General features: G+C 35.8%; 2 protein-coding genes and 1 pseudogene across 2 annotated transcripts; 2 read left to right on the top strand and 1 right to left on the bottom strand.

The window, feature by feature from the left end:
• The first annotated feature begins 8,393 nt into the window (after positions 1-8,393).
• LOC150099221 (chromobox protein homolog 5 pseudogene) lies at positions 8,394-17,771 on the top strand (annotated as a pseudogene).
• Positions 17,772-28,006: 10,235 nt separating this feature from the next.
• Positions 28,007-29,677, top strand: LOC150099222 (glutathione S-transferase 1-like). Its single transcript, XM_090404284.1, has 3 exons — positions 28,007-28,201; positions 28,357-28,518; positions 29,519-29,677. The coding sequence occupies exons 1-3, from the start codon at positions 28,007-28,009 to the stop codon at positions 29,675-29,677; spliced, it is 516 nt and encodes a 171-aa protein (XP_090260410.1).
• Positions 29,678-65,067: 35,390 nt separating this feature from the next.
• On the bottom strand, positions 65,068-68,154 carry LOC150099223 (glutathione S-transferase 1-like). Its single transcript, XM_090403314.1, has 5 exons — positions 67,964-68,154; positions 66,838-66,896; positions 66,081-66,222; positions 65,420-65,584; positions 65,068-65,312 (listed from the first exon to the last, which is right to left on the bottom strand). Exons 1-5 carry the CDS (start codon positions 68,102-68,104, stop codon positions 65,169-65,171), a joined length of 651 nt encoding a protein of 216 aa, XP_090259440.1. The 5' UTR covers positions 68,105-68,154; the 3' UTR covers positions 65,068-65,168.
• Between the last annotated feature and the right edge of the window lie 3,935 nt (positions 68,155-72,089).

The following is a 72,089-nucleotide window of genomic DNA, read 5'->3' on the forward strand; positions in this document are numbered from 1 at the left end:
AAGTTTAATGCCAAAGGAAATTCATTCGAAGTTCATAAATATTTATCGGCACTGTTCTCCTCCCTTTTCGACTATTAAGAAATGGATTGCCGAGTTTAAACGTGACCGTACCAACCTTGAAGATAATCCACGTGAAGGACGTCCAAAAAGTCTAACAATACCAGAAATCATTGATCAAGTGTAGGATATGGTATTGGATAACCGGCGATTCAAAGTGCCTGAAATTGCTGAGACTATGGGCATTTCAATAGAACATGTAGAATATATTTTGCATGAAAAATTGCAAATGAAAAAGCTTTGCGCAAGACGGATGCCGCGCTTGCTCACAGCAGATCAAAAACGCACTCATGAAAATCTCTGAACAATGCCTGAAGTGTGTTAACAAGAATAAAACAAATTTTGTTTGTCTATTTATTACTATGTATGACACTTGGATTCACCAGTACACACAAGAATTTGTACAAATACAATATTATACAATACAATAAAAATACACCACAAATGCAATTTATTTCAAATACAACACAACAGTACAAATATAATAAATTTGTTTACAAATACTTGTAAACAAATCAGATCGATTTCATTATAATCCAGATATTCTTTTGGTTAAACACTATGAATTAAAGCAGATTTTTAGTAACCGAACTTCGTTACTATAATTGAGTTTGAAAAAAATTTCAATAGTCATATAATTAATAGATTGGACATTGTTTAAATATAAAGTCCGAAAAACATGTGCTTTAAATTTGTGTAAATTTGTGTATATTCGAGAGCTTATTTTTCGTATAAGTAATTTTGTGTCTATTACAACTGATTATTATAATTTTTTGTAGGAAAAAATAAATTGAAAATTAGCTGATACTACCGGAAAAGAAGAATAACCTGAAGGTGCTCCTTCTGACAACACCAGTGTACAAATTATTGCGAAATAGTTCACGTATTGTGAAAAACTGTATACAAAAATATGCAAACACCTAGTTATTTTCAGAATTCATTAAAGAGCTACCCAAAATAACTTACACAAAACTAATTATGTAAAAAAAATCCACTGCAGATTATATGATAATAATAGTTAATTTGAAGAATTAGAGGAAACAATTTATTTATGTATGCTTAAGAAAACATCATCTAATGTGAAACCTTTGAAATATTTTAGAAGGATCTCCTAAAATCCATTGTCGACCACAAAAGTAACACCTCTCTGTTTTTTTTTTTTTTCAATTTCACAATAAGATACCTTGAAATCGCGAATGTTGAAAACTTACGGTACTTCATGCTCAGATGTAAAAATTATGTCTTGTAATAGTTTCGGAAAGACGTATCTCACATCACCTAGCTTGAAAAGGCATTTATTCGTTCACACTGCCTCACAATCATTCACATGTGAAACTTGTGGTAAGACATTTACAGAATCCAGTAATCTTAAAAACCACTTATTGGTTCACAGGAAGACGTCGTTCTCTTGTGAAACGTGTGGTAAAGCATTTTCCATATCAAATAAATTGAAAAGACATTTGTCAGTTCGTACGCAACAAAAACCATTCTGTTGTAGGACCTGTGCAAATGCATTTTCAGACTCAAGTAACTTGAAAACCCGTTTGCTAGGACGAACTCAAGAAAAAGCATTTTCTTGTGAGAGTTGTGGAAAGGTGTTTTCAGAGGTAGGTATCCTAAAGAGACATTTGTTAGTTCATACTCAAGAGAAACCATTTATTTGTGAGAGTTGTGGAAACGTATTTTCACAGGCAAGTACCCTCAAGAGACATTTGCTAGTACATACTCAAGAAACACCATTCACTTGTGAAAGTTGTGGAAAGGCATTTTCACGCTCGAGTTACTTGAGAAGCCATTTACTAGTTCATACTCAAAAAAGGCCATTCTCTTGTGAGATTTGTGGAAAGGCATTTTCAGACTCAAGTAACCTGAAGAGACATTTGTTATTTCATACTCAAGAAAAACCATTTTCTTGTGAGATTTGTGGAAAGGCATTTTCACACTCAAGTAACCTGAAGAGACATTTGTTATTTCATACTCAAGAAAAACCATTTTCTTGTGAGATTTGTGGAAAGGCATTTTCACACTCAAGTAACCTGAAGAGACATTTGTTATTTCATACTCAAGAAAAACCATTCATTTGTGAAAGCTGTGGAAAGAAATTTTCAACCTCAACTAACTTGAAAACCCATTTGCTAGTTCATACTCAAGAAAAACCATTCACTTGCGCAAGTTGTGGAAAGGCATTTTCACAGTCAAATAACCTGAAGAGACATTTGTTAGTTCATAAGCAACAAAAACCACTCACTTGCGAAAGTTGTGGAAAGGCATTTTCACTGTCAAATAGCCTAAAGAGACATTTGTTAGTTCATAAGCAACAAAAATCATTCTCTTGTAAGGATTGTTGAAAGAGATTTCTAGAATAAAGTAACCTGAAGAAACATTTATTAGTTCACACTAAAGAAAAATCATTCCCTTGTGATTATTGTTAAAAGGCCTTTTCCTGTCCAAGTTACTTAAAAACTCATTTGCTTATTCATACTGAACAAAAACCATTCTCTTTTGAGAGCTTTGGAAAGACATTTTCACAGTCAAGTAACTTTGCATTCACAACCAAAACCATCCTCTTTTGAGAGTTGTGGAAAGATATTTTCACCGGAATATAAGCTGAAGGGACATTTGTTAGTTCATACTCAAGAAACCATTTACTTTTGAGGGATATGGCATTTTCACAGTCAGTGAAGAGGAAGAGACATTTGGTATATCACAGTTAAGGAAACCCACTCGTTAGTTCAAACACGCAGTGAGAAAAAGATCATTTTTTATTTTTGTTTTCGAAATGGATTCTGACGAATAACAGAATCCATTTCAGAAAACGAAATTCATTTCAGGAAAATGTTCAAACCATTTCGAAAATGCATGTGTAAACGTTTTCGAAAATTATTGGATCATTTATTAGATCTTTATCAGTAAAAATACTTATTGTCTGAAATTTGTGGCAAATTCTGTTAGAAACTGGACATTGAAAAGACATTTATTAGTATCCACTGTGAAGAAATTAGTTTGTTGTGAAATGTAGGGCAAATTATATATTATCTCATTAGCGACTCGGATGCCGATATCAAGTTACTTAGAATGGCATTTAAGAATTCAATATCAATAGAAATTTGGCTTGAAAATCTGTTTTTCCACTTGATAAACCGAAAACATTAATTTTCACTTCAGACAAACTCTTCACTCCTCTGCATGGTATTGCAATTCTTGCACAGATGTCTAACTAGAAAACATATTTCTTTGTTCACGCTCAGGGGAAATCGTCTCACATAAGAAGACCCGCAAAATAAAGCCATGTTATTAATGCAAGCTCCCAAGATATTAAAGAACTCATTTTGATGATACTATCAATTTTGGTTGAACTTGAAGTTGATAAAAGTGACGACTAAGCGTCATGTTACACTTCGTAAAAGACATTTGCTCGCACAATATGAGAGGAAACCTAAATCAGGAGATCCACATAAGTCCGTCCACGTTTCCGTAGAAGTCTCTCCTTCTATGTTTATTATAAATGTGTAATTCATCTCTCAAGATGCCTGCCTTTCGTCTGAGATAAATCATTTTGCTTTTAGACACGACACTATTACTGTGCCGTCAACCAATTCAAATAAATTTATTATTTTACATTCTCCGCAAATTTTACGTCAATTGCGCTTTCTATAATCACTAAATTGAAGCTTTTTTTTCAGTGAATCTTCTTGTTTAATATATTTTAACTGCGGGTATAATCTTTACAGATCTTAATGTGAAGCATTCAAAAATGAATTTCATTCTGTTCTCAATTGGTTATTTTTTTCTGGAACAGTTTCCTAAATAAAAGCTTCATGTATTGAAAATAATAGTAGAAACGTTAAATATTATGTAATCAACTTGCTTTTGAGCAGTGAACATATTTACTGCCCAGTTTGTTGCTGGGATTGCTAAATCTCGGTTAGCATTTTATGAGTTTAATTGAATGTATAATTCATGTTTTGATTTATAATTTATCCTTCTTTTTGCAATAACTACAAATGTATGGTAGTTAACAATATACTGTCTTTCTATGTTTCCTGTTTAGTCATGTTTATTATATTTTAATGTTTAGTATAACTTAATATCCTTCTAAGAAAACTAAACTTCTGATGCACCTTTTCGTTATTATTTATGTCTGTATGTATCTTTAGAGTTTTCCAAGGGAGTTGTTCTTGTTACCATATGGTTAGAAAGCTGTTCTGATGTATCTAGTTACATGTGATTAGTAAACAATCTTCTTTTGAAAGATGACTCGTCTTTTTGTTATTCTTTGAAATAATTTACAAAATATAATAGAATAATTATCAATAGACTCCAAAAATATATCTGCATAACACATACCACTTCAAAAATATATTTTAATAAAATCAATTATGCAATCCGGTTTCTTTTTTTCTGTTTACTTCCCAATGAGATAAGTGATTATCAGAAATATTTATATTAGAAGTATCTGCGATGTCAAAATATAATTGTAACATTCAGTGATGATCTGATATACGAAGTTCATTTTCTGTTGTTTGCTTAAATGATAACTTCCTTAATGTAGATAATTTTTAGATAAAGGGTTTTTTTACACCGTACTGCATATTTATATGAAACGATACATTCTGTTGAAAGAGTATATTCTTGAAGCAGACATATCCAAATAATGTAATTGCCGAGGCTGATAATTAGTTCATGTATTATGTAGTAATATTATCCTGGATTAGTTATTGTTTGATGTGTACAGTATTGTATGGTTAAATTCCTCAAGGGCTCACTTAGTGAGTACGGGAGTGTCAAACACGAGATACCTAATGGTGGCCCATGCCTTACATCACGTAATACACATCTCTTATATCATCTGTAATATGGTCTCTACGCATTTCTTTTGTTTTCCTTGCTCCTCCCCAATGCTGTTAATGCAATGCATTAGAGGTCTGGTAGTGTGGCATAATTTTATTGTTTCTATTCTTCTTATTGAGTGGGAGTCTTCCTTCTCTCCGAAATATTTTCTTCTCCTAGTACACTATCATTGTCTTTTAGGTGGCGTATTGTGTATCGAGTGGTTTTAGCACTCCTGAAGAATAGGTACCTTTTTCGTTTTATTTAACCTAAAATATTAGGTTAACTTATTATAGTTTTTTATTTAAACGAGTGTATGATTGATGCGCTATTTAGTTTATAAGTAAACCTTGTATTTTTTTTGTTTAAATACGATATTGTCTGTATGCAGCAAATGCGTAGTAGAACAATGGCGGCAAAGTTCGGTGATTTCAATTTGTAGGATTGTGTGCAATGCGGTGGTGCGTGTGTGCGTGCGCACACGGAAGTCACATACTACTGCTACTAATATTAATAATAATGGAGTCTCGGTAGTTCAGTCGGCATAAACGAAGTACTTTAGTGCTTTAGTCTTGGATTCGAATCCCGTCTGTGTATCGAATATTTATTACCAGTCCATTTCAACTGAAGGTGAGTCAGCAGGCGTCATACAAAGATGGTTGGGTTTCCTGTCTGTAAATATGAACACACATATTTACAGACAGGAAACAATTCTCGGACAAGTAAAAAAACCCTGTAGTTCTGTAATTATTCCCTAGTAAATTATTTCAACATTGCTGTCCCACCAACCATCAGACTGATGAGAGAGGATTATGAATTGAATAATAATAACCATTATTATTATTGCTACCAATTAGGGGCGAATTCTCCATGCTTGCTAGCTCATTACTTGAGAAAGAAATAATATTTATTTGTTAATAAATGCATGCATTTATAAGCATTCCATTTAGGCTTTTATTTTTGTAGACTTCACCTTAAGCTTGCGCGGCAATAATTGATCTTTGCGTTGTGTATCGAAGGCCGATGCTTGCTCGTCTAGTCAAAGCTACCTTGGCTTGCTCGGTTGTGAGAGCTTCCAGGTCATTGCTGCAGCACTGTGATTTCATGCGCGTGCATAGCCATTTCCGCTCCCTTCACATCGTCTCACTCTGTTTCTTAAACACAGGCCATACGCAGTGAAAGTAGCTCTAGCCAGTGAGCTTCAGCCAACCTTTACAAGTGTGCGTGTTGCTTGGGAAAATTAAGTTACAACCAACTTTTTATGACGATGTTATTGACCAGTTCATAAACAAGAACCGTAGGGTAGAATTTGTATTCAAGTAGTCAGATAAATTTAAAAAGACAGAATATCATTTGTAAAATAAATGTTGTATTTGTATGATTAAATGTACATCAATTTCTAAATATATATTTTTTAATGGTCAGTAATTCATTATTCTGCTAATCAGACTTCAATCACACCTTTCACTCCCTGAATGATAACAAGAACAAGCGTGAATTTCAAGAGCAGCATTCAACGCTGCTACCAATAACAATAATAATAATTCACCAATTATTAATATTAGTAATTAGTGTTAATAAGTTCCATTAATTAGGAACATAAAAATTGCATGAGATAAAGTCTGTTCATATAAAGATTTTTGACATAATCTTATCCAAATTGTATTCATCATCCGTAAAATACACGAAACGCATATAATGACTGAAAGGAATATCTCTGAGAAAAAAAGAAGGAAACAAAGTGACCACACACACATGTAATATTTATAAAGTTATTATCACGCTAAGCCTCAACTGCATTACACGTTAATCCGATAAAAACTGCTCTTCTTTTTAAGAAATACTCTTCACGTGTTATAATTCATTTTTCGATGAACTGTTCATTCGATGATTTGTAGTTTCGACGACTTGGGATTTTTCAAGGAATTGTTGGTTTTCGACGAATTACCTTTCAGTTAATTGCTTTTTCGATTACTGTTATTCGGTAAACTCTCTCTGGATTTATGGTTTATTTGTTTAATTGTGTTTTCGAAAAATTAGCTTTCGATATATTGTTTTCGTTGAATTTTCTGGATACCAAGAGAAAAGGCACAGCATTTGTGTAAAAGAGCAAATGTTACTACTGGAGATGGCTCTTTGAAGTTGCATGCACATGTGCTCACTTGAGAGAAACGAAAGTGAGTCTGTTACATTTGCGACGTCACTACCACTTTATTCTTTCATTTAATGGATTTTTATGGCATCAACACTTTTGTCTGAGATGCTTGCTCATCTTCGATAAACCTTTACCATTCCACGCATCCGTAGATATATATGTCGGTGATCAGACCAAAGGATGTGATAGTAGAGTGCACTTGATGAAATGCCTGATTGTCATTCATATTTTTCTACAGGATCATGTTTGAGGATGACAAAGCTTTAACATGTGATTTAATAAAATGATGCGAAGAATGTTCGATGATTTTCTATAGAAACTCCATTCATACATGAAAGGTGTGATGTACAGAGTACAGACTTTTATGTACAGAAAAATGTTATGTTTTCGCATCCGCAGAAGAATTACGATCAAAAGAACGAACACATTACAGACAACTGTATTATTGTTTTGAAAGAATAATATCTAATGAACACAGACCCATTATCTGTGTAGAAATATGTGATGGTGATCTTTTAGAAAAAGTCTTTCTTTTGGAGATATGGGTGAATGATTTTATTTCTTGCTTATTATTATCGGACACTTTGATACCTTTGTTTATTCGAAAACACTTGCTGTATAATTCGCAATGCAAGATCCTTTGAATCATACCTCATTCTTCAATAACTGTACACTCAACAATTACTACTCAAAGTTTTCATGTGTGGATGCAAAATTCTTATTACGACAATTCCAAAATTACAAAGCAGATTAATAGGCAGTATGAATTTCCTGGGAACCAGCCTGCGAACCCTTCTCGAATCCTTTGTTCTGTTAAGCAACTTAAGGAAAGAATCTTTTCCTTACTGGTACGATCGCACTGATGGCCTCGATTACATATGAGCAATATCAGCATTATCAGCAATTTCAGCAATGGTACACAAATGCAAATAAGAACATCTTTGATTCTCGAATTTACGAACTCATATCATGTTGTCAATCTGAATTGTGCATACTAAGTAAAATATGTTAATTTTTTCGACGATTGCTGCTGCAAATATTTCAGTTGCATCCCTTCGAACACAGCTTCATGTTACTCAGTTAGCTTTTACAGTTTTCAACATGTATTTCTTAAAACCACGTATGCTAGGTGTGATGCCCTATGGAGGGTATCGCTTAAAGAAACCCAGAGCAGACTTGCTAGAATTTATTTCTTGCATGTCTCCAGACACATGATTCATCACACAAAAAAAGTACAAAGAAGGTCCTTTTCATATCGATGTCATTTCTCCCACTCAAAATTTCTCAAAAGTGATCGAAGTTAATGCATTCCTTTTTTCATGCTCATCCTATGTGTTATAATCCTCAAGTCATGCATCCTCTTCACAAAGATAACACAGACATCACCATTTATGAAACGACGCTTGATTGCTCATTTTTTCTCGACTACTTCCTCATCCCTGGGGATGAGGAAGTAGTCGAGAAGATTCAGAGGTGAGTGACGAAATTATTGAGAGGAGTAAGGATGCTCCCGACATTTCTGCATCGAGAGTTTTTGAATTACAAAAGTTGGTTGATAGGCGAAGAAGAAGAAGAAGGGATATGATAGAAACATTTAAATTGCTAAAAGGTTTCTCTAAGATTGATGCAGGGGAAATATCTCGTATAGAGAAATTATTGTGCATTTTTATATGTCGTAGATACGTCGACATCTGAATTACTGTGCTCAGGTCTGGTTGTCTGGATTCTTTGGAGATGAGGAAGTGGTAGTCAAGATACAAAGGCAAGTGACCGAGTTGGTTAGAGTAGTAACGATCCTCTTTAAATTAATACTTCGAGAGTTTGTGGCTTACAGAAGTTGGTTTATAGATGAAGAAGCAAGGATATGACAGAAATATTTAAGTTACTAAAAGGTTTTTATAGGATTGATTCAGTGAATAAATTTGAGTTCTGGCTAGTGGTGGGAGAGCAATATGTCATCCATGAAATTAAGTAAGAGCTTGGTTAACAAGTGTGTGAAAACGGAATGTTTTGCTTCGTGAGTGGTGAATGAATGGTATGCGTTGCGTGACTCATTTTTGAGTGTTTCGTCTGTGAAATAAGTCAATAACAGGTAGAGTGTTGTGTAACCACGAAGATTTCTTATAATAAAAATGGATACCTCCAAGGTGCCCAAGGACTCATTGCGGTTGGCTACTCTGCTCTACTCCCCTGTACAGTGACTCCCCTAATACTGACTAAGTTTAACACACGTGAACGACAGTGGTAGGTTTTTTATTACGTAAACATTTCGTCCTCGGTATCTTAGGACATCATCAGTAGAGTAAGGCAATACTAGGAATGACAAAAGAAAGGGAGTGTACTTACAAAGGAATCCAAATTGCGTGCAGTAGCGCGTTACGGCGTTACGGCCTGAACTTAAATTAAATTAAAATTGATGACAGTTAAGTTATTATTTTAAATAATTTTGTATGACAATTTCCCATACTTTAGGGATGGCAAGAACACTATTGCGGTTTGGATTTGGTCTGTGGGGTAGGGCTTCAGCACTTTCTTTATATAAACGTTGATATTTATATGAAGATCTGTGTAGAAGTTTTGTCTTTTTCCAATGGATCTTGTGGTTTGGGTTTTCCACTCCGTGTTGAGCGAGGCCTGATTTATGCAGTTTGATGAGGCGGATATGGAATTGATGTTCCGAAATGCGTTTAAAAACTGATCTGCCTGTCTGTCCAAAATAAGAGAGTTTACAGGAGCATGGAATCTCGTATACACTAGGTAGTAGCATAGGAGAAAGTTCGTCTTTAGGCGAGGGGAACAAGTTTTGGATCTAATTGATGGGTTTGAAGGTGGAAGCAAGATTGTATTTCTTCATAATTTTCGAGAGCCGTTCAGAGATGCCTTTGATATAAGGAATGGGAATCCTATGGGGTTGTTTTTGTCTAGGTTGAAGTGCGGAGAAATTGTTGATGATTTTTTGCGTTGTTTTGAGTTGTATGGGAAATTGTCATACAAAATTGTGTAAAATAATAACTTAACTGTAATCAGTTTTAATTGAATTTAAATAATTTAGTTCAATTTAATTTAATTTAAGTTCAGGCCGCAACGCGCCACTGCACGCAATTTGGATTCCGTTGTACGTACGAGCCCTTTCCTTTGTCATTCCTAGTATTGCCTTACTGTACTGATGATGTCCTAAGATACCTAGGACGAAATATTTACGTAATAAAAATCCTACTACTGTGGTTCACGTGTGTTAAACTTAGTCATGAATCCTCCACAGGTTTCTCTATATAATCATCCCCTAATACTGAATTTCTGAATTCTCAATGCATCTAACTATAGCTTTCCAAATGTGTTCTATGCGGTTGAGAACTGGGCAGCCATTTGGCCGCTAGATTCGATTAATATCCTGTCTGTAGAAAGGGGACAGCATGCTATCGGCGTACAGTTCATCTTCTTGCAGCTTGCCAGAGTTTGTCGAGATATTTGTGTACCAGGTGCTTGAATGAAGTTGATTTGCAAGCTGTCCTGCCGTGGTACATCGTTTAAGTTTTGATGTTATAACAAACAGTTTGTCTTCATGCTCAGTATTTGACCGAGAATGACTTTTTAGCAGACGTCTGGAACCCATTTCATTGGTTTTAAACGCTGACCAGAGCATGGATACAATGCTGTGTGAGATTGCCAACTGCCTGACTCCATCGGTAATTCTGAGCCCTTCCAATAATTCTTGACTGTGTCAAATCATTGATACATCACAACTCATCCCAGTATCCAGCATTTTTCCTTCAAGAAATGCACTTCCTTCATACACAGTTCACTTACCCGAATTTTTTGGCTCTTATCATGTTGGATGTCATCACGTGACTCCTTTGGCGCGATTCGGATATTTGAATGTGTACCCACTTTCTACCCAAAATCGTCAGTTACACAAATTGCCGCAATCTCATTCCTCTGAATTTGCGCTTGAGTCTTCAGAAGTAGGTTCGTTCTTAGGTTTTGGACACCTGGTAAAAATTTAATAAATTACAAACTAGAAACCGACTTTAAAGAAAACCATGTTGCCTCCCCCCCCCCCCCCCCACTTCCGAAACGAGCATCATATTCTTATCCAGAATATGATGCTCGATGCCGGACAAATTCTTTAGTTCTGCAATTTGAAATATTAGATGCGATGGGTACAGTTGAATGAAGGCGTGTAATCTACAGAGTTTGGTAGACAATTAAGACTTGAAATATTGTTAGTTATTTAATAAATAAATAAATAATATGATAACGCCTTTTATTCCCTTACAGGGGGGTCTTTAAATCCTATCTAGCTTTTGCAGACTGAGTGGGAAGTTTAATCCTCACAGGTAGCCAATCAGAGATAGCTGGCCCACATTTATCACTAATTATAGCCGCCCGATGAAGCGTCCGAAAACAAGTGCTGCCATCTCTTTGTACCTACCGCTCACATGCTATGTCACTTTCTGAAATAAAGTGAGTTCTTCGGTCGATTTTCTTGAGATTACCGGACGAAAAACCCGAGTTTCTGGTAGAAAAAACCTGTTTTGCGTCAGAGTTCGATTAACTCGGCGATGCGTCGAAGAAAGGCATAGAAAAAGTTCTTCTAGTTGGTGACTATAGACTTGAACTATAAGTCTACGTTCGGGCTGCTTAGCCCAGGATGCAAGCATCACTTCCACTCAGCTACACTGGCGTTACTAAACAAATATAGGAAAGATTATTGAAAAGATTTTCCAAATAGTAGAACAAAGTGGGAGGAAAGGATTCGTGAATAAGGAAGTGAGATTTTTTTTTCTTCAAGTCAAGAACAGAGAGTGGGCATAAATATTATTATTATTACTATTACATAACATCTCCAAGGACTCATCGCGGAAAGACACTGTACTCCACCCCTATCAACTACAAACATCTCACCGTCTTCCCTATTACTTAATTCTCCAAATACACAGAACGACATTACTACTATTACTACTACTCCTACTACCATCATCGCCATGTAGTATCCATCACTACCAACTGCAGTATTTTTAGTCTGTAACTTGCGTTAGTTTTCATTTCATTTGCGAAGGTCAAATGCTACTCAGTATGAACGAATTAAGATTCTGTATGACAGATACTCAGTTCCGGTTTACAAAAAAGGCAGAGGAATATGGGCCCCACGGGGTTTAAGAGCTCCTCGACAACGGATAAAAATAATATTGATTTGATCTTGAAAGAAATGACAATCGAGCCTTCTGAAATTGTTTCCAAAAGATAGAAAAATTGAATACGATGTCTTGCGAAAGGGAGACCTCCAAGATATCCTGAAAGATTTCGCCACAAAAAAATTGAGAAAAGTGAATGTTTCCGTTTTGTTTATTTATTAAAATTAAAAATTCATTATATTTTGTTTAATAATATTGTGTAATATTGTTTATTAATATTGAAAAATTATTGTTTATTAATATTGAAAAATTATTGTTTAATAATATTAATAATTGTTAATGATTGCTTTGTGTAAGAAAATTAATTTATTAAAATTGTTGGTTGGTAAAATTAAAGACGAGATTAGGAGATAATTTGCGATTAAGAGATAATTTACGAGAGGGGGCTCCGAGATTTCGACTGCCTAGGGGTTTAATCCGGTGCTGTAGATACTAATAGGATACGTTAGGATACGAACAGAGCTTACCTTCCGTGGTGAAACACCACGGAATATTTGATGTAGTGCTATTTGCATAATTTTATAGTACGACTACTACTTTAGTAAATAATTACTTCATTATTATTATATACAACTGTATTTTAGTAATAAAAATTACAATATTGTAATCAATGTAACAAAATACAATAGTGTTGGGTCATTTTATGAATTCAGTTACGTGATATACTGTATTCGTATTTCTACCGGTTTCTGCCCTTTCTCATTTTGTTATTTTTAATAAATGCATTCTTAAAATTTACTTTTGCAGGTGGCGCCGTGCAATATCCTGTCATCTAGTAACGGTGTACTGGTGGTTTGAAGTGCAGCGATGCGTCAACCGTTGGAAAGTGTGTCTTAAAGACGTAATTTTGTTTCTGCAATTTGTATTGGCTATGAATTACAGTGGTATCTAAGACGTAAGTAGATTAGATATTAATTACAGAATAGATGTAATTTTAAAGTGCGCGTAACTCGATAAAGCTTCCTCTAGTTAAGAACAATTCATGGCGATTTTAAATGCGTAGTTTTCTATAATCTACAGGGTGTTCGGGATAAATTTGACAGTTTCGTAAAGAAAAAGAAAATCTTCTTTGTATCTATTAAATTTAATGAATTGACAAAAAAACATTACAGGCAGAGTTAATTACAATACTATCAACAAGATTTACTCAAAATAACCACCATTAGCATCGATCACAGCTTCAATTCTGCTTCGGAACCTCGAACAAGCTGATGCTACAGTCTCCCTGGGAAGGGCCGCAAAAACTGTTTTAATTTTATCCATTAACTGGGCTTTTGTATTACTGGAAGTGCGATTGGTGTCTTTTTCAACTGCGCCCCATACAAAATAATCCATGGGGTTAAGGTCTGGGGAGTTTGGAGGCCAAACATTTGGACTGGTGAAGTCGTAGAAATTTTCAGACAACCATTTTTGACTTTTCCCAGAGGTGTGGCAAGGGGCCGAATCCTGCTGCCATACATACGGCCTACCATTGGCTACCCTTGTTATCCAGGGCTTGACTACAGTTAGCAACTCCACGAACAAAGCCCGAATTCCAATGCCAGGGTTCTTCAACACCTGTTCCTGCAGATTTGCGAGGAATTCTGCTGTACGAACGCAATCAGATCGTCTGCTAGGGATCTTTCTTCTTGCTACATCCTCGTAGTCACCATTGCAAGTCTCTAGTTCGTGCCTGATTGTTTTTACTGTATTCAGGGAGCATTGGGCAGCAGTCGTAATATCCTTATTTTGATGGCGGGCACGAATCATCATGATACAAGTTATTCTCTTCCATGATTCAGGTGGGTTCCAGCTATCCATCCTTTCTGACATCTTGTATATGAATGAAGAAGGGTCCAAACTTTTAAATGAAGAGAAGTGTGTGTTAATACATGTAACTTACGGAAAAATATAATTAATTATAAATATGTCAAATTTATCCCGAACACCCTGTATAAGAATATTATTACTATTCTATTGCTAGTAAACCCATTATTCAAGATGCTGAAGATGTCCATTTAAGATAATATACAGTAACAGCGAGAATTATGGAAAAATTACAGGAATTTGTTTTGCTATCATCATTAACATTAACTTTCTCTGCTTATTGCAAGTGCATTGATTGAAGAAGTTTGAAATAAATGTCGCATGAAATGTTTTGCATGAAATATCTTATTTGCAGGCAAACAGTTCGAGCTGTGGGTTTCGAAATTCTCAATTGGATGGACAAGCATATTAATGTGATTTACTAGAACTACACGACGAAAGAAATATAAGATTTCTAATTCGTTACCGCATTATTAGAACTCGGACTTTCAAAAGAATCAACTAAATGTTTCAGAGATTGGTAAACAGATTTGCCGAATTAAAATAAAACAAACAAAATATATATATGTATATATATATATTATTATTATTTTTTTCAAATTTTGTTGTTTTTGTTGAAATATTTTTCAGAAAAATAAAATTGGAAGAAACTAAGCAGAAACTGAACAGTCACATAATTAATGTGTGTGTATTGTGAAGTAGACATAATGAAGAGAAGAATAGTAAAACGTTGATTTTTACCTTCATTGGTAGTCATCACTCACTCGGATTCTGCTGTTATCATTTAGGGCAAAATATCATATATAGATCCGTGTTCGAGTTTAATTAGCATTGCAAAGCGCCACGTTATAGGAATATGGAATAAGGCTCGCAAAAAAAAACAGCATATGTTATATTGGTTTTTATTTTGGTTTTGATGCTGTCTACAGTGCTTCTACTGTCACTGTAAGTTGTTGTGATGAGAGGTGCTGAGTTCTAATTCCCGGATTATTTAAGTGAATGAACTATATCAAGTTGATCTGGTTGGTTGTTTGAACCTAGGGGATTCCGCCTGATACAGCGTTCTTTTATAATGGATGCTCGTCACATACTATGAAAGGAAAGCCGTTGTTTCCTTCTATATCACATCTGTAAAAGTATATGCGGTTTTCTTCAGCATTCGGATATTTCCTTGTCTTCAATATAAGTGTTCTTGCTGAGTGAGGCTATTTATCGTAGCGAAGCTGAAATTCGTAGCGGCTTGGATCTGTGTTGGCTTTTCTGTTGTTTCTTCCGGAAGTGACCTCATGTATAAGACAAAATTTTTTCATTTTCAGGAAGATAGTGTTTACTCCGGCAACATTGCAAGCTGCCGCGAATGATGTTGTCCTGTATCCATTAACTATCCGTATCTATATAAGGCGGTGAAATTTGTTTTAACTTCTGTTGGTGTTTATTAGATTTTAATGCATCTTTCAAAGCGGGTGCAGCGTGCGATGTTAATCGAAGTTATATGAAAATCTCTGGGTTATATATTGTTTGCAGCGCCCGTTGGCCTAATCCCCAGTTTATCCAAATACGGAATGATATGAGATGGAAAATATTTTTTCATGAGAAAGATCAATATTGAAACGTATTACTGAATTAAACAGCAGACGACCACGACGAACAAAATCAGAGTAATGATTAATCTAAAATGAATGCTATGTAACTGTGCACAACTGGATCAAGGCTGATCCAAATCCATACGACGCAGCATTTCAATATCTTGGTTGTAGGTGTCAACTGTAAAAGACCTCTTTAATCTAACCAATAAAAAAATATATATATAAAATTTTTTTTCTGATACTATTTCAAACTCATAGCATAAAAATCTAATCATGGAAATATTAAATCGTTCATTCGATAATTTTATTTTGCTATTCTCAGAAATTAAACGATGTATAGATATGTATTAAGGTATGTATAGGTATTAAGTGAGATATCAATCCAATAACATAAAACTGGTCAATATTATCATATTAGTTACAATCAACATTACTAATCATGATCGTCAGGATTTTAACCGTCCAGTGGGAATAATTCTGTACTCTTCATCTACATAAATTATAATCAAATACGAAGTGCTGAATCTGTGATCATTTATGACAGCAATATATATACTCCTATTTGCTATATACAAGGGTGGTCTGAAAAGTTCTCGGCCTCGACCATACACGGCAACACTACCTGAAAGATTTTTTTTTCAAAGTTGGTACATATGTCATAAGTATACAAGTGAAATTGCAATTCATTCTATCAAGTAGTTTGTTTTATGCAGCTGTCTGAAGCAAAAGTGTTGTCTGTATCCCTTAAATGGATAAAACTGAGTATCGTGCGGTTATAAAATTCTTTGTAAAAGAAGGTTTTACTCCAAAAGAAATTCATTCGAAGTTCATAAAAGTTTATGCACACTTCTCCTTCGTTTACGACAATTAGGAAATGGGGTATCGAATTTAAATGTAGCCATATATACCAGACTTGAAGTTACAGCGGTTAAAAACATTAAAAAGCAAAAATGGTAAAATATATAGAACTTACTGTTATACTAATAATGCCGTTAAAAATGTATCCTTATCCAATTGCAAACTATAAATTACCATCCATAGTAACTATCATCTACGCATTTTACAATTCAATTAGAATTCGCTGTATTATAGTATCCTTATTATAACCATTTACTGTAATCAAATAAAAATAAATAAATAAAAAATATTATTTCTCTGAATAATGGCTAGAGTAGATCTCCTGTGATGAGTCTTTTGACTTCATGGAGATACCCATATAATAATAATTATTATTATTATTATTTTATTTTTTATTTATTTAATTAATGATAAAGTTTGCCATCAGTTGGCAACACTGATTTCCTTGCTGAGGAGTAAATATGTCCGCGTCCATTGTAATCTAATTGTTTGTTGTTATGAGTGCCCGGGAATGCTAAGTGATGGGTGAATATTGTGCAGCCATTGGTTGTAATAATTCTCGTAGTAAGCAGAGGTGGAAAGATGCTGGAATCTCATTCTGGAAGAGGATTGTTTTACTTTCAAATCTCTTACAAGTCTTAGAGTTTTGAAACCAAGAAATGTGCCAACTATTTTATCGAATGATACAGTTTCTAAACGCCTCGGGGAACTTAGAGAATCTTGGGGAATAGAGTAATTTCTGAGAGCAATAGTAGTTCTTCAGAATCAGAAGAAGAATACATTGTGGAAAAAGTCTTAGATAAAAGAATAAATGATGGCTGTGTTGAATATTATTTAAAATGGAAAGGCTATCCAGACTCAGAAAACACTTGGGAGCCTGTAGAAAATCTGGACTGTCCTGAATTAATTGCTGAATTTGAAGAGAAATTCAAAGAGTCTGTCGACAAAAAGAGAAGACAAACTGGAATTGAAAATTCTACACAGAAGAATAAGAACTTAGGGGAATATGATAGTCTTCAAGCATTTGATCGTGGTCTTGAAACAGAGAAGATTATTGGTGCTGCTAATTTTAATGGCGAACTGTTGCTTCTGGTTAAATGGAAAGGTGTTGATGAAGCTGATCTTGTACCAGCAAAATTCTCAAATATTAAATGCCCACAAACTGTTATTCAGTTCTATGAAGAAAGACTTGTATGGCTTAACAAATCAAGCAGTGATGAAGAAGTAAAACTAGAGGAAGAGTCCAATAAGAAGAGTCTTTCGGCAGATTCTTCTGATGATTAGAGATCTTTATAAATAAAATAAAATAATTTGTTGCCTGAAATTCTATAATAATTAGATTCCTTTATGAAGCAGCAGTCTGAAAATTAAAGAAAAACAAGAAAGATTCAATGAATAGTTGTGACTTGTCACAAGCGGAATCTTCTTTTATATAGCTATTTGTTTGACCCCTGCTATCAAGCCATATGTGCTAATACAGCCTGCGGACACAGAAAGGTAATGAATACTACATGCTGTAAAGTGTAAATCTCCGAAAGGATATTTCTGGAAATATAAAGAAACAGTGCCTTTTTTTTTTTTTTTTTTTTTCATTTCAGTTGTGAATGTTATGTTGTTTCAGTGTGTGTTAGGAAGGTATGTAAGAAAACTGGCTTAACTGAACATTACCATCAAGGATATGGTTGTAGAGAGTGAGTGAAAAAATTATTATTATTATTATTACAAGACACATAAATGTGTGTTCTCATTTCATTGGCGATGGTTCAAATCCTACTCAGTATGAATGAATTAACATTCTGTATGATTATGAATAACTGTAAGTACTGTTAGAATAGAGTTTAGGATACAAACAGAGCTTACCTTCCGTGGGGGAACTACCCAGAATATTTGATGTGCTATTTGTGAAACTTTTATAGTGCGACTACTACTTTAGTAAATAATTACTTTCTTATAATTATAGTACTACTGTATTTTAATAATAAAAATAATAACATTGTAATGAATGTAACAAAAGACAATTGTATACAGACATTTTATAAATTCAGTTACGTGGTATATATCCAACGGTTTCTGCCCTTTTTCATTTTGTTATTTTTAAGAAATGTTTGCTTAAATTTTATCTTAGCAGGTGTCGCAGTGCAATTTCCTGTTGTCTAGTAATGGCGCCATGTTTGTTTCAAGTGCAGCGATACGCCAACCGTTGTAAAGTGTTCCTTAAATACATAATTTTGATTTCTGCAATTTGTCTTGAATTACTGTGGAATCTAAAATGTAAGTAGTAAGTTGAAATTTGGAATTAACGGAATATTTTAAAATGCTGAAACTATTCTTGGGTAAATTTTTTACTTCAATATGGTACGCCTATTAATGAAGATGAAGATGATTATAGTTCGCCCACCGATTTGAGGTCCCTCGACACTTCTGCGCATGTCAGAAAAAGGAGAATCCATTCCGATAATAGGGTAATCAGTATGTCTTCTGGGATGTAATAATAAACAAACAAACTGAGTTTGTTTATTATTACAGGTCGGAAAATTTAGCTTTGCTTTTATGAACATTGCTGTTTTTAAAGTGTAACTATTTTGCTTGTATAACAGTTGGAAAAATGTACGTCGAGTGTTAATACGTGCAAATACTGCGTTCTACATAAAACAATGTCACTTCGCTCCATGATAAGTTTCCTTTTATTCTGGGACTTTTTAAAACAAAATCCGATTTCATGAAGTATTTTCCTTAAAGTTTCTCTTTTCCAAGGAAAATTTTTTCTTTAAGCACAGGAATCAATTTCGGAACAGTTGGCACTCTTTTCTCGACCACGTAAAATTCGTGAATAGCTCTCTTATAACGTCTACATCAAAATCATTCAAAGCTACGGTTTCGATGGTTTTCTTTCTCTGGCGCTTTTTTTAGGAGATTTAAATTTTGGCTTACCTTCACCTTTTGATTCCCTACGAATTCTTTTAACAGTTGACCCCGATACACCCGCAATTGCACTTGCACGTTTTATGACTTGAGAAAGGGGAACAAGAAGACGGCCTTCTGACAGTTCTTTTTCGCACATTATTCAATATTCTTTGCAAGAGCTACTGAAACGTGTAACAATAGAACTTGTTGACTGTACTGGATCCATCATACGAATTAATAATAAAAAATAATGCAAAAAGAGAACAACAAAAATCAAGCTAGTACTAGTACAGCGACAGACAAGAAAGCACGTGATTTCGCATGTTGGCGACCAATTCGTACATCCTTCATCATTCTTTCTCCCCTTCAGCATGAATTGACTATTCTTGGCACCAAGCCAATAAGGGATCTAGAAATGGTGGGCGAACTATACAACAATCTATTTTCTTTGACGCCATCACAAAATAGAATAATCACAGTTACATTACTGTTTTCTTCGGATATTCAACTAGTGATCGGATTTCCATTCTTCACATTTTGCCATCATAGAAAGTATTTATATAATAGTACAGTATAGTATACAATAATGGCATAGTATAGGAAAGAATAACATGATAAATGTCGTATATGACGTAATTTTCAAGGTTAACAAAGAAATTTTTCACAAAGCTTTTAAATAGTTAGGACCAAGTACGTATAACAAACACGAAATATTGTGTAATCTAAGAACATACCTCAAGGAAAAGATTCAGAGACCATCTAACGGCACTAAATCAGGTTGACTTTCATTTTAAACGTATATTATAAGATACTACTCAAAATGTTATATATTTTCTCAAATATATGCTCTCTATTACTTGTCCGTACCATCATAAATAAAAAAAAGTTAAATTTTGCAGTGACTGCCTACATTTGTATTTTAGTAGCAACCAGTATTGCTACGACTCTTACACAATAGCACACTTACTTTCTAGTCTATTTCCATTTTCTGTTCTTCATTCGTAAGTATTTTCTTTAACCTGTCAATCTCTATATTACCACTGAAGTGTAATTGTACCAGTATACTACATATATTTATAATATATCTAGTATTAATTTTACTCTCTGTTGTTGTCACTTTTATTGCTATATTCATCATGACTAATCATCACAATTGTATTCATTTGTACTACTACAGCGCAAATAAACTTTCAACTTTAGAAATTATAGTCGTCAGTGTGACTTGTTTGACAAAGGAAGTTGCAGTAAGAGGAATATGGTGTGAACAATATTGTATTTTCAGATAGAATGCAGAGAAGATGCAAATAGATGTGACATCTACCAAAATTAGAGACTTTACATTACAGCAGTATTCGAGTATGGTGGGTGTGATGCAATTGAGAATTTCGTATGTGAGATAAATGTGAATGTGACAAAAGATATATTCTCGACTGCTGGAACCGGGTAAGACCGAAGTAGGGATAGTAGAATTCTTTGGCATTCGAGCACATATTTGCACAGGGTGCTTAATTAGATTTAAAACTTTAAGTGTGATGACATACACGAGAAGGACGAGGGGGAGGATGAAAATGAAATAGAGTTTATGCAACTGAAATCGATTGTGAAGCGTAATTGGAAGAACCACGTAAGCGGAGGTGATTTTGCCAATCTTATACAGAAGTTCCGTTTATTTATGTATATTTTCTATATTCTTCTTAATTCTGAATTCAGGGAGGTTAGTAGTATAGTGGGCACTCTGAACAAGATCACAATAAGATCGTGACATCATTGACTGATAAACATATGTCATTGACGTTACGATGTTTGTTTTTGTTCACGTATGGAACTGTGGGTGATGATTAGAGATACGATAGGTGTTTGTTAAGATCAGTGACGTCATTGAGTTGAAGTGGAAAAGGAAGTTATAATAGTGGGAGGGTGTGACATCATATGTTTCGTGGGTGGCAGATTTGTGTGAGTGTCTTGTTTTTGTTTGTTTTCAGTGGTGGTTTATGGGTAATGGTTATAGTACGGAATGTTTGGAATTTCACTAGGGGACACATCTATCATTGACGTCACGTAGTGTGTTTGGTTCGCGTATGGTATTCTGGTTAATGGTTTGGTTATGGAATTGTGGGTGATAGAGATAAGATAGAATATGGAATGTTTGGAATTTCCCTGGGAGTCACATCGGTCAGTGTGTTTTGGTTCGCTTGTGGTATTATGGGTGATGTTCAGAGATAAGAGAGTATGGAATCCTTGGAATTCCATACTCTATCTTAAATTACAAAACTTAAGTGCAAAAGTTACATTTGTGAAGAACCGGTCAGAGTAAACAGTACTACAAGGGAAAAAAAACAATCGAGTCAAGTGCCTTTTCAGTTACTGCAATTGAGTAAACTGAACATTGTGAAATATTTTTAGATAATTACATGTTTCAAATTTTTTTCTGTGAATATACTTTTAAATAATATTTCTTATTTTTTATTGTAAATAATAAAATATTAAAATTATTTTATAATTTTGAATGGTCGACATTGATGTCGCATATTGTTTTCAAGAAAAATGGTAACCCTACTTTCAGACACTTGTTAAGTTTAAAGTCTTAATTTCTGTTGGGATATTTTCCATATTTAAAATAAACTACAGTGAAATTTTTACTCACTTATTCTGTTTAGAAGTTGATATATAGATCCATAATTTTATACCTAATAATTGGATAAGACTTTCAACTTAACAACTGTGCGAAAGTAGGGTTACCATATTTCTTGAATAATATACCCTCCTTTCAGACACTTGTTAAGTGTAAAGTCTTAATTTCTGTTTAGTTATGAATGCAAAAACAAAACACTCATCTCATTTGTCATAATCAGAATTTCATACTCTAACCATCACCCAGAATTCCAAATACAGGAAGTTACACATACAAAAATGTCACATTTCCACTTCACCTCAATGATGTCACTTTTCACAGAAACTGTAAGGAACCTAGAAAATAAGGTAACTGTGGGTTTTTTTAATAGATAAAGTACAAAATGAATTAAATAGTGACAATTTTGTTACTATATTAGATGTGTCCATCATATTGGAATAGAAAAACCAAAATAAATAGTTAATTATTTTAGAAAATGTGAACAGATATGAGTCATGATTAAAGATAACACTATAGTGTACATTTCTAAATGTTTGGAACTTTGTAACAGAAACTTAACATAAAAAAATACTACCAGAGCCAATATTCAGTGAAACAATAATAATAATAATCTTCTTCTTCTTTGCTTCCTTTCCAGGATTAGAGGCCAAGTGGCCTGTTCCGGACTCAATTCCATCTTTTTAAGGGTCTTCCTCTGCATCGAGTACCTTTTGGGTGGTAATTTAGAATTTGTTTAGGTATTCTGCTTCTATTCATTCTCAGTATGTGTTCTTTCCATTTTTCTCTATAGCAAATCATTTAATTTAGGGAGGTTGTAATTCCAAGTTTTTTCTGATTTCGCTGCTTTTCATTTTGTCCATTATTGTGGCTCCTTCAGTTCTGCGCAGAAATTTCATTTTGGATGATTCAATCATCTGCTTTCTTCTTTCATCTTCTTCTTTCATCTGCTTTTTTATTGTCCGTATCTCACTGCCATAAAGTAAGGTTGGTTTAGCTACTGTATTGTAGATTCTTATTCGTGTATGTTTTTGTACATAATTGGGTTTAAAAATTTTATTTATAATATGCCTGTTACTTTTAAAAAGTTTGATATCTTTGGTTCTATATCAGCTTCATTTTCATATGACATTGTGCAACCTAAATATTTGAACGTATTTACTTGCTCTATTATTTTGTTGTTTATTACTATTTTGCTTCTTATTGGATTAACACCTTTGAAGTCCATGACTTTAGTTTTGTCCCCACCCCCCCCCCCCCCCACCCCCCCCCCCCCCCACCCCCCCCCCCCCCCACCCCCCCCCCCCCCCACCCCCCCCCCCCCCCACCCCCCCCCCCCCCCACCCCCCCCCCCCCCCACCCCCCCCCCCCCCCACCCCCCCCCCCCCCCACCCCCCCCCCCCCCCACCCCCCCCCCCCCCCACCCCCCCCCCCCCCCACCCCCCCCCCCCCCCACCCCCCCCCCCCCCCACCCCCCCCCCCCCCCACCCCCCCCCCCCCCCACCCCCCCCCCCCCCCACCCCCCCCCCCCCCCACCCCCCCCCCCCCCCACCCCCCCCCCCCCCCACCCCCCCCCCCCCCCACCCCCCCCCCCCCCCACCCCCCCCCCCCCCCACCCCCCCCCCCCCCCACCCCCCCCCCCCCCCACCCCCCCCCCCCCCCACCCCCCCCCCCCCCCACCCCCCCCCCCCCCCACCCCCCCCCCCCCCCACCCCCCCCCCCCCCCACCCCCCCCCCCCCCCATAAAAAAAAAAAAACAGATTTTGATTGGGGTTCCACAAGGATCCTTACATGGCCCCGAAATTGTTCGCGTTCTGCACGGTAGATATTCCACAGAACCCCATGGCGTCCATCCTGGCTTTACATGTAGTTGACATGGCAGTATTAGCTAAATCATTACGTTTCGCATCTTGTAACCAAAAGACTACAAGATAGCATTTTAAAGTTAGAGAAATGGTTCTGAGACTGCAAGTTAACCCTCAGAAAAGTGCAACCATACTCTTCACTTAAAGATTAGCATCTCCCAAAGTGGACATGGTTCTCTTTAATACCAAAAGTCAATGGCAGACAGGAGCCAAATACCTCGGAATATTAGTAAACAGAAGATTGTGCTCCAACAACCATATCAGGAATATTTGTGTAAAAGTATCTAAAACTATTGCTCAACTGTATCCCTTGATTCATAGACACAGCAAATTAAACACAAAGAACAAACAGTTTCTATCGGATGGTGATTCTTCCTATGATTACAAATGCTTCTCCAGCTTGGAGTCATACCGCCAATGTCCATATACTAAAATTGCAACGAGTGCAAAACAAATGCTTGCGTATGATACTAAGTGCTCCATGGTTCTTCAGAAATGATTAGATTCACCGGGACACCAATATTCCACATATATCTCCTCATTCCTTCACTCTCTAGCAGTAAAGTTCTTTTAGAAGGTGACTACGCATCTTATTCAGCTGATACAACAAGCTGCAGACCACGACTTCTACAAGCAGAGAAGACCTAAAGCTATTCTACTTTCCAATGATATCGCTTAATCCCTCAGCCCCCTCAATCCCAGAGCGAAATGCTGGAAAAATTTTTTCTACCAATATTTTCTCTGTAAACGAAAACGGGGAATATAAAAATCGTTCAGCTTCACCCTTTGAAACAGTAGCGTTCTGCGATTCATTCACTCACCGATATTGAAGTCATTTTCATTTGCAATTGTGGTATAATCTTTTATGTCATTTTTATACAAATACAAATGTTTCATATACTTTATTATGCTAATTATGAATGTTTATTGAAAATTCTATGCCATGTTTGTGTAATAGCATACGAATCTAAAGAGTATTTGTTATGAGAACTTGAAAATTCATATTTTTGTGTAATGCGAACATGCACTTTGCCTTTCAGATAAACCCTCGTTGCAGTGTCCCAACCCTTGACGACAATGGATTCTTCGTATGGGAAAGGTACGTTTGCCGTAACAACACAGAAAGAACTCAAATCGATATGAAATTCAAAGGGAATTAGGCTTGAATAATATAACTCAAGTACAATGTTCGTCATCGCTTGAACACGGAACTCTGCCACTCTCCTTCAAGTTTTTAGATCTCGGAGCCATTACTGGACGCAATATTTTTGAATATGTGACCTTCTTTGGGTGATAGACTAAGTCCTTGACTCTTCATCCCTTTATCTGAGTTCTTGCTTGTGGGTGAGGGGTTTAGTGCGGGTATCTTACCCGCTCTTTATTAGCATTTTGTGTAGCTTCAGCTTTCTTGAGCGGTGAAGGATTTCAGTCTTCTATGTTTGAAGCGGTCTGATGGCAATGTGGTCAGCTGCCTGTCGAATCAGCTGATTTGGATGATTCTCTGCGACTGTGAAGATTTCTGCAATGATTACCATGTGGACCTTGATGTCTGGTCGTTTAGCTTCTCGGTGTAATTGAAGGTTTATGATGAACGCCATTCTTAACATGTGCTCTGGATTGTTCGTAGTCTTTGGATATTTCTTTTCGTCGTGTGTCCCCAGGAAGGAGAGCCGTAGGTCAGTTGAGGTCTTATCACTGATTTGTAGAGGAGAATTTAGTTGTTTATAGTTATGTTAATATAGCTATGATATGGTTTTGTTGGCTTTAGTGGCGACACTATTTCTGTGTGTCTTGAGATTTAGACTTTTATCAAGCTGAACTTGTAGATATTTCGCTGATTTGTGCCAAGGGATGATTTTTCCGAACATTTTTATGCTTGTATTTGGTTCTGTTTTTCGTCTTGTGTACAGTAGTTCAGAGTTTTTTCTAGTTTCATTGAGATGCGCTATTTGATGTACCAATTCTCTAATTCGCTGATTGCTATCTCCAGTTTGTTTATGGTCAATTGTGATCGGAGGGACCTGGCTGTGGTGATCGTACTGTCGGCATAGAGGGCAATAATGGATGGGGACACCTTGGAGAGATCTGTCATGTATATGGAGAAGAGTAGAGGAGACAGTAGAGAGCCTTGAGGGACTCCAGCCGTGATTTTGCTTTCAGTGGATATAATTCCATTTATTTTTATCCTAAATTTTGTGTTGTTCAGATATGATCTGATGAGTAGAACTAGTGGTGATGGCATTCCTACTTGGGTAGGTTGAAAATTAATCCATAATGACAGATTCGGTCGAATGCCTCAACTTTGTCCAGGAAGACTGCACCGGAGTGCTGGTGCCATTCGTATCCTTGGGTTATGTAGATTTGTTGTGGAGTGCAGTTTTCTAATTTAGCCGATTTTCTAATTTAGTGATTTAGCCGTTGGATGGCATTGGTGATGGCCACCACTAGATGCATAATACCTTTGTGAGGGGGATTGAGCGCTTTGTTCGTGATTCCGTTCGGTCCTGAGACCTTCTTGATTTTGAGTTTTCTTATGATTTGGTATATTTCTGCTGGTGATATTGGTTTGTTGTAGGATTGGAGTTCTCAGTTATTTTACGCACTTGGAGGTGGATATTTCTTACGAAGTCTACTTGGGCATAAATGGGGCTATATTGTCTTTCGAAGCTATCTGCAAATCATTTCGAATTTTCTTCATCTTTGTAGGCTGTTCCATATTCAGCTTGGATTTGAGGAAGTGTGCTGTGCTTTAAGGGAAGCGACCTCATAACTTTCCAAATTGGCTAGTCTTTTGTGCATAGGTGAGGTATCTTGTTGTTCCAAAGTTGGTTTCGGTGATCTTTTAGTGCATACCGCACCTGGTTCGTTGCTCTGTTAACTGCCTGTTTATCTGTGAGATCCATTGATCTATGATATTGTCTTCTTAGCTTGTTCTTTTCTCAGATAAGTCATTTTATTTCCTCTTGAAGGTCTGTTTGTCGGTGCACGTGTATTTGTATTTGTTGCATAGGATATTGCTGCTAATATCTGTTTGTCAAAGATTGCTACTGTCTTTTCTATTTATTCAGTAGATGTTATGTGCGGTACTGGGCCTAGGTTTTCCTGGAAGGCTGAGGATAATTGTTTCCAGTTAATGAAATTGAGATTGTTTTCATTTAGATAATGTATGATGCCTAGTTGCAATATGATGGGGTTGTAGTCCGATTTTCTTCTTGTTGTGGAGGTCGTGGTTTGTATAGTGGTTCACACACACACACACACACACACACACACACACACACACACACACACACACACACACACACACACACACACACACACACACACACACACACACACGCACAAAGGACCTTTTTCCACATCACCCATTTCGAAAAAAAATCTGCAAAGTGTAACACACGACCGAAATATTAAACTGAGTTCACCTTCAGGCGACAGCCACACCATAATCAACTCATCCCGCAACACTTACAACATGTCCACCGCATACGCCACCTTGTGGCGTATGCGGTGGACATTACAGAAACTTTTGTGGCCAGTACAGAAACTTTTGTATTTTTAACCCCTCGTACACAATATTCTACCAAAACTTGTGGCACTTGTAACGATATAAATAATTTTTGATAAAATAATGTTGGATGCAAACAAATCTGAACCAGTTCAAATAAACCGTGGATGTAACCATTTAAATGTGTGTTGCACTCCAAACAGAATCCTTGGTCATGTGACGGCAACATAAGTGACTGTCCTGATGAACTTATCTCCTATCAGTCAGTATTTTGGGCATTCTTTCTCTTCTTTTGGGTTGAATGTCAGTTGGGCTTCCATTTCTACATCATGTTGGCAGAACAGTATAAATGATTAAAATATGTTATGACACAGAGGAATTAGAGCTCAGTAGTAAGCAGCGCCCTCTAACTACGAGAACGACTTATGCTATTTGAATATGAGCAGCATTGTGTACTATATAAGATTAACAATGTTTTAATTCAACTGACAAGCGTAAAAGTGTCACCTTATTTAACATTTTTTGCAATTCCACTATTTCTAGAGGATATCTTACTTTTAGGCTTATTATAGATCGATTTGTTTATAGTAAAGTGAATGAACTGATCTCGAACATGCGTTTAGAAATAATTTCCGACACATGCAGTCTCTTTCTTTCTCCTTCCAGCCGTGCCATCATGATGTACCTCGCCAGTAGGCACGCACCGAATAGCACCCTCTATCCTGCGGACTTCCAGAAGAGGGAGTTAGTGGATGCTATGCTGTACTGGGACAAAAGCGTTTTATGTTCAGCCATGAGGGAGTTTCTGGTAAGCTCACCAGCTGGTTCCATTGCACTAATTTTAATATGTTAATCTTTGGAAACAAACCGATTCCAGTATTTGGATCAACAGTTCTGAAATCAATAAACAATCTGAGAAATAGTTTCTTTAATTTATTATTTTTGTTTATTTATTTTTTTCAGGATCCTATACTTCAGGGAAATCCTCCATCTGAAGAGAAACACAACAACTGGAAGTCAGCCCTAAGACGGCTCGAATCCATCCTTACCCAAACCGGATTCGTTGCCGGGACTCAACTGACCCTCGTGGACTTCTCCGTTCTTGCTGAACTTACTTCGATGGAGGTGAGTGTTTCGATTGTGGAGGGCCTAATTTCTTGAGAATTGAATTATTCTTTTTTTGTTTCACACTAATTTCCTAAATGGCGAGGATGCTTTGCATGTTTCTGCGAAAAAAAATATTCAAAATTGTGGTTAGAATTATAGTCTAAATCTATAATGCCTCTGTATTACGTCTATTAACGGCATTGTTGTTGTTTGACTTCCATTGTTAAGTTAGTTTACTTAACAACAACCCTCTTGCCTGCACTAAAGATCGACGGCACCGGCTTATTGAAAAAATCACGATGATAGATAGGCATTTAAGCCTTAAGGATATCATCGAATTATTTGTTAATTTTAATTTATTAATTTAAATTTATTTTTCATTTATTTTTTAATGCCATCCATAAACCGCTGTAATCCTATAGTATGTTACAACTCGGTGTGCCGATGGTAATTTATCCCGGAGTAATTTATTTTATTTCTATTGACCAAAAGTAAATCGTTTTATCCCATTTAAGATCTTCAATAATCAGGGTGGTGTCCACACAACGGAGAATGGAAGCCATCTGGCATCACCAACAGGGTGTAGGGTGAAGAAATGGTAGGAGCAGTGAGGTAAACATCCAACAACGGAAAAACGTAACATGAGATTTCAGGATTCCATGCTCTTACAACTAATGATCATAGAATTATAATAAACACTCCAACACACTGCGAGATAGGACGATCCTCATGAACTTCTGTCTTAGAAAGCAGGCTTTTTTTCTACAGTGATTATTAATTCCACAAACCAACCAAACAACATACACGGATTTAACAGATCAGTAAAGATAATGTTGGTTACCCTGAATCATTGCACCACTCTGAGGACTCTCTTTGAAACGAGTCCAACACCCATCCACCCATAAATTTCGGAACAGAAGGGATGTCCCATCTAAAACGTCTAATGTATGAGTAAGGTGAATTATTTTTTGTCAGATTTACGAGGATAACTTCTATTATTAATTTATTTCTATTGCAGGTTGTTGACTACGACTTCAGTCCTTACCCAAAAATTCAGGCATTCCTTGGACACATGAAGCTGCGTTTCCCTTTTTACAAGATGTTGAATCAAGCTCCTCTGGACAAACTGAAGCAAACCTTGATGGAAAGAAGGCAGCAAACTCAAGGGACAGCTTAAGCCCCGATTTTCTCTTTTGTTGAGCTCCAGTTGAGTCTGCAGTTCTACATTCCCATGTTTAACCCTTTAACGCCATTAAATAAATTATTGTTTGTTGGCTTGTTGTGTGTTCGCTCGCAGTAGTTCCTGCCGACATGCGTTCCCTCGTCTCTTCATTCCTGTCATAAATGCGATTTTTGTTTTTTAGGAAAGGTCATTTGAAATGCTCAGCTACGGCAAATCATTTGAATGCAAGCTTGGAATAAAATATTTGCGATTTAACATCGAAATGTGGACAGAAGGAGAGATATGAAAGTTTATCTTTTCATATAATTTTTTAGTTTTTTTTTATTTTTTTAAAGTTTTATTACTATAAAGAATGATCACTGTTTGCTTTATTTCTCAAATGATTATTAAATCTCCTGAATTTTGGTTTGCAATTCGAAAGACAGAACAGATGGTTTCTAAAAAGTGATTGTGTTACAAAAAGTGTTTCAAATATTATTTGAAATTCAAATTCATTAATAAAATCAATGTAACCCTTTTCACTGTATTTATGTTGACAGAATGGTTTAAGGCAGTGTTTCTCAACCTACGGTCCGAGGACCACCTGTGGTCGCGACGATGGTACAGGAGGTATAGACTTAAATGAAATACGTAAATATATGAATATATAGTTTTTAGTTATCCAAACAAAACAAATTAGAATTGAATAAGTAAAAATTATTGAATAAGAAAGGATACTTAAAAAACCAACAAATAGCGGCAGAATGACTTGTAATCAAAGAGGGGGTGAAGTGAAGAACAATATGGTTTTATTGCTTCCGCCTTCCCTTGCTTTTTTGTCAAATTTGAAGTGACATGTGTTGTCCACATGACCACATTTCAACCAATTGCTTGTTGTTTATTGATTTTTATTACTGAAGGTTTTGCTCCTTCAACCAAGACTCAGTATATCTTCAGAAGTGCTAAATGATACTTGGACAAAGTGTGTCGTTAGTTGGCCCCAGTATTTATATATTTTTCGGAAATGTTTTTTTTTTAATAATGGAAAAGTGGCTTAGAACTTAGAACTGTTGAAAAGCAAACGAAATAGGTGATGTTAACTCTAATTGTGATACACGTGTTGTAACGACGAATAAATCTAATACTATTAAAATAGAAGAAACAAGCAGTTCAAAGAAAAAATACAGTAGGAAATATAACAGTTCATTATGGTTCAGTATTTGCTCTAATGTAAAACTCATCTCCTATGGGATGAGTTTTACATTAGAGCAAATACTACTAAGAATAGCGATCCTAGCTTTATCCACCTTTATAACGAGTTGCCCGGTATTGTACCACCCAGGTGTTTGCTCACGCTTGGACTCGCCGAACTTTTATACTTTGCTATATTCGGCATGAAACTCTTTGATTTCTATCTTAGAGTTTTCTTATTCAGCTTTGAAATAATGTGGGATTAAATATCCCCTTAATTTAAATAATTGTAACATCGCCGAAGTGAAACCTTTTGGCTCTTTATTTCATTAATAGCAGTTCATATTTGGAATTCGGGTTTACTTGGCGTGGAGATGAAAGTGAACAGAAACCTCAATGTGTTTTGTGTTATGAAGTGTTGTCGAACGAGTGCATGAAACCTGCGAAATTCCATCCACATTTAGAAACTAAACATTGTGACGTGAAAAATAAGCCAATTAAATTTTTTCAGCGACACTTAGCGACGTTAAATCATGGGAAAGATGTAGTTTCGGCCATGGGTTCGATTAATAGCAAGGCACTGGAAGTATTGTATCTCTTAACGTTGCGCATAGCGAAAACAGGGAAACCTCATTCTATTGGGGAAAATTTGCTACTTCCAGCTATAAAAGATGTGGTAAAAACTATGTTTGGCAACAAGTTACTAAAAGATGTTGATTTTACTCCTCTTTCAAATGACATTGTCGGTCACAGAATTAATGATATGGCAGGCGACATAGAATCTCAGTTAATCGAAAGCGTTAAGACGAGCCCTTATTATGCGATACAAATAGGCCGAAACTGATGATACAAATGATGCGCAGTTAATATGCTAAGTAAGATATGCGCATGATAACAACATTCATGGTGATATTTTGTAGAACTTTGTCATCCTGAGCAACTGGAGAAGAACTATTTCATACTCTCAATAATTATATAATATACAAAGGGCTCCAGTGGGGTAAGTATATGAGCTTTTGTTTGGATTGAGCTCGCGCCCTTAGAGGCAGGCATAGTGGAGTTGTTTCTAAGGTGGGGGAAGCAGCTCCGGATATGAATTTAGTACATTGCTCCATATATAGGGAAGCGTTAGCCTCCAAAGGAATGCCAACGGTCGGTATTCAGTATTCTGCGATGAAATGGGCAATAAATACATACAGCTTTTGCTTCATTCTGAAATTTGCTAGCTTTCCAGGGGCAAAGTACTAACAAGGTCATTTCAATTAAGGCACGAAGTTTTATTGTTTGTAAATGAACGTAATTTTGATTTTGCATCACTCCTTGTTGACGAAGCATGGTTATCAACATTATCCTATTTTTCAGACAGTTTTTCGAAATTAAATGAACTAACTCTCTCCCTTCAGAAAAATTATTTAACTGTTCTTGATGCCTACGACAAAATAAAGACATTCGAGAAAAAACTGCTGTTATGAATTAATTATGTAAAAGACAGACAATCTGCGCCTTTTCCAACATTCGAATTCTTTTTAGTGGAAAATTATATTTTTTGTTGATTCTGAGTTTCTGGAAAGGGTTTGTGATCACCTCAAAACTCTGAAACAGAATTTGGAAACATTTTCTGAATAACGTTTATAGAAATTTCTGTGGGTTCGCGATCCATTTCAGGCTTTAGATCACGAGAACGACCTTTCGTTATCGAAAAGAGAACAGTTAAATGAGATTTAGTGGTAGTGACAGTGGGCTTAAAATGCAATTCCGTCGACTGAAGTTGACCAATATTGAGTGAGATATCCAGCAACGCTACAAGGGCAGAGAAACTCAACCATCTCATTAAAAGTAAGTAGCAAGATAATTATATCATATTATTTATTTGTTTAATAAAAATTAAAACTTTGTTCACTTATGATACACGTTTAATAGTTCCAATTTAATTGTTTCCATATGTATTCAAAACATGCTTTTTAAATTTCTTATGTTATAAATAGCACAGTTTTTCTCGAATGTTGGTAATCCCCACATAGAGTTTTTAAAAAATTATATAACTTAGTGGTCGGTAGAATTGTTTTGGACATTTTACTGGTCCTTGGTTTAGAAAGGTTGAGAAACGCTCGTTTAAGATATTATTTAGTTTTCAATTTGAGGGAAACAACTTACATTTGTGTTTTGTTAACATTTTAAGTCGAATTAGTGTTAATTTCTTTGTGTGTGTGTGTGTGTGTGGTTTGGCAAATCCTCATTTAATTTCCGGTATTCACATCACGTTATCACAATTAATGTGGGTTCTACGGTCGCGTTTCTTAAGTCTACATGACGATAAACTGAGTTTTCAAGAGCAAAAGTCCTATTGCCTGTGTCAGAGAGTGACTAACTCGGGAATCGGTCGATAAAAAATCAAACTTAGAACGCACTTTCTTCGGGAGGCCTAGCACTGTGGACGCCACTTCCATTGAGATGCAAAGGCTCTGAAAAAACATTCAGCAACATGGTCAAGTAACTTGGCAATTTTTCACATGTGAAATTGCTGATGGGGAGGACGTGGAGAGGATCCAGAGGCGAGTGACTAAGATGATGGCGGGTCGATGGAATGAACCATATGAGAACAGGTTGAAGATTTGTGGGTTGCAGAAATTAGTTGATAGGCGGAAAAGGGGAGATATGATTGAGCCATTCAAATTGCTAAAGGGCTTCTATAAAATAAATTCAGAGAATAATTTTTGAGATCAGGACTGATGGTGGGAGAACTAGAGGACACCTATGGAAGCTGGGCAAGAGTGTGGTTAGCAGGGGTGTTAGAGCTGGGTTCTTTATTTTAGAGTGGTAAATGAGTGGAATAAGCTGCCAGAGTCTGTTGTGGATGCTATGACGGTGAGTGAGTTCAAGGCAAGGTATGATAGATACTGTGAGAATATCGTGTAGTTGTGTGGACATGATGTTTAGGGCCTGCCTCGATGAGTCTAAGGACTCCCTGGAGTCGCCCGTAATAATAATAATAATAATAATAATAATAAATTGTTCGGTTTTTTTCAACCTACAGGACGTAGAGGCGAGGCCTTTTTAGCCTAGTTAAATCGTTAACAGGTGTGGACTAAAAATACTTCCTAAACTGCTCCCATACGAATCTTTTAAAATATCAATTAAAATTAAAATAACATATAATCAAAATTATGATTTTTACCTCAACTTGTGAAAGACCAGCAAATACAGAAAGATCTGCTAGCGTCAAATGATCCCGGTCAAATACTTGGACTTTTCCAAAAGACTCAGAGCTTTCTTGTATTTCTCAATAAGTTCAACAGATGGCGATTTTTCTTCTACTATTTGTAGTACCTATAAAAACGATTAAAAATTTAACTTCGAAATCGGAAATAAATTTCAACTTTAAATTCCATTTAATGAACAGTGCTACATGGTTTGGGAATATGAAGACCTACCGCGACATCTGGTGTCAAAATAAAAATAGCTGCAAATGCTTTCTGATATTAATAAAACTATTCTTCAAGACTGCGTAATAAAAATTCTGTACTAAAAATAATAAAACCAAAAGACCTTCGAATTTCGAATGATGAAGCTCATTAAGAAGAATAATTAATATCAGACTTATTCTTATTAATTACTAAGATATATAATGACTAAATATAGTAAGGAAAATGTTCCTACAGCCAATTGTTATTGCCAATAATGATATCTTAACGCTAGATGAAAATTAATATTATACCACCAAAAATATTAATTTTGTTAAAAAGATTTAAAGTCAAGCAGCTTTTAAATGTGAAATATAGACTGGAATATACAAATATTATAGAATAAAAAATAAGAGTTTGAAAACAGGAATCAAATCTTGGAGACTCGATGGCAGACTCTGAAGATGGCGCTGAATTATCCATCCTTAGAGACATGTGATCAGGTTGTCTGTAAAGACCCAAAATTATGAACCCGTGGTGACTGGACTAAGGAAGATAAAAAAAGTAACCAAGGAGTTCGTATTTTTGTGCTGTCACAAAATGAAACAATCAGTGATAGCACAATGGTACAAAATACTGACCAGGCATGCAGTCAGGAATACATATCCTTACGTGAAGTAGAAAAAGCCATCAAAAGCCCCTGAAATGTGAAAGGCAGTAGGAGCATTTGATATGGTGAAGCAGATGCTTTTCATATTCCCCGCTATCTGATGAGAAAACTGTGAGAGGGAAAATATTAATGAGCCTGTTGCTCGCCCTGAGTGGGCCCTAGGATTAATCATTAAGGTTGCAGTTTAAAATAGATTTTAGTCTTTTGTACTTGGTGTAATCTGTTGCGTCGTAATTTGCAGCTAGTTGAATTAGATTACTAGGATGCACAGATGCTATTGAAAAGAACTTAATTGCTATAGTCTGCATGAAGGTATAAATATAGGTGACTTCCGTGTGTCCCGGTGAAGTTGCACAGTGCGTAAGAACCATGGTGCGTTTCAGGATTATTCTGAGACATTTATTCTGCACACGTTGTATACGTAGTTTGAGGATATTAGTATTAGCAGTATGACTCCAAGCCGGAGAAGCGTAGATGAGTATAGGACGAATCATCAATTTATATAGAAGTAGCTTAATTCTGGTGCTCAATTTGCTGTTTGTGTTTATCAGAGGATAGAGCTGTGCAATGATTTTTGATGTCTTTAGACATTGAGACTTGATATGGGAGGTGAAAATCAATTTTCTGTACATCCATATGCCAAGATATTTGATCTCAGACTGCCAAGGGATTTCTTGTTAAACAGGAAACATTGATCTTCTGGGGAACAGTACGGCTACGCTTTTCTGAAGATTTATTTTGAGTCGCCATTTGGTTAAATATTGTTCAATTATCCACAGATTTTCCTGCAGTTTTTTGATTGTTAGGTGCGGTTTTAAAGATCTGCCTAATATCGCTGTATCATCCGCATATAAAGCTTTGCGGATGATACAGCACAACCGCACAACCCACTGTCATACGATGACAGTGGGTTGTGCGGAATATCACACATATAAGTGGAGAAAAGAGTCGGTGCCAGTAGTGATCCGTGTGGGACACCAGCCAAGATGAGTTTTTGTATGGAGTGTTCCATTTAACTTAACTTGCATGCGCCTATCATAGAGGTGTGATCTGATCAGGTGAACCACTTTCAATGGTATTCAATGGTATTCCATTTTATATAGCAAGCCGTAATACCAGACTTTGTCGAATGCACTGGCTATGTCAAGGAAAACAGCCCCAGTGCATTGACGCCAGTTAAATCCCGTGGTGACATATTCTACCAATCTGTATGCTTGTTGTGTAGTACTATGAAATTGTCGGAATCCAAATTGCTCCTCAGGAAGAAAGTTTAATTTGTGCACTAGTTCGTGGAGTCTAGTGAGAATGACTTTCTCGACAATTTTGCCTAGGTTAGAGATGAGGCTAATTGGTCTGTAGTTTTGAGGTGATCGCGGGTCTTTTCCAGGTTTATGGATTGGGATTACATCTGCTAGTTTCCAGTGGGAAGGAAAATATTTGTAGTGTAAGATGGAGTGAAGTTTATAATGTTAGTCAGATGCACAATAGCTGTATGGGGTAGTAGTTTTATCACCCTGTTTGTGATTCCATCAGGTCCAGGAGCCTTTTTGTTTTTAAGCTTCTTGATTATGTCATATAATTCTACAGGTGATGTGGGTGCAATTTGACTAGGGCATGTGACAGAAAGTTTGAGCGAAGATCTGACATGTCGATGGACTTTGTATATGTGATTGAAGTCGAGATGGTCATATGACGGTTTGCATTGCTTTTCTAGAGATGTTACTATTGCCTCAGCTTTGTCTGCGCGGTATGGATAAGGCCAGTATCTGCTTTGAGAGTAGGAAGAGGTTTGTTTTTATTCTTGATGTTTTTGATAAGATTCCATATGGAGTGATTGTCAGATGAGATAGAATTCAATTTTCCTTCCCAAATTTGATTTCTGTGGGCTGTGAGGGCATCTCTAACTGCAGAGTTGAATCTCTTCAAGATTCTTTTATCTTGAGGTGCTCGCGTGTTGTGATATCTTTTTCTTGCTCTGTTCTTTTCTCTGATCAAGTTCATAATGTCTTCTGGCAAGTAGTTTGATCTGAGGGTAGTTCTGGAAATAGTTACTGCTGCAACGGCAGTGTTGATTTGTTTAGTTAGATCCTTTATAACTGTTTCAATTTCCTCTGTGGATTTAATCAATGGTACAGGGCCGATATATTTTGAGAATACCTTGGATAGCTTATCACAAGGTATACATATGTGGGGGAGGAGACAGGTTATCCTGGTTTCCCAGCTTTAATAGAATGGGATTGTGGTCAGATGAAAGATCATTTAGAGTCACTACACTGTACTGGAGTCTTACATTCTGTAGGATAGTTATGTCTAGAACATTAGCCCGACCGTATGTGTTGTGATGGGTAGGCGCTGTGGTGCCTGCCACAATCATATTGTTGGATCCAGAGTAATTAGCAAGGATGTGACCATTTTTTTCTGGAACGGCTATTCCAGATGGGATGCTTGGCGTTTAAGTCGCCAGCCATAATGATATTATATGCAGAATTATATGCTGCGAAAATCTTTAGTTTGTCCACCGTGCACGTAAAAATTTCTATGCCTGTAACCTCAAGATTAATGGTGGATGGAATATTTATAGAGTGATGATTGATGTAATTTGATGCAGTGCCGCCTCCTCTGCAGGCGGCACTGCATCGAATTACATCAATTACCGCCGCCTCCTCGGTCTGTTCTGTATACGGCTAATATCCATTTATTTTGGGATTATCTGATGGTCGGAGATGGGTTGCTCTTATCACGAGTATATCTGGCTGACACCTTTGGGCAAACTCCCGGAGCTCCAGGATTCTACCTCTTAATCCGTCGCATTCCATGCTATGATCTGTAAAGAATCTGGTTTTATTTTATTTCTGTTCATGAGTGAACGCTGAGATAATAACTTGTGTGTCCTTTAAAAATCTATTTGTAGAGCATGGTGAGCGGTTGGATCTGCTAAAATCCAACAGCATATTTGCCAAGGAAGAGGTAATGATAGCTGTCAGATTTGGATGTGATGTTGGCTGTTCCAGGGATGTCTGTTTAGGGCGAGTTACATTAGCATATGTCCTAGACTGTTGTTGCTGAGTTGTTCTTTTAGGGCCTCTGATTTCAGCAGATGGGCTTCTGACCCTTTATGTTGATCTTTCGGAGGCTGTGAAGTAGAGTCTGACGTAGGTGTGCTAAGCGAGGAAGTTCCTTCTGATTTTCTATTTCTTGGATTGTGCGCACATCCTCTGTATTGGCAGTGTGAGGACAGCTACAGTTGGCACATTTAGCCGGGGTGGATTTTGGCTTAGCGCATGTATTTGTTGGGTGGTTGACCCCAACAAGCATTTAAATTCAGCCTTGCACATTTTCTGGGCGTGACCAAACTTCTGACATCTGTGGCATTGCCCTATTGAAGCCCTTTTCCTTAATGCTTCTATAGTGATTTTCAGTCCACAGATGGACGTCAGATCATATATGTGCTTTTAGGTTTGACTGATCTCTGCTAATACCAGTGGCATTAGAGTCCTGTTTCTCCTGGTCATTCTGCTGACCTTTACGGGTGATAAATCTTGCTGGTGTAGACCTGCAGTGATTTTTTCTGCAGATATCTTCAGATACACCTCTAATCACTACCTTGAGGTTTTTTTTCTGATCCTAGTGAAAACATGTGGTACTGAATACCTCTCGTATTTAATTCAGAGGTTAACCGTCGATAATCCAGCCCTGTCCTGGGTTGGATTTTAATACCGTCTGTGACATTCTTCGCTTGGCTGTATGAGATCTGTAAGTTGTACATCGTAGTCCTTAGCGACATCCATTTATTCTTTTCACGCAAAATAATCGGGGATATCTTTTCCCTTTTCCGGGAGGGCCATCTTCTTTCATTCCATACGCATTGGGTGGATCAGAGGCTTAGTTTTGCGTTTTTTGCGAACGCGAACCCCTAATAATCGGTGTGGTCAGTAAGGGGATTATCCTCAGCAGTTGTTGCTATTTCGCTGCCGCTGTCTTGAAGAAGTTCTAAGAATTGAGAGTCATCTGTATCAACCTCTTTTATTTTATGAACTACATCTTTTCTTGCTTAAATATTGCCAAAAGCTGTTTACAATTAAATTCTTCGTACGGTGCATCCATGGTTAGACCCAACCCTTGTTCTGTAGAGTAGGACATGACTTTCCCTTTCTACAATAATAAGTATACAGTTTCTAATGAAGTGAATGAAGCAATGAAACAATGGCGATACTAATGGCAGTAAGCCCCCGTATCGGCCTTATTTTGAAATTTGTTGACTTACCTACGTATCTGATTCTTTGGTTTATATAAAAGACCTCTTTGAAAAATAAACCGATTGATTATACTAGTAAAACTATTTACTAACAGTAAATTAACTAGTCAAAATTATTTAAGTCAAATGTTCTATGATCTATCAAAATCCAAACTAGATCGATACCGCCATCTTCATTCCACAAAACACAGACAATTCAAAATCAAACCTTCTTTGACAATTGACATTTATATCTTTAGGGGTGAAGCAAGATGCTTTTCATATAACCCGATACATGTAGTGGTTACAGTGAGGGTAAAATTTATGAGCAGTTTGCTCGCCCTGAATGGGCATGGAGATTATGCATCGCTAAAGGAAGCTAATATAGCTTTTGGTCTTCTACATTTGAATATGTCCGTTGCCTCGTATGCTGCAGCTTCCAGAACCAAACCATTGGTGTGTGTGGACGTCTTTAGGAAAAACTTGGATGCTAAGGATTGTAGAAAAGAGAAAATATAGGGAATATTTGTGTCTCTATGAAGTTAGTTGTTTCTAACATACTGCGGGGCGTTCAGAATCATTCTCAAGCACGTGTTCTGCACTCGTTGTATCTTGATAATGTTAGTATTAGAGGTGTGGCTCCATGCCGGAGAGGAATAGGTGATTATAGGACGAATCATCATCTGGTATAGCTGCAATTTGATTCTGTTGCTGAGCTTGCTATTTCTATTAATTAGCGGTGAGATCTGAGCTATGACTTTATATGCCTTTGCGCACGTAGACTTGATGTGTTGCTTGAAAGATAGCATTTTGTCGAGAATTACAGTCAGGTAATCTGTTTCTGTCTGCCAGGGAATTTTAGTATTGAATAGTAACACATCTCCTGCAGGAGATATTGGCCTTTTTGAGAAAACAATGCCTGAGCTTTTTGGGGGGTTGATTTCCAATATCCATTTGGAGAACCAGCCCTCCATTTTAGAAGGTTTTCTGGACGCTTTCTGGTAACGAAATGGGGTCGGAGAGAGATCTGGTTAGTATTGCTGTATCGTCCGCATATAGGGCCAAAATGGAAGACATCGGATTGTTTGGGATGTCTGACATGTATACAGAAAACAGCAATGGAGCTAATAGGGATCCCTGTGGCACTCCAGCAAAGATATGGCGCTGGGAAGATGTAGAACCATTGATTTTTACTTGCATTGATCTATTCTGAAGATATTAATGAATTAGATGAACCATTTTTAGTGACGTACCGGCTGAGATAAGTTTGTGTAGGAGTCTAAAATGCCAGATTTTGTCAAATGCCTTGAATAAGTCTAGGAAAACAGCTCCTGTGTACTGGCGCTAGTTATAGCTGGTGGTGATGTATTTCACAATTCTGTGGATTTGCTGAGTAGTACTATGGTGTTGTCAAAAACCAAACCGTTCCTGGCTTATGAATAGGAATTACATCCGTCAGTTTCCAGGTGGAAGGAAAATAGTGGAATCTTAAGATTGCATTTATTATACTGATCAGGTGCGCTACAGCTTTCCGAGGCAGCAGCTTGATCACCCTATTTGAGATGCCATCTGGTCCAGGAGCTTTATTGTTCTTACGTTTTTTAATAATATCATAAAATTCACCGATGATGTGGATGCAATATGGTCAGCGCTGGTATCTGGGAGATTTAAAGCGTGTCTGACCTGTCTGTGGATTTTGTACAAATGATTGTAATCTAAGTTGTTATAAGAGGGTTTGCTGCTCCTCCAGAGTCTTCACTATGGCTTCTGCTTTATCGGCATCTGTGTGAACTAAGCCCTGGTTTGAGATTATGGGAGGGGAACTGTTTTTATTTCTGATGTTTCTCAGTTACCCCCAGATAGAGTGATCAATAGATGAGATAAAGGATAACTTTATCTCATCTATTGATCCCAACTTTTATCCCAAACGGTTTCTAGGAGTTTTAAGTGCATCTCTTTCTGCCCCATTTATCCTGTTTAGAGCTATTTTGTCTTGTGGTGCACGCGTGTTACGGAATCTTTTTCTCACTCTGTCTTTGTCTCTGATCAAGTACATGATGTCTTCAGGCAAACGATCTGGCTTGCGGGCGCCTTTGTAGGAGCTACTTTTATAGCAGAATTAATTTGTTGTGTGAGATTTGTAACTGCAGTTTCTACTTCTTCTTTTGTGCGTATGTGAGGAACAGGTCCAATATAACCCTTCAGTGCTGTTGACGGTCTTTCCCATGCAATATAGGAGTGAGAAGGAGGACACAGGTATTCTTGATTTCCCAGCTGTAGTAGAATTGGGTTATGATCGGATGATAGTTCATCCATAGATATGATGCTGAATTGAAGTTTAATATCCTGAAAGATAGGTATATCCAGGATGTCAGCAGTGCCGAACGTACTGAGATGAGTTGGCTCGGTGGGGCCTGCCACAACAGCGTTGCTTGATTCTAAGTAATTGTAAAGGATGCAACCATTCTTGTTGGTGGTTGTGCAATTCCACGCAGGGTGCTTGGAATGCAGATCCCTACAATAATGTTGGGCTCTCTGACGCATAAGATGGCATTAAGGTCAGAATGAAGTAGAGATGTTTGGGGATGGTTGTAAGCTGAGTAGGTTTTCAGTTTGCCAGTTGAGCTTGTGACTACTTCCACGTCTGTGATCTCAAGGTTAGTGGTTGAAGGATTGCTCACAGAGTAGTGCTTAATGTAGTTTTTAATGAAGATGGCAGTGCCGCCGCCGCCTCTGTAGAGTAATCTATCATTTCTGGGTGATAAAATGAGGTGATAGAATGATAGATAAAATAAGGTGATAAAATGAGTTTCACTGATTAATATAACATCTGGTTGATATCTATGTGTGAAATCTCGGAGTTCCAAAATTTTGTTTTTGAGGCCATTTGCGTTCCAAGCGACTATCTGAAGAGATGCTGGAATGAGTTTGTTACTATTCATTTATGAGAGCTGAGAAGATGACCTGAGTTTCACGAAGAAATCTTTTAGTGGAGGTTTCAGTAGGGTTTGATAGGCTGAAAGTTTGTAGCATGTTTGCTAGTGAGGCCGTAATAAGAGCTGTTAGGTTTTTAGGTGCTGTTCGTTGATTATGTCCTGGTACTGGTCTATTTGTTCGGGTCACATCGGCATAACTTCTTGTTTGCTTTCGGGTGTCTCTATTTTTGGAGGTCTACGGTTTGATGCCTGAGCCTCTGGTGATCTTATACTGTAGGAGGAGGGCTGATTGACTACCTTATCCTGCGAACTACAAAGGATGTACTCAGGATGAGGGCCACTGCAGTTGGCACATTTGGCAGAGGTAGTCCTCGGCTTTGTGCAGGTATTGGTTGGGTGGCTGTCTCCACATTTCAAACATCTATATTCCGCTCTGCATAGATTCTGGGCATGGCCAAACTTCTGGCACCTGTGGCACTGCCCAGAAGATGATCTTTTCCGGAGTGGTTCTAGCGTGACGATGAGACCACAGACTGTTTTTAAGTTGTAGATATCCTTGTATATTTTATGAATCTCAACTAAGACTAATGGCATGGGAGTCTTGTCTGCTTTGTACATTCTGCTGACCTTGACTGGAGTCAGATACTGAGAATTAAGGTTAGCTGCTATTTCTACTGTGTCAATGTCTTCACAGACACCACGAAGGACCACTTTTAAGTTTTTTTTCGGAGCTGAGCGCAAAGGTATGATACTGTATGCCTCTGTCGTCCAGTTCTTTGGTCAATCAACCTTCTGTAATCTGTTACTCTTGTTGGCTGGATCTTTATGCCTTCATCCATGTTTTTGCCTTAATGAAGCCAATGTGCAGATTGGACATTGTGGATCTTAAAGCTGCCTACTTCTGCTTTTCTCTAAGGATGATCGGAGGCACCTTTTCTTTAGGAGAAATAGTGGCGTCCGAACCCTGAGAATCCTGTTCCATTTCATTATTGTCATTGTGCGGTTCTTCTGTCGTTCCTCGCTTTTTGCGTGCGCGCACTTCTACAAAGTCTGAAGGAGTAGAAGGCACCGATTCTAAATGATCTTCTGCGACAACGTCTGTGAAACTTTCCGGGGGAAACGTGTCGTAAAGTTTAACTTTTCCCGGCCAATTGTTGTTAAGTAGTTCACCTAGTTTTATAAATTCTTTATATACCTCCTCAAATATTGTCTCAAGCTGTTTTTCCCATGATTATCAATGTAAAGTATCTATCTTAAATAAAAAAAAAATAATAATTATAAAAAATACGCTTACCGTGCAGTTGTAGTCTTACCGGCACTGCTACAGGACTCTGTACTGTTTTGGCAAGAGCACCGAATTAAAAATTGCATGATATTCAATACACCTAATATAATATATAATAAACGCACCACAATGCCAAAACTAGAGGTGGACATCACTATAGCGCTCTTTTACTTGACTTGGCCATACTTCTCACTTATTAACAACACAATCACTCATCAGAATTGCAGTTATTCAATTGAAAAACTTATGCAATTTATAATTAAAATGTCTTTATATTAATTCGGTGTGCGGTATTTGTAAACATTATGATTAACAATTTTCTGAAAATTTAAGAGTTATCTACTTACAAATAACTGTTTTAACAGATATATATTTCTTTATATATACAGTATATTTATGTATTTCTTTATAATTAAGTGAAACCTTTCTACAAATTACATTGAGCACCAGAATACTTACAGATACTATGAGTACATCATTTTCTCTCGACTTTAGCCTGAACTTTTTTTTTAATTTTTATCAAACATCTTGTATATTCTGAGTACATAACAGAATATGTGTTATCTAAAGCCCATAATCCGTACACTGTTATCATCTAAACCAGGATTTCCTAAACTGTGTTCCGCAGAAGGTGAATAAGTGTTCCACGAGAAGTTCTCCTGGAATTTGTCATTTTAATTTTCTAAGCCTTTTTCATGAATAAATACATAGTGAAAATATTCTGAGGAGAATAATATTTGTGAATATGTCGAAAAACTCAGACCCAGAACGCCTAATAACATCTGTGTATCGTTAATTTTCACACATCTAAACCTTTCAACATTTGGGAAAGGGAATACCGCTGTTTATGACCGATCATAAAAATTGCCTGCAAGCGGATTATAACAATGGGAGGCGTATCCTCTGTTCTCAAAACTGAAGGAAATGACATGTGTGTAGCAAATGTCAATTACTAAGCGTCATATTTTTAAATATGGAAATCTTCATGAATTATCGTTAATTTTTATACATCGAAATCTTTCAGCAATCGGGAAAGAGAATACCGCCGTTTATGACCGATCATAAAAATTACCTGCAAGTCGATTAAAATAATGGGCGGCGTGTTCTCAAAACGGAACGAAATAACATCTGTGTTGCAAATGTCAGTGACCAATCAGCAAGAAAGTATAAAGAAAATTTTTCCACTGAAATTGAAGATCAAGGTAGTCTGTATCCGGTTCTCAAATCTATTAATACTGAATACTTTCTTCGCAAGTTCGTATTGCAGTGTGTAAGTGCTTGTTCTGAAACCGGAGTGCCGTGATTTTTTTAAAAGTAATAGAAATACAGATTTAAATTCTAATATGAATAAGAGACAAGGCAGTTTGTTTAATTGTGGTATTAAGAAATCTCTTATTGAAGGTGTTTGTGATGGAACAGATAGTGAGTCATCCATCTCAAGCCTACAAAGAACTCCAGGATGTACAAAAGGAGGGGAAAACTACCAGCACACAGGAGAAAAAGTCTGCATTCACTAAGTACTTATAATAATATTATAAATATATTTGGTGATCAGAATGGGATATGACAATGAAAATCAGCACAAATTAATTTAATGATGCTTTAATTAAATCAATTAAAACAATTAAATTAAACTTTAATTTATGTTTAATTTATTATTAATTAATAATAAAAATCAGCTAAATTACTAATTAATTAATACATTACAAAATAACCAAGATGTTCCATGAAAATTTCAGGATTTGTGAAGTACCCCATCGTAGAAAAAGTTGGAGAAACGCTAGTTTAGATGATAACAATGTACGGATTATGGGCTTGAGATAACACATATTCTACAAGATGTTCGATAAAAATTAAAAAAAAAAAAGTTCAAGCTAAAGTTGAGAGAAAATGATGTACTCATAGTATCTGTAAGTATTTTGTTGCTGAACGTAAGTTTATTCAAAATGCGAGTTCAACTGAACAAGCATCAATGTACTCGTACATCAATCTAAAACGGAAATTTGCCTTTACGGCACTAGCACATGACCTTGAAAATTGCCGTCAACAACAAAATCAAATGAAAAAGTGACGTGGAGGACATCTTTCTTCGAAACGACACGACACTATTATTACATCGATGACCTTTCATTTATCACAAAATAGGGAACAGGTTTGAGATTGGGTTTTGAATTATTACTAAAGTAATTGTTGCTTATATGGCCAGTGTATTTTGTCTGTTATCTACGTGTATACTTCATCCAAATATAAAACATTTCCCCCTTGCAAGACTGGCAAATTCATTCACTTTTTCTAACTGAAGATTTTTATTTCAGTTCACGAGAAGTTGCTGAATGTATAGCACACGGAAAATTCAAACTTAACATCGGTTGTGGTTTCTTTATTTACATGATCGCATTCTCGATAAAAAACATCACAAAAATACTTCTGAGAATTAGGTACACTCTCATCGTTCGTGGAACTTACCGCTTCGGCAGCGACCGTCACATGTTCGCTTTGTGTGTACTGATAATGCCCAGGGCTTTGTGTGTACAAGCACTTTCCGCGTAAATCGAACAACAGCTTACTTCAAGTGAGTGAGAAGAGGGAGGGCCAGGTATGCCGATACAAGTATTCACATCCATTAAAACTGGTAGAATCCTCTATATATATATAGAGTTTTATGAAAAAAATTGAATGACTAGAACCGAGATTTAATTAAAAAGGTTTTTAATATAAACACACTACTAGTTTCGGCCTGTAACAGCCTTCTTCAGGTGACATTATAAAAGAAAAAACACTAAACATTGAGGGTTAAAAGACTATGAACAACATAGACAGTCTTTATACATAATTAGCATGAAAACGTTGTAGTTGTATTTGAAGCTGTTCTTTCATTTGTTGCATTGTTGGCAGAGTGCGTACTTATGTACTTATGAAACAGTACTTATGTGACTGCGATATTCCTTATTTCGGGCAGACGGACAAATCTGTCGAAATGCGTATGGAAGAACACATGAGAGACATTACTTACAAGAGACAGCGAGCAAGTGCATTATCAAGTCATATCCTTTTCTCGGCTAATCCTAATGATGATAACCAAAGTCACAAAGTCTGCTGGGAAAAATCTACAAACATCTTCCGTTGCAGTGACGAAATAGAGAGAAAAATTGTGGAATCGAGAGAAATCATCTTCAATCCTGTTCATCTAAATAACAACTTAAGCTACAACCTCCCAGATAGTCATTCAGCTGTAATCATGTACTGGCATTCACGTGATGCAGCAAGCACGCACTCTGCGAACAATGCAACAAATGAAAGAACAGCTTCAAATACAACTACAACGTTTTAATGCTAATTATGTATAAAGACTGTCTATGTTGTTCATAGTCTTTTAACCCTCAATGTTTAGTGTTTTTTCTTTTATAATCTCACCTGAAGAAGGCTGTTACAGGCCGAAACTAGTAGTGTGTTTATATTAAAACCTTTTTAATTAAATCTCGGTTCTAGTCATTCAATTTTTTTCATAAAACTGTGTATGTTAACCGAGTCAATGATCATTCTGTCATATATATATATATATATATATATATATATATATATATATATATATATATATATATATATATATATATATATATATATATATATATATATATATATATATGGGAATAAATTTTTAACTTGGGTATATTGTATATTAGGATAACCAAGCAATTTTATATGCTTGGTTATTTTAACTCCTAATCCCAAGTATGCAAACAATTAAGTTTGCGCCTGAAACAAAGTTCAAGTCTAAAGATGGTACAACACCAGGGCAACTCATTGTAAAGGTAGGTAAAGCTCTGATCACTATTCTTAGTATTTTCCCATAATGTAAAGCACATCTCTCTCTAGAAGATGCATACTGCAATGCATTATGGGTGGGGTCACTACCCAGACCGGTGTCAACCTTTTTTGAGGTCTCCTCAGTGAGTAGCTAGACCCTGAATACCAAGATTGAGCTATTAAGGCTGTGATCATGGCAGGAGGGTAACAGCAATACCAAGATTTTAGTAATACAGAGCGTTATCAACTTTACCTATATAAGTTGCAACAAGGTGTATTAAGTTTTAATAAAAATCTCTGGAGGAGATATTGATGGGAATAAATTTTTACCTTGGGTATATTGTATATTAGGATAACCATATATTGGGATTAGGAGTTAAAATAACCAAGCATATAAAATTGCTTGGTTATCCTAATATCCTAATATATATGTTTACATTTTTTAATTTTTTCAATTACTGGTTCTTGGTTTAATTCTTTCATAATATCTTCGTTTCTTTTGTGATCAAATAGGGTATAATTTGCAGTTTTTCTCATAAACTTCATTTCTGCTGTTGTTAATCTTTGTTTGTCTTTTTGTTTTATTGTCCAGATTTCGCTTCCATACATGAAGACCGGTAGGGCTAATGTATTGTATACTTTTAGCCTGGTTTGTTTTTGAACTAGGTTTGGTTTAAATATAGAATTAATTACTCCTGTTATTTTTAAATATTTTGCAATTTTTATGTTTATATCTTTTTCATTTTCATATGTGATCATACATCCTAGGTAGTTAAATGAATTCACCTGTTCTAAGATCTTATTATCTAATACTATTTTAGTTCTTGCTGGATCTTGTCCTTTAAAGGCCATAGTTTTTTTATTTTTCCGTTGATATTATCATACCATAATCTTTGGATATCTCATTTAGATTTAAAATAGCTTTCTGTAAGTTATCTTCAGAATTTGTAATTATTATTTGGTCGTCTGCAAAGAGGAGAGTGTTTAAGTTAACTGTGGGTGAAAGTTTAATTCCTTGATGTAAATTTTTACTCCATTTTATTATTATTTCATTTAAGTAGATATTAAAAAGAGTTGCAGAGAGGGGACGTCCCTGTCGGACCCCTTGGTTTATATCTCTTGTATATGATAGCTCATGATTTAATCTTATTTGTATTTGATTATTTTCATATATACTTGTGACAGCTTTTAGGATATTATTTGGTATTTGTCTTTCTTTTAATATGTTAAATAATATGTTTCTTTTAACTTTGTCAAATGCTTTTTCAAAGTCAATAAATGCAATATGTGTTTCTAAATTATATTCTCTTCTTTTCTCTATTATTAATTTTAGGCAGAAGTCTGGGTCTATACATGATCGTCCTTTTCTAAATCCATTTTGTACCTCTAGAATAAAGTTTTCGGAATATTTCATTAGTTTGTTATTTAAGATTCTGCTGTATATTTTGTAACATGAATTTAGTATACTGATACCTCTATAGTTTTTAGGGTCATCTCTATTACCTTTCTTAAAGATAGGAATCACAGTTGCTTTTTTCCATTCTATTGGGGGGGATACCAGTTGAGTAAATTTTATTTAAAAATAATAAGAGTCTTCCTTTGAATCTTGTTCCTGCGTATTTATATAGTTCTGAACCTAGCTTATCTTCTCCAGGTGATTTTCCGTTTCTTGTTTCTTTCAGGCTGATTTCTAATTCTTCTTCAGTTATTTCCTTTTCATTTTCGTTAATTGTTTGCCAGTTGTCTTTTTTAAAATATTTGTCTGTCCACAGTTCTGTGTAGTAATTTAGAAATTCTTCTAATTTCAATTCAATGTTTAATTTTATGTTTTCTTTGGTATCTGCATTTAGGTGTTTCAAAATCTTATATACATTGGGTCTTATTTTATATAAATCATGTTCTAAATTAGAAACAAATTTGTTCCATGATTCTCTATCTTTTTCTGACTTCTCTTTTAGCTATGGCTCTTATTCTTTTATATTCTATTTCATCTTCTAATCTTTTACTGCTTAACCATTTGTGATAGGCTTCTTTTTTCTTTTTGATTATTTCTTTGATTGTATCATCCCAGATCTTCAGTTTTTTTTCTTTTATTGAATTTTTTGGTCTTTCCTAAGCTTTCATTTGCTGCTGCATTTAGTATCGATTTTATATTAAGCCATTCTATTTCTATTTCTTCATTTTGTTTTATTTTATCTAGATACTGGTTAATTCTTTGTTCATATAGCCATTGTACATTTGTGTCATTCAATAGTCTAGTTTTATAAACAAATGTTTCAATTTTTCTTTCTGTTCTTGTTACTTGTAGCCATTTAGGTGGTAATCTTAATTTTATTTTAACAAGGAAGTGGTCACTGCTTATTTCATATCCTCTGTGAACTCCAACATCTAGTGAAAATTTTGATGTCTTTTCATTTAATATGAAGTAATCTAATATTGATTTCCATCCTCTTGCTGCCCAAGTATATTTATGTATGTCTTTATGTTTATGAAAGGAATTCATTATTTTTAGGTTATTATAAACTATAAAGTCAATCAATTTTTTACCATTTCTGTTTAGAGTGTGTTCTCCATGTATTCCTATATTATTATTAATTTTTGTGTTTCCAATTCTTGCATTTAAGTCTCCTGCTAAAATTATGTAATCATTTTTATTTATTTTATTATATATGTTTTGTAGCTGATTATAAAAATCAATATTATCCTGTTCTCTTCCTTCTTCTGGAGCATATAAATCAATTATTGTTAAATAGCCTCTATCTATTTTTATTCTAGCTTCTATTATTCTTTCATTCCATAATTTATAATGTTTTAACTGTTTTGAAAGGGAGTTATCAATCCAAATCATGACTCCTGCTTGTGCTCTTTGGTCTCTGTCGACTCCACTGTATATCACATTAAAATTTTCAGTTTTCATAGTTCCTTTTGATTTCTTTTTTCTTTCAGTGATTACTCTATTTTATAATTTCTTTCATTTAATAACTGGTCTAATTCTATTTCTTTATATGCTATTCCTCTTATATTCCAGTTTGCTATGTGTATTATATTTTGTCGTTTCCATTTTCGTTTTCCCTTTTTCATTCCAGGGTCGTTTCCCATAGATTCAATCCGATTATCTTTTTCTGTCAGCTTACAAGTATGGTTATGTTCTCCATGTCAGGGGACTAGCCTGACGATGGAATAGTTCAGTGGTAGGGCTGCTACCTTAAGGCTTCTGAACTCGCCTTCTTCCGAATTTAAACCCATAGGAGGAATAGGGTATATTGAAGGGGAAAGGGTAGATTATAGAAGAAATATAGTAAGGTTTATAGAGAGGACATAGTTGTAAGGCCAGAAATGAAAAGACCCCATGGCCCTCGATTACTCTAATAGCACAAGGGTCATAAAGTAAGAAGAGTTGGCTGATAAGGCCTTATAGGAAAGATTAAAGTAAGTGGGTCTTCCTCAAAGTAGAAGAAGGAGAGAATAGATCCAGCTAGGGGTCCATGGGAGTGCCGCTTCCCTTACAATCAAGATGATTGCCCCTTATGGCCCTGTTGGTCCACGAGTCCTTATTCAGTATATTCGGACCACCCCACCATATATATATATATATATATACACACACGCACGCGCATGTATACACACACATGGTGGGCTCCCCTATCCGCCACCCAGGGGACGCGCTCTCTAGGGGTTACAGGGTCCCCTCTCAGGGGACCCTGTAACCCCTAGAGAACCCCTATAATATATATACCCCTATAATATATATAGCAATTTGTAGTATTAACTCGGTATTGGGATATGTTCATATTTATATATACTGACTATAACCGAGACTAGAATAACAATTAAATTTATTCAAAACGCAACATGTTTCATCGGATTGTCCGACTTCCTCAGGCGTGGGAACATAAAAAGCAAATAAACACCATAAGAAACATCGTATCACTATAAAACGACTATTATAAAATTCAATTAGTTTTGAACTGTAGCTACAGTCCGTGTTGAAGTTCTATTGTTAAGTAGCTGCGTGCGTCTGATTTCACGCGTGTGCCAATATTGGATAGCAGAGCTGAAAGAGTCCGGTAGATTATAGCTGAGGTTATTATTTATGTGATGAGGGTCCATAACAATTTCCTTAGATTCGACTATACGGCGCTCCACTTCGTCACGGCATATATGAAGGTTTGGGGTTGTTGTCCAGTTTATCTCATGTTGACGGACTTCATCATTTGTGTTTACTGAAAAGAGTACATGGCTTGACAGAGCACTTGCTCTAGTTCTTTTGTAGGCAATGTCTCTCTGGTGCTCTTCCAGACGTAGGAGGATGGATTTTTCAGTTTGGCCATAGTATTGCTTCCCGTAGTCACACGTGATTGTGTACACTCCTGGGAATTGTAGATGGTTGTGAGCTTGTTTGTATTTGCTTAAAATCGATCTTAGTTTAGGAAGAGTAGAGAAACAGGTTTTTATGTTGAACTTTCGTAACATTCTTCTTAGTTTCGTGGAGAGCGAGCTGATATATGGTAAGGAGATATAACCTTTGGGATTGTCTTGTGTTTCTGAGTTGTTTTGATGGCGGCGGTATATATACAGGGTGGCCATAAAATAACTTTCCCTCTTTGGAGGTATCTGTAGTTAAAAACCAATGAACGGAATGAGACCAAATTTTATATTGAGACTTTTGAAGGCATGGGGAGATGATTTCCGCGAAAAAAAGATTTAGTACCAAACGTCGCCGATAATTTGGCGCTGGCGGAGCCAAAAACAAGAGGATAATTACATTCTTCTTATTATTGCGCTATCTTCTATCGAAGGTCAGCGACCATCTTGGCGAACAAACTGCGCTCTTGTGCTAATCTGAGCAGTTGTGCACTGCTCTTTCCTGTCCACGTCTTGATGTTGTCAAACATGATATTCTTTTTCTTCCTCTAGTTCCTTTGCCATCAATTCTTCCTACCAAAATAGTTTGTAGAAGTTGGTATTTGCTGTTTCTCATGATGTGTCCAAGATATGATGTTTTTCGTTTCTTGATTATTTGTACAAGATGTTTAGCTTTGCCAATGGATTTTAAGACATCTTCATTGGTAATTTTTTCTGTCCATGATATCTTTAGCATTCTTCTGTATAGCCACATCGCAAAGGCTTCGATTTTCTTGATGATTGTCGCCTTCAATGTCCATGTTTCAACTCCATAGAGCAGAATAGACCACACGTAACATTTCAGCATTCGGCATCTGACTTCCATGTTTAGGTCTTTATTGCAGAATAGTGTTCTCATTTTCATGAAGGACTGCCGTGCAACTTCAATCCTTGTCTTTATATTTATTTCTGGATCCCACCGTTCATTAAGCCAGCAACCAAGATATTTATATCTTGACACTTGATCAATATTTTTCCCATTGAGTGTCAGTTTCATTGATGAGGCTGGATGTTTGCTGATGATCATGTATTTTGTCTTGCTGATGTTTATATTTATTCCCATTCTTTGGCTTTCTATGTATACTCTGTCAACGAGTTTTTGGAGATCCATAATGTTATCTGCAATTAGCACGGTGTCATCTGCTAATCGTAGGTTGTTAACAATCTTTCCATTTATTGTGATTCCCTCTGGACATTCTTCCAATGCTTTTTTAAAGATTACCTCTGCATATATGTTGAACAAGAGTGGTGAGAGTACACATCCTTGTCTCACTCCTCTTTTGATGTTAATGTCACTGGTGGTAATGTTGTCTAATTGAACGGTAGCTGACTGATTCCAATACAGATTTGTTATTAGTCTTATGTCTTGTTCGTCTAGCCTTATTTGTTGAAGGATTTCTATTAAGTTGGTGTGTCTGACTTTGTCGAATGCTTTTTCAAAATCTATGAAACACATAAAGACAGATTTCTGTTTTTCTATGCATTTTTGTATCAATATTTGGGTACAGAAAAGGGCCTCTCTAGTACCAAAACCATTCCGAAAGCCGAATTGTGTTTCACTTAGAGTTTCTTCACTTTTTCTATAAATGCGATTCTGAATTACTTTCAAAAATATTTTTAATGTTTGGCTCATTAGACTAATAAGTCTGAAGTCACCACAGGAATTCGCTTTGGGTTTCTTTGGGATAGTGATAAATGTAGATTTGAGCCAATCTGATGGAAATTCATCACTTTCATATATTTTATTAAATAGTTTTTCAAGAAGTTTGATGTTATCTGGTTCGATTAATTTTAAAAATTCTGTTTGCACACCATCTGGTCCACTGGCTTTTCCTGTTTGACTTGTTTGTATAGCATTCTCTATTTCGCATTTAATGATTGCTGGTCCTTGAATGTTACCTTTTATATTTATAGGCTTCTGTCTAGTATCATTGAAAAGTTCTGTTACATATTTTATCCAAATCTGTGCTTTATTCTCTTCTTCTAGAACTATTTTTCCATTTTCGTCTCTTAGAGACACTATTTGCTTTTTCCTCAGTTTTCCGGAAATTTCATTGATTTTCTTATACAGATTGAAATTATCATGTTGTTTCTGAAGCAATTCAATTTCAGTACATAAATTTTTCATCCAATTTTCCTTGGCTTCTTTTATTTTTTTCTTGATGATGTTATGTGTTTCTGTATACCTGGCTAGGTCTTTGTTTTTATACATTCTTCTTGTATCAATAAGAGAAAGAATCTCATCTGTCATCCATTCCTGTTGTTTTATATTATTCACATAACCTACTTCTTCAATACTTGTTGTTACGATGGCATTCTTTAAGCTATTCCAAAGAGATTCGACACTTTTATTTTCTTCTATGTTAATCTGTTGTAATCGCAGGTTAAGCTGTGTCTTGGCACTTTTATTTATGTTCGGGTCTTTCAGTTTTTCTACATCAATTTTCTTTTTCTTCTTTTGTGATTTTTTAGCTGATTTTAATCTAAGACGTACTTCTGCAACTATGGGATTGTGGTCTGATGAGATATCTGCTCCAGGATAAGTCTTTGCACTCTTTATACTACTGTGGAATCTTTTATTTATCAGTATATAATCAATTTGATTTCTGACAATATTATGTTGGTTATCTTGAGGTGATTTCCAAGTGTACAGTCTTCTTGGTGGAAGTTTAAACCAGGTATTTGCTATTGTTAGATCTTCTTCCTGACAGAATTGGACTAGGCGATCTCCTCTGTCATTTCTGGTGCCTAAGCCATGTTCGCCAACAATTTCTCCATCACCCCCTCTTCCCACTTTTGCATTGAAGTCACCCATCACTATGTTTATATCATGTTTCTTTGTTAGGTTTTTAATCTCTTTCAGGTGTTCATAAAACTCTTCAACATCTTCTTCACTTTTTCAGCTGTGGGTGCATAAGCTTGGATGATATTTATGTTAACGGGGTTTCCCTTAAGTTGTAACAGCATTATCCTTTCAGAAAATGGAATCCAATTTACTACTGATTTATTGATTTCTTCATCTACTATTACAGCTACACCATGTCAATGTTTGTTCTCATCATTCCCAGAGTAATACATTGTCGTATTATCTTGTTGACACTTTCCAGATCCTGGCCATCTTGTCTCGCAAATTCCAAAAATCCGGATGCCCAGCCTCTTCATTTCTCTTGTGGCATTTCTTAATTTGCCAGCTTCATACAGAGTTCTGACATTCCAAGTTGCAATTTTAAAAGTGGACACCATTTTGAGCCCGGAGATTCTTCGCACCCCTGTCCCATTTAAGGGACGCCGGGAACTTGGGCCAATTGTAAGGGTTTGCTAGCCATGGTGGTTGTTCTGAAGATAAGGTAGAGCAGTAGTTTCTCCGTTTGCTTTCTGCTCCGCAGTATTACACACGTACACAATATAATCAAATTGCCATCTGCAAATCTCTGATCACAAGCTTTTCCGTCATAATTTGGCTTCAACCTTGTGTCAGTACTGACAATGCTGCTTCCCAATGTCAGGGGCGGTGACCCCAGCAGGTACTTATTTAATGGCGGCACTACTCGCCATGTCACCGAGTTGTCATTGGGCTTTGTGAGGTTTTAAGTGAGACAGAGTTGCCACTTCTGCTCCCCCACGCCCTGATAGCTCAGTCGCTGTTGGTCCACGGCTGCTTATTCGCCAGATTGCTCTGCTTATATCGCAGCTAACCTCCATATCTGAAGGCTGTTCCCCGATCCGCCACCTGGGGACGCACCCGGTAGTAGTCAGCTCTGCCCCGGGATAATTACATTAAAGGCAGATAAAAATGGAATAATAACATTTCGATAATGTAAGCCACAGCCGAGTCACTCATTCCAGCTGGATATGTGGCGCGTTACAATGATAATAAGAATTATAATAATTAAACTAAAACAACAACTTGCGAGAGACACAGAAATTAATGTAGTGATTGAACTCACAGGAAATAATGTTTTATTCATCAGAATCAGGGTCCCCTGGACTACGTACACGATTGTATATATATAAGTCACTACTTCCACAACTGTCGGCATGCCCAACCACTTGCCAGAAGATATCATGAACCTGATCAAGGAGAAAAATAAGGCTAGGAAAAAGTTTCATAAAACCCGCGCACCACAAGACAAACGAATCCTGAATAGACTCAGTTATGCAGCGAAAGATTCCCTTAAAGCACATAGAAATCAACTTTCGGAAGAAAGATTCACTTCTATCTCTCCTGACAATCACTCCATTTAAAATCTAATCAGGAAGATCAAAAACAAAAATAAATCTCTTCCCCTTCTCCAGAAAGATCTAAGCCTCATCCACACCGATGCAGATAAAGCCAAAGCAATAGCAGAAAACTTAAACAAGCAATGTAAACCCTCATGTGAACATCTAGACTTCAATCACCTCTACAAGATCCATCGACATGTCAGATGTTCATAAAACTCTTCTGTAACATTTCACCCACATCACCAGCAGAAATATGTGATATAATCAAGAAATTAAAAAACAAAAAAGGGTTCTGGACCTCACGGCAAGGCCGTATTCATGGGTGTGCGAACTGTGCGGTGGCACAGGGCCCCCAAAGCGCTAAAAATTTAAAAAAGAAAATCAATTAATTTTTTAAAATTATTATATAAAAAATATTATTATATAGAAAAATATATGTATATAATTTTACAACCAACTATTGTTGTTATAGCAAAATAAGATCGTAGCGCTAGAGCGGTAGTATTTGAAACTACTCTAAGATATATAACAATATCGTACAACATAGTGTTATATAGGGAAATAGGGGAAAGTGCATTTTAAAAAAGGTGTTTTTAATAATTTTAAGGAGTATTTTGATTTTAGTTTATGATTTTATGAACAAGTAAGTATATACACGTACTGTCATGGCAATTTTTTTATGTGCTATTACTTGCAAAACATCTTAAAAAATATATTTTGTAAACTGGTTTTAGGTTATCCGACTCAGAATCTTTTTCAATAGCAGTTTTCAATCTATATTAGATTTATTTGTTTTCTAATATAATCTATTTTAGATAGATTTTATTTATCAGGTAAGTAATTTTGTTTTAATTTATTAACTTATTTTGTAATTAAATCTATCGTATTTACTTCTAGAGAATGACTAGTCGTGAGAGAGATTATTATGGAAGAAAATACCCAAGTGGGCATGAAAAACGAAAGCGAAAACAAGAAAAAGAAACGATTGAGGAACGTCAAAGAAATTCACTGTTTAAATTTGTGAAGTTGAACTCATATTTGTTTAGATATATCAGTTGATAACGGGAGTTCTAAAATAACTACAAACAGTTCTTCGGCTTCAACATTAATTAATTAATAATGAGAGTTCTGAAATACTCAAAGGAAGCGGAGAACATGACGCGTTTGGTCAAACAATGAGTATTGAAGATCCTAAAACTGAGATACCAGAGGGAGGTGAACTATTTACTATTGATGATCCAGCAACATGGCCCAAAGTTTTGAACAACGCAACACTAACACAAATTGTACAACGTGATCCACCGTCTCCTCCGACTGAAAATGATTTTCCAAAAGATGACAACAAGAGGTGTTTTCCACAGCTCACAATTGCAAACGGAGAGAAGCAAAACAGAAGATGGCTTGTATATTCAAACTCTTCCAACTCTATTTTTTGTTTCTGTTGCAAATTATTTTCTTCTGATGAAAAATTTTTATCTATTAATGGCTTTTCTGCCTGGCGACATGTAAGTGAAAGATTAAAGTCGCACAAACGAAATCCAGTGCACATGAAATGCATGTATTCATGGACACAAATGGAGTGTAATTTAAAAAATCAAAATACCATTGATCAGGCAAATCAAAAGTCATAAAATTTGAAGCAGAACGGTTAAGAAATGTTTTAAGACGAATAGTAGCAGCAATTCTTTATTTATCCGAACATAATTTGGCTTTTAGAGGTAATTTTGATACTTTGTACACAGCCCATAATGGTAATTTTTTTGGAATCACAGAATTAATTGCAGAATTTGATCACTTTTAAAAGATCATTTAATGCGATGTTCGGAAAAAAAAACTATAGGTAAGAAACAAAATTCGTATCTCTCACCCATTGTGCAAAATGAATTAATTGTTGATATGGGAACCAAAATTCAACAAAATATTGTAAATATGATACGACAGGCAAAGTACTATTCAATAATTCTTGATTGTACTCCTGATGTTAGTCATCAGGAGCAGAGTTCAGTAATTTTTAGGTTTTTACATATATTGAAGCAGATATTGAAATTCGTGAACACTTTTTGACGTTTTTAACAACTAATGACACTACTGGTAAAGGTACAGGGTGTTCGGGATAAATTTGACATATTTATAATTAATTATATTTTTCCGTAAGTTACATGTATTAACACACACTTCTCTTCATTTAAAAGTTTGGACCCTTCTTCATTCATATACAAGATGTCAGAAAGGATGGATAGCTGGAACCCACCTGAATCATGGAAGAGAATAACTTGTATCATGATGATTCGTGCCCGCCATCAAAATAAGGATATTACGACTGCTGCCCAATGCTCCCTGAATACAGTAAAAACAATCAGGCATGAACTAGAGACTTGCAATGGTGACTACGAGGATGTAGCAAGAAGAAAGATCCCTAGCAGACGATCTGATTGCGTTCGTACAGCAGAATTCCTCGCAAATCTGCAGGAACAGGTGTTGAAGAACCCTGGCATTGGAATTCGGGCTTTGTTCGTGGAGTTGCTAACTGTAGTCAAGCCCTGGATAACAAGGGTAGCCAATGGTAGGCCGTATGTATGGCAGCAGGATTCGGCCCCTTGCCACACCTCTGGGAAAAGTCAAAAATGGTTGTCTGAAAATTTCTACGACTTCACCAGTCCAAATGTTTGGCCTCCAAACTCCCCAGACCTTAACCCCATGGATTATTTTGTATGGGGCGCAGTTGAAAAAGACACCAATCGCACTTCCAGTAATACAAAAGCCCAGTTAATGGATAAAATTAAAACAGTTTTTGCGGCCCTTCCCAGGGAGACTGTAGCATCAGCTTGTTCGAGGTTCCGAAGCAGAATTGAAGCTGTGATCGATGCTAATGGTGGTTATTTTGAGTAAATCTTGTTGATAGTATTGTAATTAACTCTGCCTGTAATGTTTTTTTTGTCAATTCATTAAATTTAATAGATACAAAGAAGATTTTCTTTTTCCTTACGAAACTGTCAAATTTATCCCGAACACCTGTATATATGAAAATATAAAATCACTTTTGAATAAATTAAATCTTAAATTGTCAGACTGTAGAGGGCAAGGGTGTGATAACGGAGCGAATATGAAAGGAGTATATAAGGGAGTCCGTGCTTACATTTTAAATGAAAATGAAAAGGCATTTTATACTCCTTGCGCCTGTCATAATTTAAATGTGATTTTGGGGGATGTCGCAAAATCATCAATTATAGCAATAAATTTTTTTAATGTTATACAAAAAATATATACATTATTTGCTGCCTCAACTTCACGTTGGGACATATTAAAGAAATTTGTTAAACAATTATCTCCAAAACCGTTATGTGATACAAGATGGGAATGTAGAATAGAATCAGTTAGAGCTGTACGTTTTCAAATTCCAGAAATTTTACATGCACTAAAAGAATTATTTAAAACTGCATCAGATAATACTATCAAAGTAGAAGTGGTTTCGATATATGAACAAATAGATTCATTTGAGTTTATACTGAGCCTTGTAATTTGGTATGAGCTTTTGTCAAAAGTTAATTTAGTAAGTAAAGTATTACAAAATGCAAAAATTCCCATAGACGTAGCAACTAAGCATATTAACGAGTTAGTGCAGTACTTTGAAGAGCAGAGAATATCAGGATATGATAGCTGTTTTGAGATTGCTAAAGAACTGTCAAATCTATTAGAAATAGAAATTAAATTTAAAGAAAGTCGAGTACGTCGAAGAAAAGTATTTTTTGATTATGAAACGTCTGATGAATCACACATAGGTGATAAGAAAGATAATTTTAGGATAAATTTCTTTTTTGTAATTTTAGATACTGCTCTACAATCTGTCAAAAAAATATTTGAATTGTATGAAATTCACGAAAAATCATTTGGATTTCTTTATGATATGAAATTAATAAAAAAATGACAGAAAATGAATTAAAATTTTGCTGCAAACAGCTGTATCAAAAACTAAATACAGATATTGATGAATCTGAATTTTATAATGAATTAATTATTTTTAGAAATATTGTTCCAGAAGATGCACCCATTAATATTTTAAAATTCATAATTGCAAATAATTTGTCGGATATTTATCCAAATATTACTACGATATTTAAAATATTATTGACCAGTCCAGTTACGGCCGCATCAGCAGAAAGGTCATTTTCCAAATTAAAATTAATAGAAACCTATTTGCGATTTTCTATGTCTCAAGAACGTTTGTGGTCCCTGGCAATAATATCTATAGAGCGTGAAATTGCAAAAAAATTGAATTTTGATAGCGTTATAAATGATTTTATTGATAAGCGCATTAGGTTAAAAAATTTAATATATTAAGATTTCTTTTAAATCTTATAAGTTGCTATTCATATATTTCATTCTTTATACTAAAAATGGACATTTTTTCATATTTTATATTATTAAATAAATCATTGTTCTGGCGTATTTATATGATAATGTGTACTTACATAATAAAATAATATATCATGTACATACAAACTCATTTATTTTTTAACTAATTTTTTCCCTTTACTTAAATTGATGCTAAAGAGCATACTTGTTTATTTATGTGCATAAATATTTTTCATATTTGATTTAATTATCAAGATATTCTTCCATTTAAAATTTCCATAAAAGTTACTAACTTTCAGGGGCCCCGCTTTTCAATTTCGCACAGGGCCCCGCAAAATGTAGAAACGAGCCTGCCTGACGGCATTACCAACAAGGTGATAAAGCTGCTACCTCGTAGAGCTATTGTACATCTGACCAACATAATTCCATCCTCTGTTTCAAACATTTCCCTTTTTGCTGGAAGATGTGGGGGATATAATTCCAATCCATAAGGCCAGAAAATACCCACACCTGCCTCAAAATTATAGACCAATCAGCCTCATCTCAAATTCGGGTAAAATGCAGAGAAAGTTATTCTTACCAGACTCCAAGCCTCCGTACACAAGTTAAACATTCTTCCTAAAGAGCAGTGTGGGTTCCGCCAATTCAATAGTATCGCACAACAGATACATAGACTAGTCGAATAATTCCCCATGGGATACAATTGGCATCAATGCACTGGGGCTGTTTTCCTTGACATAGCCAGTGCATCCGATAAAATTTGGCATTTCGGATTACTGCCATAAACTGATCTCAACTGGAATATCATTGGAAATGGTTGACCTAATTAAATCATACCTTTATATAGTCGCATGCAAATCAAGATCAACGGTGCGGTATCAGCACAGAAACGAATCCTAGCTGGAGTCCCACAAGGATCCTTACTAGCACAGACTCTATTTTCTATATATACATGTCTGATATCCCACACAATCCATTGTCATCTATCATGGCCATTTACGCGGATGATACAGCAATATTAGCCAGATCTCTACAGTCATATCTTGCCATCAAAAAACTGCAAGAAAACCTACTAGTGATTGGAAAATGGTTCGCCAAATGGAGACTACAAGTGAATCCCCAGAAGATCAATGCTTCCTAAAGGAGACATCCTCCTATTTATCACAAAAATCCCATGGCTAACTGATATTAAATATCTTGGCGTACTACTGGACAGAAGACTGACCTTCAGCTGCCATATCAAGAGTCTCTGTGTAAAGACATCAAAAGCCATTGCCCAGCTCTATCCGCTAACAGGAACAGTAAGCTGAACACCAGAATCAAAAGTCAAAAAATCAAAAGTGAGTATATATATATATATAAACAACCTGATGGTTGTTTGTTTATATACTCACTTCCGCTTCTCCGGGTTGGAGCCATACCGCTGATAATAATATTCTCAAGTTACGTGTGCAAAATGCAAAATAAATGTCTACGAATGATCCTAAACGCTCCTTGGTTCGTAAGTAATGTGCAACTCCATCGAGACACAGATGTATCCTATATTTACCTTTCCTGCAAACTATAGCAACAAAGTTCTTTTCAAAAGCATCTGTACACCCCAACAATTTGGTTCAACTAGCTGAAAATTACGAAGCAACGGATTACTTCAAACATAAATAAAAGACCATCTAAAACTCCAATTTGATGTTTAATCTTCAAGCCCGCTAAGGTGAGCAACTGGCTCAAATGTTTTCACTCACTATCAGATGGCGTGGAGTAAGAAAAGCATTTGTTTCACCCTTTAGGTCAGAAATGTTAATACGTATATTTCAATATTATATTAATAACTAATTTGGTGGCCAGAGTAAGAATAGTATATGCTGCCTCTACATTCAACAAAATGTATTTGAATAGGTCATTAATGGTCTTGACCAGTGCTTCCCAAACTGTGGGCCATGGGTTTTTGTTGAGGGGGACCATGAAATAATGAAAACAAATTGAAAATGTTTCAAGACTAATTAGATTTTTTTTCATCTTATCTTAAAAGAAACGTATTTAATTTTTATTATTTCTTTTTTCATATTTTAATGGACAAAATCACACATTGATAAGGTTCACGAATTTTGTTTCCTGCGTATTTCGGCGCTTAATATTAGTAAATATATTCTTATTCATATGAGTTTCATTTCAAAGCAGAAATCTAAGAATTGCAGTTTCAAATATTTCACTTGATACTGACTTTTTGTGTAGCAGTATTGAAACATTTATCGCATTAAATTGTTATTAAACTCATCTTGTTTTTAATTCTTTCTTTATTACTAATCGTTTTACGTTTCATGTGCTTGTACTGAAAATGTGCAATAAATCTATAAAAAGATAGATGGCATATTGTCTCATAAAAATATGAGATGTGCCATGACAAATGTGTATGTAAGATGCTAAAAATATAATATAATATTTGCAATATTCGTTGTGTATGTTTTGTATTGAATATAAATACATAATATATGTATGTCGATATTACGTTTTTTTTTCGAGGGGGCCGTGAAATATTTTAATTTTTCGGAAGGGGACCCTGACATCCAGAAGTTTGGGAAGCACTGGTCTAGACGATTCTGCAACTGACCCTTCTTGGATGTATTATTTAATGTCAAGGAATGAAACTGCATCATTCTTTTCCAATCGAAGTGTTGAAACGGGAGGACTGGAAAAGAACATGGGGATGAAGGAATGGGCAAACAACTAAACTGCCTATTTTGGCGCAAGTAGACAGCAAAAACTACTCTCTTTAAGAAAGAAAAGATTATCACACTGTGAATAAAATATCAGTAAATGCGTTTAGATTTCTCTTTATAGTTTTTCCTGCTAGCAAAGAATGTGTACCGGCGCTTATTTCTTACAAAATACGGAAGTAGGGGGAGCACCGGAAATCTTAAGTGGTCAAATATCAAGTTACGATTCCTCCTTGTGGTCAGGTCTTGTCCGACCACACTCATTTTCTGCAGATAATAAAAATGCTAACTCCATCCTCTAATGTCTATTCGTCATCCTCCCAAACATCTTTCCCAATATTTGACTATCCTAGGCGGTTAAAGGAAGTAACCTTTGTCCATTTTTAAAGACTATATAATTTATTGACTTATCCAACTCAATGGATCCTTCAGCATAGATGTACTCCACGAATGCGTCTTAGCACCAATGAGAAAATTATAATCCTAAGCACAGCCCACTTAGAATCCAGTTTGTTATCATTGTGCTGATTCGAGAGGGTTTTTTTTAATATTGATCCCATATATACACACACGAGCGGTAGAAAGATGTGCAGAACACTGCCGTGTATGGAGTATGAAGGATTGAGAAAATAAATCTAACTTTTTTTTTAAAGAATCGATAGTTGTTGCGATTGTGAACCAGCTCACGAGGAAGGGTGTTCCAAAGGCGCAGGTGGAATAAAATATTAGATGAGTTTGCAGTTTTGCTGCAAAAAAGTATGTTGAGGTTGAGAATGATCCAAGTTTGGTATACTGATCTGAGTACTGCGTTTATTCAAGGGAGGATAAATTAAGTACATCCTCCTTATTGAGCCAGTTATTGTTAGTTCTGGAGCCAGATGTTTGAGCACGTGTTGAAGTCCTTCAAGATTTTTCGGGTTGTCCTTTTCCCGAAAAGCAGGATATTTGCCTTAGCATTTAAGAGTGATGCAAAGTGATCGGCTTTAAATGCTGAAACAGTGATGACAGGACGAAGCCCAGCGAAGTTGCGTCCGATCAACTTGGTAAGGGACCAGAAGGCCAATTTCGAGATTTTTTCCTTACGAAGTTAAATTTCGAGTTGGTTTGTAGCGTATGAGCACTAGTAGACTAAAGAGTCTATAATCAGACATCTTAAGTCGAATCGAATCGTTTACTTAACTATTCGGCTTATCCAAATCTATTGTTTTATCATACTAAACATTCCATTTTTACTTTAAAAAAAAAAAAAACTCAAGTTGATTTTAGAAATCTAAAAATTCTGAAACTATCAAAATTGAATTTAATAACCATGACTTAATTTAAAATTCAAGCGAATCGCCAAATGTCAGCTAACTGAAGATAAAGATACCAAGAAATTTTAAACCTGGTTTTACTCCATTTCCCAAGTAAGCAAACAGACAAAAATGTGAAGTTTGCACCTGCAAGTGATGCAAGACTAGCTGATCCTACAGGTAGTGCAAGACCAAGGCAACTCGTGGTAGAGGTGGAACAAGCTCCGATCACTAATCTTAGTATTTACCCTTAATGCCAAAACATCTCCAAGAATGGGATGTATGATGTTTTGTATTAAAGACAAGGGGCCACTACGCAGACCGGTTTCGACCTTTTTTGAGGTCTCATCAGTGGGAGCTAGGCTAGAAATACCAAGATTTAGTAATACAGAGCTTGTATTTCACAAAACAAGTTACCATAAGGTGTTTTAACCTTAAATAAAAATCTCCGGAGGAGATATAGATGTAGAAAGTATTTTTACCTTGGGTATAATTATGTTAAAGATACCTTGGTCTTGCACTACCTGTAGGATCAGTTAGTCTTGCATCACTTGCAGGTGCAAACTTGACATTTTTGTCTGTTTGCTTACTTGGGAAAAATGGAGTAAAACCAGGTTTAAAATTGCTTGGTATTTTTAACATAATTATACCCAAGGTAAAAATACTTTCTACATCTATAACTGAAGATAATCGGAATTATACCACCTTCGGTAGAATAGTAAACGAAGTGTTAGAACAGCAGTAACATATTCAGCATTCAATGACAAAAGAAAATCCCATAGATTATAGGATTAAAAATTAAATTTCGCACCCAGGGAGTCCTTTGGAAGACACCAAGGTGCATTTTGATGGTTCGTTAGTTCGCCCTGCAAATGTGAATTAAAGTAACTCAGCTATAGAAACAGACAACATTTATTGAACAGTGTTACATGTTAAAAAAGCAATAGCGAAAACAATTTTAGACTGAACATTAACGGGTGGGCGCGGTTTGCGAGTTACTGGTTTTTCTTTTGCTTTATCCACTCCTTAAACTGGTTCAGAGGCTCTTCGTTAACCTCTTTGTAATAAGGAAGTTCCTGCTTCAGGTTCTCCATCCATGCCTGCACTTTCGGGTAGGGACTGAAATCATAATCGATGACCTGCAAGGAAAAGTAAATTAAACTCTTTGAAGTACAAATGAAATCAGATTAGTAAGGCATGCATCAAAGAATGAAAAAAAATTAAAAATAATTAAGCAAGCACTTACCTCGATAAATGTGAGGCTTGCAAGAATTGACAAGTCAGCAAGGGTTGCGTGATCGCCAGCCACGTATTTGGTCTTGGACAAGAAGCCGTCTAACAGCCCAAGAGCAGTTTTGTAATTCTGGATTTTGTCTTCAGTTGGCGTCTTGCCTTCGAAGATCTGGGGGTACTGAAAAAGGAATGAACGCAAATGAAATACGAAGGGGAAAAATGCTTGAACTGGTTATAGTAGATTATAGTGAAGCTACTTCCCCCTCCTACCAAAATCAGAGCGAAAGGAAGTAAACATATTTGAAAAATTGAAATATTCAAAATTGTAATGGTTAATTTTCTGCCTTTTACCCAAACTAAGGCCAGGATTCAGTTTTGTATAGTTAGCCTATGATACTCATCTTTGCTGTTTTGCTTGGAATGGTACCGAAATGTCTTTTCAATAGTTGCCTTTTTTTTTTAATCTTTTAGAAAAAGATTAATCAAGGCTAAAAAGAGGATAGTAAGAATAAAACAGTCTCCGAAGTCCCACAAACTTAGAGCATGACTCAGATTGACTAACTTCCCCAGATAAGACAGGGACATTTCAGTTAATATTTAAATACAGATACCGCAAAAATGAATTTTAGTACAACTTGATAAATCTATTTCAATGAAGTCCATTTAGTTCTTACCAGAAGTTCGCCCTGAGCTTTGTAAAGGGTTCCGATGTCGAAGAACAGCATGCGATCCACTACAGCCCTCTTCTGCGGTTCCGAAGGATACAGCTTGTTGTCGGGTGCATATTTGTTGGCGAGGTAAGTCATGATGGCGCGACTGAGAAGAAAAAAAAAAAAAAAATTTAACGAATCTTTAAAATTCAGGTTTAAAATAAGATTGGTAGACTTAAATTAACGAACTTTTTTTACTAATAAAGTTAGGTTCAGTACAGATTCGAAATAGAGTGCATGTTAAATGCAAGTGCACATGGTTATGGGGGAGGATCTAAAATCATGCCTGTTACCGTTGTAAAATGCAAGCCATTCAAAATATTGTTCATTTATTATTTATCTTTGCGTATCAAATTAGGAGATACTTTGTGGAGAATTACAGAGGGTGGTAAATTCATGGGGGGGGGGGAAATAGAATTTCCACTTTTAAGTGCCAATATTAAAGATGGCAGCACCTGTTAAGCTGCAATTAAAATGCATTTAATATCTTTAGTTAGTATGAAGCCACGCTCGTTACGTTAGTTATTGCACGACTCTGAAGTAGCATCCTGATTAGATTTGGAAATAGATTTCGAACATCGGTGGCATAAAATAAAATTAAATGCACAATATTCGACAAATTTTCACTTTCTAGGAGAGTCAAGACTGCGTTAAAAAAAAAAAAAAGTCGGCATTTATAACTAATTCGGTTAGATTTTACGTTACGGATTTAAAGACTTACCTTTCCCACAAATAGAATCCATTGTCGTCAATGGTTGGTACACAGTGCTGGGGATTCATCTGAAATAAATAGTTATAGATTGTCAAGTTGATTTGGATTTAATCCAAAAGAAAATTCAGTAAATGATACTTTATCGTTTTTTTTTGGGGGGGGGGGGGGCGGATGGACTGAGTCCTTCACTCTTTATCCCTTCATCTGATTGAAGAAAAATGTGGAATGGGATGTCATTGAGCTAAAGGCTCTGGTCATGGCTGGGTGACAGCAATAACCGAGTCTCGGTTAAAACTTCATTAGCTACAGCATCGCTATCTGTTACCTGGGTGTTCTCATACCTACTTTACCGTCCTTAGTCCTTATAAGGACTAGCTTAAAAGGGCAAAGCAAGAATGCTTTTCATCTTCCCCGTTATCTGTAGAGAACAATGTAGGGATATATATAGGGATAAGATGTTATTGAGCTATTAAAGCTCTGATCATGGCAAGAAGGTAACAGCAATAGCAGAGCCTCGGTTACAACTTCATTGGCTACAGCATTGCCATCCATTACCCTCCTAGGCTCATACCTTACAGTTTCCTCCGCAAGAGGAATTTCAATAATTGTTATCTGAAGCAAAAAGTGGTGCGACAGAATACAAGTCAACACGGAGAAAGATTTCTCAGCAAAAAGTTAAAGCCTAAAGAAACTTGATGATTTAAGTTACTTGAATATTATTTAGTTTTAGGAATTATTTATAAGATTACAAATTTAATGTATGCCAGTTATCAGCAACTTATTCTTAATGCTGAAGTCGGTAAATAAGTAGAATGGGCACTGTAATAAAAATTATTTCGTGCATTATAAACTAAGAATCTTCATTTGATAATACTAGGACTACATTATTAAATAAATTTTAGTTGTTTTTATTTGGGACACTACTTTTAGTGAAAGGAAGTCTCGCACAGGAAACAGACCGCAAGGTCGATGACCCGAACGACTTGCCATCACAGATAATTCATTGGGCGATGCACACTCGCAACGTTACTAAACAACTCACAGCACCTTCGCAACACAATGAATACTTAGGTGGAAGTGAGGGTTAGTAATCAAACGAGTATCAACTACGAAATGAGTGAAAATCCCAGCTTACCTTCAAATACTCAGGTTTCATTTGTTCTTTAGCCATGAGATTAACTTCTTTCAAATTCAGATCCACTCCGATATGTTTAGCTGTCATACGAACTGCCCGGCAAGGGGCACTTGCCCCCATCTGGTATAAATCGATCGTCATTGTAAACCGGGATCCGAACTAAACCCAACACAAACTCAAAATGCACACTCGCAACTCTACTCAATGAGTTTTATACACCCAACTTGTCCCTAGCTGGCATGCATTCATTGGCTGATAGCAGGAAGCCAGTTTAGCGGTCAAACACACGTGATAGCAGAACGCATAATACGAGAGGTACTTCGCTACACGTGGAAATGACAAATACTCAGGGACGCTGTAACACAATTAACTGAGGATGACGAAGCAAGAATTGCAGACAGTTCTTAGCGTAATATGATATCAGAATTATGGGAACAATATTGAATAACACAAACGTATACAAAACTCGAACAATTCAAGTGTTTATGTTAAAACTGTTCCAAATCAAAGGAAAATAATCCCATTGTTGCGTTAGCATTTCATAATTATTAAATATTCAAAATTAGCATAGATGTATATTAAATGAAATGCGGTTATACAAATTAGGAGCCCTCTGGTGTTCATTTATTTATTTGTTTTCAGTAGACGTTTACAACAGAAATTTTCTCTGTGCTAATCCAAGTTATTGATTGCTTATGTTGTGATTTGTTTAGTTTCGTATTTAAATCATATTTTTTGAGTGTTAACAAGTTCATAAATGTATATATATATTTAAATCATATTTTTTTTTGAGTGTTAACAAGTTCACAAATATCACAAATATATATATATATATATATATATATATAGATATATATATATATATATATATATATATATATATATATAGATATATATATATATATATATATATATATATAGATATATATATATATATACATATATAGATATATATATATAATATCTCCCCGTATATTTAAGTATGTTATTTTGAATATTTTTATCTTGGAAAATAAATGGTGTTATTTAATATTTTCTTTAAAATAATTTTAATACTTTTAATTTTTTTAATATTCATTTTTTTCTTATAAAATAATTTAATCATTATTCTTTTAAAAGACAAGAAGAGATAAAATATAAATTTATCATAATTAATTACTAAAACCAGTTAATTATTGTTTTATTATATGAAAAAAAAAATAACCCATAGACCAATGCATACAAACAATAGAAAAAAATAAAATATAAAGAAAGAGGAAATCTCTATTGATATAAAAAGTTCTTGGGAATCATTACAAAAGAAATGTCCTCATAACCAACTGCTTGTTTCTTTAGTACAACTAAACTGGTTCTTTTGTTTTCCTGTGAACCAACCCTAGTCAGTCACAATTCCTCTTTGAGTCATTTCTGCGATAGCTTTGAGAAGAAGGCGAGCCTGTCCAAATACGTTGTCGGTATATTGATGCGAATTACCACAAGGAAACCGAGATTATCACATATCTGGGTTGAATGTAACATGGGTTAAACAGGTCACGCACACAAGGGTTCACTGACCATTTATCCGGCATGTACCGGTGGGAAAACTAGGAAGGAGTGATTGTTGTCTTTAAACCTCTCGATTCTAGACATGTAGTTAACGTTACACCTGGTATCCCCTGAATTTGATGAGTATCGTGTGTGTGTGTGTGGGGGGGGGGATATGATCGCTTTATGCTTATAAGATAACCCTTTCCGGAATGAATGGGAATTGTACTAAGAGTAATACTGAATTTTTCGCTTCTAGGATGGACTATGTAGTAAGAACTTTGATTTATTTTTGCTAAAATTATTATTTTTATTATGAAAATTGTGGATGACAGAGAAAAATATATTATCTGTGGAATGTCCTTATCTATTTACACAGTACTCATGCTAATCTTAACTGTTTATCTATTCTTCTATAAAATGGTGTGATTACGGTGTCTAAATAAAGCTGTGGATGACGTAACTATGACGTCATTTACAATAGTTACCCTTCGAGACGAGATAACACACAAAGAAAGCAATTCGTTTCAGAAGTGGCTATGTAAATCATTGTCAAAAAATTATTTTACTCTTGGCAACAACTCTGAAACTTCAAAGAAAGAAATACCGAATAAAAAAATATTTTTTTTTAAAGGAACGCGATTAATTAAAACATCTGAAAAGTGGAAAAAAAACAGGATTTGTCCGTTCAGCTAGTTGATTGAAATAAAGGGGATATTTTGAATCGCCATCCAATAGAGTAGCCAATAAAGGGAGAACGGATGGGGTTATCTTCCCTCTCTGGTTCAAAAAGTATACTGTATTATGAATTTTATAAAATCCTAATATTTGTCGATCTTTTGTCCGTAAAACTAAATTCTGAATCCGCATTTTGAATTCAGAATCTACAACGGACAAAAATAAGTTAGTTCACGGATTTCAGGGAAATGAAATTAAAAAATAATAAATAAAATAAACTACTCGGTTCGAGTCACATCTTTGAAGTGAAGAAACCTTAAGATGTCATACAGTATACGGAGGCAGAAGAATTTTCAGCCCAGTAACTTGGATATTTCATCTCGTAAAATAGACAAACCAGCCATTAGACACACAAACGACACACGGGCCTTGTCGCCTTTGACTGTAATTCCAAACAACTGCCTCCTGGAAAGTTCTACTGAATTACAGTTATTTAGATTCACACGAACGTGCGCGCGCACGCACACACACACACACACACACACAGTGTACAGTCTAATATACTCTCCTGGTGTCTCTAGTCTAGCTGTCTTGATGTGACCTAAACCATGATCTCATTATCACTTCCCTTAAATGTTAGGTGTTGAACAGAAATAAAATGCAAGTTGCCGTCTTAATACTTGTTGCATGAGTGTCTACCTTTACCTGGTGCACACCTATGTAGGTTACACGGAAGAATGATTCCAAACAAATCCCATTACACAATAAAGAAGCAATGCGTGTCACATAACCCATTCAGTGACTCAGTATGACACACAGAAAGTAAATAAGGTATTGGCCCCCCCTTTCTTTGATAAACTATTAAAGAAGTGTAGATCTAGTAGGACAACCATGGGACAACATTTCATTAATGCAACTTGTTATATATTTATAGCAACCTAGACTTTTCTCAATAAAGTGCGATAGTAATATCAAACATTAACCTATTTTTAGCCTGTCAAGCCACGCATTATTTTATTCGTTATTGTATTCATTTTCATGCCTTTGGGAATTCTCTCGCTATCAATTTTTGTGTGTAACTATTTCACATATGCTGGATTTTGACTTTTTCATGCTAGCAAGAAGCTGGCATTGCAGCAGAGGTATTAACGCATATGTATAAGAGATAGTTGCCTTTACTTGAGTCTATAAAAACATCATAACTATTTTTAAATACTAGTTTGACACAATTTTCTTGAATAAATTATCTTGTTTCATTTAGGAATTATAATTCATTTTTATAGTTCGTCAACAAACATCAAATATTTTTTAAATTTTTTGAAAATTCTTAAAATGTGGATTACACCTTTAAATTTTATACATCATAATATTACATTTAACTTATAACAGCAAATTTTGCAGTCGAGTGTTTTAGCAATATATAATTTATATTAATATAATAATTAATATATTAATTAGGCTCCTTACTCCAACTATCTATACGGGAACAACATAGGCGCTAGCTGAGCTGATATATTAATTATATAATATATATAATATATAATATATATTAATATCATATATATGCCGTCTTATATTATATTACTTTGTTATTAATTATAAGAATTATTCTGAGTTTCTTTTTTAATAATTTTGTAAATAAACAAAAAGCATTTTATTATTAATTATTTTAGTTCACTAGCTGGCAAATACTGTTTGTCTCTCTCTGTCGGAAGGAATGGGGTTTCTTGTGCCCCCGAATACCACCCGACCTTGGAGTAATGGACTGCTGTAACACCGCAAACTTGCCTAGTCATTAGATGACCTGTTCGGCTGGTTCCGCAAGAAACACCGCTCCAGGTTGCGCTCGCCGTGTGGGACGTTCTTCTAGACATCCTTTCGAAGGTCACACTGGCTGTTTTGACTAGGTACTCTTGACCGCCGT

The sequence above is a fragment of the Typopeltis vanoorti genome, chromosome 14 (genome assembly GCF_054136105.1).
Source record: "Typopeltis vanoorti isolate ZY-2024b chromosome 14, IOZ_Tvanoo_1.0, whole genome shotgun sequence".
In the NCBI taxonomy this organism is placed as follows: domain Eukaryota; kingdom Metazoa; phylum Arthropoda; class Arachnida; order Uropygi; family Thelyphonidae; genus Typopeltis; species Typopeltis vanoorti.

Bases quoted from the DNA above. Each gene is read 5' to 3' on its own strand.
- LOC150099223 (XM_090403314.1), bottom strand. From the start codon at position 68,104: ATGACGATCGATTTATACCAGATGGGGGCAAGTGCCCCTTGCCGGGCA. The intron at 66,223-66,837 runs GTAAGTCTTTAA...TTTTCTTCTCAG, and splicing joins GGATTCTATTTGTGGGAAAG to TCGCGCCATCATGACTTACC. The intron at 65,585-66,080 runs GTAAGAACTAAA...TTCCTTTTTCAG, and splicing joins AAGCTCAGGGCGAACTTCTG to TACCCCCAGATCTTCGAAGG.
- LOC150099222 (XM_090404284.1), top strand. From the start codon at position 28,007: ATGCGTTTAGAAATAATTTCCGACACATGCAGTCTCTTTCTTTCTCCT. The intron at 28,202-28,356 runs GTAAGCTCACCA...TATTTTTTTCAG, and splicing joins CAGCCATGAGGGAGTTTCTG to GATCCTATACTTCAGGGAAA. The intron at 28,519-29,518 runs GTGAGTGTTTCG...TTTCTATTGCAG, and splicing joins CTGAACTTACTTCGATGGAG to GTTGTTGACTACGACTTCAG.